Source organism: Chenopodium album, chromosome 2 (genome assembly GCF_948465745.1).
Source record: "Chenopodium album chromosome 2, dcCheAlbu1.1, whole genome shotgun sequence".
NCBI lineage: Eukaryota > Viridiplantae > Streptophyta > Magnoliopsida > Caryophyllales > Amaranthaceae > Chenopodium > Chenopodium album.
In genome coordinates this window covers 14194654-14257523 of record NC_137835.1, presented here as the reverse complement: position 1 = coordinate 14257523, position 62870 = coordinate 14194654, and the positions used below count along the sequence as shown (strand labels likewise).

The window sequence follows — 62870 nt, the reverse complement described above, 5'->3', positions numbered from 1 at the left end:
GCCTTTTGTGTAAAAAACACCTAAAACAAATGGTTTGTCAGACAAATAATTCTCACGGATGGTCTGCTTTTCCAAACGGTTCATTGTTGTTCATGGCATTAGAATTTTTTTTTTAAAAAAAAATATTATTTTATGTAAATAGTAACTCAAACATTTTACTTCATTTTATAGTTAAGGGTGCTCTTAGTATGTTTACAAGAGTGACAAAATTAGATGTATATATAGAACGCATTTAGCATTTAATAGGTTTTGTTTGGCAAACATATGCTGGATATTGAATTGGTTTGTTGATTCGCTTTGATCCACTTGTTTGAGAATTGAGACTTTTAAGAAGCTGCGTTTAGTATTGGCTCTTTGAGTACATCATTTTAAAGATATTGGATTATTAGCTATTGAATGTTAATGTGCCAATAACCAACTTCTGGACAAGATTCGGGCTAAAATGCTAAGTAAATTTCTATACAATTAGATGGGTTGTTGATAATGTGAAAGAGTCAAGGAAATATATCATTTAGGGTCTGTTCTGATTTATTGAACTAAACTGATTGGAGTTGAATTGAACTGAAATGAAGTGAACTGAACTAAATATTTTATGAGAGAAGGAAATTATGGCCTTAATTGAACTAAACTGAACTGATTGGAGCTGAACTGAATTAAAATAAGCTAAAAAGAACAGGCCCTTAGACAGTCAGTTAACAAATTAAGGCCATAATATTATGTCTTCGCACAAACCCATATATATTTTGAATTAGAGGGTATGCATAAAGCAAAGGCTAATAGTGAAACGCAGAATTCCCATAAGAATTTACAAATTGTTTTAGCTATTTACATAACTTAAAGTCCGATTAATTATACATGATAGTCAAAAATTGCGTTAGTGTTATAAAACGACATTCTCATACACTCTCTCCAATGATGAAACTCAAGTAAGTATTTTTAAGAGAGAGAGAGAGTATTTTTTGCAATGTATACTAATAAGTTGATATCTAAACTTAGAAACTCCAAAAGAAAGTTGCTAAGTTTAGATACTCAACTTTAAGTCTCATTTGACAAAAAGTGTGAGCCCCTTGTCAATATTCTAATATATTTTATAATTTATTTAAGTTTACCTTTTTTTTTATTATTTTTTAATCTTAACATATTTGATATCAAAAAAGAAATGGATTTGGTGGGCCATAAATTGAAAGTGATATTTGTATATTTTAGAGACTCTCACCGTTAGAAAATTAGACTTCACTTAAGTTACTAAATTGAGAAGTGGGTATGGTATCACCATTGGAGGTAAAAAAAACAACTCATTTTAATACTCAAAGTTGAGTCTCACCATTGGAGATGGTCTAACACACCACAATCAGGGCTTGTTAGTTCAGCTCTAATTAGTTCAGGTCAATTCAGCTCTAATAAGTTCAGCTCTAATATGTTCAGTTCGATTCAATTCAGCTCATTTCAATCAATAAGAACAGACCCTTATTCTTGAATACATATGTAATTTCTACTTATTTTTCATCCATGGAGATGTTTTAGTCAAAACAAATTATCACATGCAATATTTAATTAAGTAGATCACATCATTAAGAGTGATGATAAGCTACTAATTTATTTATATCTAATTTGTAAATGGAACTAAATAAATAAAATGACAAAAAGTTAAGGGCATGTTCTCTTCCGTTGAAATTCAGTTTAGTTCAGTTCAGTTCAGTGTAGTTCAGTTCAGTTCAGCTCTGCTCAGTTCAGTTCAGCTCTTAATTTATGTCTAATGATATTGCTAATGATATAAAGCCAAATTTCATTCTTGTAAGCTCTTATTACAACGACAACGACAACAACAACAACAACAACAACAATAATAATAATCAATAAGTAATAAATAATAATAATAATAATAATAATAATAATAATAATAATAATAATAATAATAATAATAATACTAATAATAATAATCAATAAATAATAATAATAATAATAATAATCAATAAATAATAATAATAATAATCATCATCAATAATTAATAATAATTAATAATAATAATAATAATAATAATAATAATAATAATAATAATAATAATAATAATAATAATAATAATAATAATATTGATACAATTCACTGTTCAAATGGTTATATTTTTTTTTTAAAATTTGTTAAATGGGTTAGATACATGTAAGTGTTTTGTGTTCTTTTGTCATAATACTATTTTATTTTTAAATTAAATAGTATATGTGTTTAAAATATTTAGAGGTTTCAAGTTTTTAATATATTTTCCATAAATTTTAAATTATATAGTATATTTTTCGTAAAATATTTTAATATGTACATATAGTAATAAATAATCAATAAATAATCAAAGATCACTAATCCGTAGTTAAAAATCACTAATTAATAAGTTCAGTTCAGTTCAATTCAGTCCATCTCAGTTCAGTTCAGTTCAGTTCAGCTGAGTTCAGTGAATCAGAACAGGCCCTTACTACAACTTACTGAACCAAAAAAAAAAAAAAAGGAAAATAGATGAATCTAGTTTGTATGCAAAACTAGAAAATGCAGTCCCCACTTGAAAAAATCCACTTGATTAGTCTGCCAAAAAAAAGAGGAATTTTTATTTGTAGGGAAGCTTTGTGTTTGATGCGGTTGCTCATTTCTCATATATCTTTGACCATTGTAATCATTTGCTGACTTCTATTCATTGCATTGTTGGCAACATGCATGCTACTTTCTTCTTTTTTATCTTTGTAATTTGCAAATTGAGTCTTCCTTTACAAGTTTTTCTTCTCCTAATCATTTTTTAAAGTAGTCATTTATCATTTACAAGTATATGCATTAGAGGAGTAGAATTTACGTAAGTGGGAAAGATTTCTAAAGTACAGCAAATTAGATTGCAAATTGGATTCAAAGGTGAATGTTGACAGTACATGGGCTTTAGCCTATATAATTGATGGACTCATTTTGGGTCAAATAGTCAGGTTGGGCTATAAAGTGGGCCAGAAAAATATATGCCAATTTGATAAAAACAAATGGGACTTTTCGTGATGGAATTTGACTTGGAACGCATGGTTTAGGGTGCTTAGTGCACCTAAGTCATTCTTAGGGTGTTTCGGCCAATTTCACCAAGAGAAAAATTAAAAATAGGGTATTTCCAAAGAGAATTTCCTAAAAATTTAGGATTTTTTTGTTAGAAACTACCTAATAAAACATAAATTTTATGATAAAATACCTATTAAAAAAGTTGTAAGAAACTACCTAATAAAAGTTAAAATTTTATAAGATACTACCTTTAGTTGAATTTCCAATGTTGACCAAATTGTACGACGTTAACCCACCTCAAAGCACCCTCGAACCACCGCGGGTTGGTTTTCAAGGTGATAAGGGTAGTTTGAAGGATTTTCGGCGTATTTGAAGGATATTCCAAGTTGGTAAGGGTAGTTTCATGCTTTGGGATGGTGGTATATTTTGGGGTTAGAGGTGGTGGTTTTGGGGTTGGAGGGTGGTTTCGGCGTGGTGGAGGCAATTTCAAGCTGGTTGTGTTGGTTTTGGGATTGAAAGTGGTGATTTAGTGGGTGTTTTGAAGTGGGTCAACGGTGGAAATATGATAGAGGTAGTTGTAATATTTTACCTATTATTAGGTAGTTTTTAAAAATATTTTATAATTAGGTAGTGTCTTACAACTTTTTTAATTAGGTATTTCTCACAAAAATTGGGTTTATAAGGTGGTTGCTTAGAAACAATCCTAAGATTTATTACACAATTAGGGCCTGTTCTCTTACGTTGAAATTCAGTTCAGTTCAGCTCCTAATTTCCTTCTCTTATAAAATATTCATTTCAGTTCATTTCAGTTCAGTTCAGCTCAATTCAGTTCAGTTCAGTTCAGTTCAGCTCACTTCAGTTCAGTTCAATTCAGTTCAGTCAATGAGAACATACCCTTACTCCCTTCGTTTTTAAATATTTGCTCCATTTCTCCATGAGCGGAGTGTTATGAGAAATTGGAGAAAGTAGTAAAATATGGAGGTAGTGAGGTAGGTGGAAGAATAAAAAATTGTAAAAATTAGAAGTAGTGAAGAGAATTAGAGGAGAGAGACTATGAAATTAATAAATATGATTTATGTTGGGTCCACTAGGTGAGAGGAGTGAATTTAATATTGTAAAAGCTTTCCAAATAAGGAAGTGGGGCAAGTATTTAAAAACGGTTGAAAGAAGAAAATGGAACAAGTATTTAAACACGGAGGGAGTATATTTCTAGAACTTGATATTTTTTTACCATCCCTTCGCTAAACCTAAGTAACGCTACAAAGGCTTTAAACATTGGACAGTTACACAACATCCAACACATTTATCTCATGTATGCAAATGGTTATAATAAAATATCACACAAACAGGCATAGGCCATAAACAAGCAGAACAATCTCAAGGAAGCAGCTCCCCAACAGATGATCGTGGAAGCAGCTCTCCACCAGAATTCAACAGATACAGCTTCCAGGAGGAAATTTAGAGATCGATGAAGCTCTCAACAAGTTTTTCGAGCACAACAACCCTAAAGACAAGCTCCTCGACAACAACAAAGATCTTGATTCAGAGTCAACAAAGATTCAACAAGCCAGCCGCATCAACGGGGCAACAGAGAATCTAGATAGATTAGGTTTTTCTAATTTTGATGGTAACTCTTGTAAATCAACGAGGTCATCGACAACTTAAGTGGGGGAGGATGTTAGAATCCGACTCATTTTGATGTATTAGTTTACCTTTGGATGCTTTCTTAGAGTTTTTGTTATGTTTTTTAGGTCTGAGGTTCCATTATTGTGTTAGTGTTAGTGCAGTGTTTACCAGGGATTCTCCTTGTAATCAAATTAGAGCTCTTAAGAGGGTGAATGATTAATGAAATCTTAATCCTTCTACCAAATGTTGCCTTGTTTTTATGATTGTTTGTTGTTAGACCTTGATAGATATTGTGTCTTATTTGCATAATAGCTTTCCTCCAAACCAACTTGATGCACTAAGAACTTGTGGTTCAGACCCGCTTGTGCCCACCTTGAAGTATCGGCCGTCATAATTAAGCCTCGACCACCCACACTCCGTCGTCCAAATAGACGTGCATTAGCGGATCTACATAGTAACAAGGGGTAGCATGTGCTACCCCTACAAACATGCTACCCCTACAAATTTGGATAATTTTTTTTAACTACCTAATTATACTACATGTTAACCATTGCTGCAGTGGTAGAAGGAGAATATCTCAAATTTGGTTTTGAGACAAGCTCATCAGGGGTTCGATCCCCATTGTGTTTATTTTTTCACTTTTTTCTTGTCTAAGTATTTTTACCCATCTTTCTAAGTACTTTAATAGTTTAATCTATCCTTGCTCCTATAATTTATTTCTTTAACTACGTACAGGAATAAGAAAGTAATTTTGTTGTAAAATAAGGGGGAAAGATGAGAGATTGAGAGAGAATTAATCTGTTCATCTTATTCCATATGATAAGGTGTATATATACATACAATATATTAGGGTTTGATTGGATAAGAATATAAACCCTAGATCTAGATTGTTCCGGAATGATACAAATGAGGATAATGGATATCCACAAATATTTCATAACACTCCCCCTTGGATGTCCATTATCGAAGATTGTGCCTCATTAAAACCTTACTACGAAAAACCCTCTGGGATAAAAACATAGTGAAGGAAAAAGAATACATCATTCTTCGTAATACGCTCGAGATGCTGCCTCATTAAAAACCTTACCAGGAAAACCCAATTTGGGACAAAACCATGGTCAAGGGAAAAAGAGTGCAGCGCGTATTTTCTCCCCCTGATGAATACATAACTTGAGATCTTCTAGTGCCGCAACGATGAATCCAATATCTTTGGATATCTTCTCATATGTAGTAAGTAAAATATCATTAGTTGATCTTCAATTCTCTAAAATTGAAGTTGCATCTTCAATTCTTCAAGTCTTCACGTGAACATGTGAAGTGGCTTCATTTCACCATACATGTGTTTATCTCTAATATTATTTTTCGAATCTCGATCTGTTTTGTAGTTGATTTAAAAAAAAAATAAACTGATACAATTATGACTTCTTCTGGAAGTCGTTAATGATAGAAATTGATGATCATTACTTGATAGATCAAACTTCATTAATAATAATATGATGATAAAACTTGATATCATTAATGTATTCTTCCATTTCATATGAATTATAATATAACACATGTAATTATATACATTTATCATGGTTCTTCTAGACCATAATAAAATAGTTTCACGCACAAGCATTCCGTTGATATTCTTTAGAATATTCATAATTGACATGATAGTTCTCTTGCAAATAGTAATTCTAACTAACTTTCATATATGCTCAATCTTCAGGTTGAGATGTCAGTAGTCACATTGACTTATTAAGAGTTTGATAATAATTGAATAGCAATATTCAAGATATAAACTTTGTAGGGATGAATATTTAAATGCGTCGTACATAAGTTCTTCCGGAACTCTTCTTATATGATTCATAATATGTTATTCAATCGACCTCATCAATAATTTCATCACAAGTGTAAGCCCATTGGAACATAAGTAGTTCCTTTTAATTTTCCATCACAGTTGTAAATATGTCTTACTATACTTTGAATGAACATTGACATACACCACAATTATTATATAGAAATTAAAGCATACAATATGAGATATAAAAATATGATAACATAATAAACAAATTATACAATGAGTTATGCATTCACAACTTCGAACATATGCAATTAATAATCCAATAACCTATGACTCACACATGCATATGAACATACATAAGACTCGAAATAATGCAAGACACTGTACAGTGTGGATTTTAAAAATCCATATTTCTTTGGACTTCTGGTCCATGATAAACTTTATTATTATCATTATGTCGACATTAAAATGGACATATATTCCAAATCCCTTATTCACTAGTCCATTATATCATGCATATGCATTATTTATCGGTTCCGTCATATACCGGTATCATCATATAATTCCTCAAGGTACAATTTCAATTAGCATGCTATTTTGACAATGATATCTGAATACATTTTTCATTGGTACCATCATAACTTTTCTAACATCATAGGCCATCTATTATAATAATTTAGATATCTATACCACTTTAGGGTATTTCATACACTATGGTATTTATATACTATTACACTATTAGTGTCAACTACACTATCTTGCCAAATATCATATCTATTAAACATATCTTTATTTTGGAACCGATCATATACAACCTACACTTCAGGTGTAGTGATTCAAGTACAATTGGCAAGATTTTATCTCAATGTATACAAATAATTAATATGACCAAAATGTATCTTCAACGCTATGCAACATGAGTCATAACTGAATACAAATCAAATCATAAATGTGCAACATATCTTGATAATATATATACAAAAGTTGGCATATATATAACTTTTCAAACTACCATTATAGGGATCATAAATATTATTTATTTATTTTCGATTTTCCCAACTTTTGCTATTTCTTCTCCCCTAAGTTGGTAAAATATCTCTTTTATAGGGGCGTCTAATTCTGTACCAACTTAGTATATAAACTTGCATTAAAATTCATTTCATTGGGAGGATCACAATCAAAATTTATCTCTTCTGGAGAACAATTTCGATGAAGAATCATTTATTCATTAACTTTATATTTCATGTGTTTTTATTATTAAATTTTCAATAATATTTTCTCTTCTGGAGATCAATGTCAATGGGGAGACATATGTTGTGCACTTGTACGTTTTTCTTTCTTCTCCTATTTCATATGTGCTGACATATAATAGCCCCAATCAAAAGAATTGTTATACAAGCATAAATCACTTGCTCGTAATTCTAGTAGGTGATGATCTTCTGGATCTTTAAAGACTTAAATAGTGTATTTGGTGAGCTTCTGATCACTTGATGGTTGAAAATAATATATAAGTTATTTTGGTGAACTTCTGATCAGCCATTACTCCTTGATTAGCCATTACTCCTTTATATAAAAAAAATCAAAACATATTAAATGCTCTAATTTTCATCAATACAAATTATTATAACTCACAATCCAAATATAACTCAATCTCAATGTTACGTCTTGTCATTCAATTCATTTTATATATTTAACATTGAGAAAGCGTCAGCACATTATCAAATGAAACTTCAGGTTTCCATTACGGGTAATAATTATTAAACCCGGATGACCTAATTTAATTATCACATCTTATCACTTCTCTAAATTTGAAGTCTGGTCAGTTTTCAACACTAGTGATCACTTTATTAAAGTTACTATATGCATGACCATGAATGTGATGTGATATTAGAACACCAACATGTGTTTCTTTATACAATTGGCAAGACAATCAATTAATATTTTATCCAATAATTACTCATACTCTACTGGAGTTTAAACTATAAACTTGATACATGTTAATCTTGTTGGATATTTCATACTCTTCTGGAGTCTTTTATATAATCATGAAACATATGAACTTTACTAAAAGTGATTTCTTCTAGAAATGTAATGATATTTACCACTTCCTCAAATTTGTCATTGTCAATAGTGACTCCTTTCCTTTTCAAAGATACTTAATTATCTTTAGAACCTATTGATTTATCACGCTTCAGGCATGTTATAGGTTCATCAACAATTGATGTTGTACTCTTAGGACATCAATTTTAAATTAGAGCATTTACAACTAGCATATGATAAATGTCATTTGTTTATATCCATCTTCAGGATTGTATCATTTCAAAATATTTAATTAACATGTGGCCACTTCTAATTGATATTTAAATTATTGTATGTATCAAACTGACCATATATATATTTTATTATTTATATGCAAGGGTTACATACAATCTCCCCCTAATCCTTGCATATGGGGGTATGGAATGAATCAATCCAACAACCTTTAAAATCCTTGCAACTTTTAAGCCATAAATTCTTTTGGCAATGTGATGTATCAAGTAACATGTTCCTTTTAGCAAAAACATGCTTATATAAAATTATACTTATAGAACACTTATCATGTTCCTCATGCCCAATTACATTCATCTTAAAAAAAAAAAACAAAACCTCTTATATTTATGGGCATAACAAAACGTTGATCATATGTAGAGTTTCTCACGTCATTTTATAAACTCATAAACATTATTTCTTCGTCCAATAGTTGATATGTACAAGTAAATATGTTTGCAATTCTAATCGAACTTTTCAATAAATAGTAATCATGAAAACATCATACAAACTTGCTTCTTTTCAATCACATGAACTCTCATTCAAAAGGAACTTCAGGTCCATATGCATAAGTATTTCATGTTCGATTTATTTATCTTTCTCATAATCCAACTTCATATATATAGTATAGGTATATAATCAAATTTAATTATACATCCATGCGTCAATATTTCAACATTGCATGTGAAGCAAAAGGAATTGTATTAACATAATATCTTCTTAGTTATTTCTTCTTTGGATACTGCATATGAAATTACATACAAGTATATATATAAGAGCAACTCCAATGGTAAGCTAATTGTGAAATTAGCTTGCCATGCCACCTAGGATTGCAAAGCTAATCTACCTTGTAGCTAATTAATCCCACAATGGTTAAGCTAATTTTCAATAATTTTTTTTTATTTATTTAATTTTTTTTAATTCCCACAATTTGCTAAGCTAATTAGCTTAGCTAAGCAAATAGCTTTGCCCAGCTAATTTGGTAATGCAATTCCAATGGTTAAGCTAATTATTTATTAGTTTCATAAATTGCAAGCTAGTCCTAATTTTACACTGTTGGAGTTGCTCTAATATATATATATATATATATATATATATATATATATATATATATATATATATATATATATATATATATATATATATATATATATATTTATAAAGTTTGGGGAATTTTAAATCCATATAAATGAAAAATTCATTATTTCTAATTATAACTCTTTTCTGCTATTTGGTACTTCACTATACAAATCTTCAACCAAGAACTATGGACCCAAAGTAAAATCTGTAACAAAAATAATATATACATACTCCTGGACAAATACAATGTTTAATTCTAATGAAATAGAAGATTGACATATATGATTTAGTAGACTTTACAGAGAGAACAACCTAGCTAAAGATAATTACAAATATAACAACTTAAAGTGATAAGTATGCTAGATTGCTAGGAAATAAGAATGCTATATGTAAATAATTATGACGATAATTGTTTACGTTTGTTTTACTTCAATAAATCAAAATTACCAAATATCACACTTTCTTAAATGAAGGTGATTCCTACGGACAAAAGTAAAAGGGCACACAGAACGTAACATCTTCATAAAATAAGGACTTTAAAGTTCAGTATATAGTGAAGTATTATACACTCAATCGATGTCTCTGATATTTGGTCACTTGATAATAAGTTCTTCTTCTTAATTGCAAATTAATTATATCCACCAGGTAATTAAGATTGTGGAATATTAGCACAATGATATCTCTGTTCAAACTGACTGAAATAATAATGTGTAGATTAGAGTAGATTATGGGCTTATCAGAGATGCTATAAGGTAGCAATGATAATCCTAAATCATTAGCATACAATCAAGCATAATAATCATGGAATCATAGAGGATAAAGTAATACTCCGTAATTCTTAGTATTGGGCAGTTAGCATTTTGCAACACCTTCAATAATACAGGGTTATCAAATTGCATTCCTCAAGCATATAAGGAGATTATACAATAATAAATAAATAATTAATTTTAATAAATTTAAGCATCTATTAAACTCCATACAACAAATATAACCAGTGTCGCATACCAATATATATATATATATATATATATATATATATATATATATATATATATATATATATATATATATATATATATATATATATATATATATATATATATATATAACGTATATATTTATAAAATCGGAATATTGTTCAATCATAAAACAAAAATGGTGATGAGATCATGATAAATTTCATAATAATTAATCCAATAAATACAAAAGACTAACCTCGATGATGATTGATTTCCCTCATATTTTCGGAGACTGATTTCCCTCATATTTTCGTCCAGTTAATCGTATAGTATTATCAATTATGATTGATTTTCCTTAGCGATGGTGCTGATAACGTGTTGAGAATTAATCTGTTCATCTTATTCCATATGATAAGGTGTATATATACATACAATATATTAGGGTTTGATTGGATAAGAATATAAACCCTAGATCTAGATTGTTCCGGAATGATACAAATGAGGATAATGGATATCCACAAATATTTCATAACAAATTTAAAATTTTCCATTATTCTTAATAATAAAGATTTTTTTTTCAATTTTACAAGTTATTTACGCAGTATATATGGAGTATTGTATTAGCCGTAATGATAATTTAGATATGAATTGGAGTACAAAATTACTAGTACTTAATTACTAATTAACATAAAAGTTTATTATTATTATTATTTTAAATTATTATTATTATTATTATTATTATTATTATTATTATTATTATTATTATATTTTAAAAACAGACAATGTCATACAACCTATAAAAAATTAGTGGGAAGCCAAGATACAATCTAGGGGCCCACTCCTTTAAGTATAGCAATTATTTTTTTATACGTCTAATATATCTTAGTAATTGTTTTTTTGAATAAGTTCTCAGTCAAATGTATGTATGTTCAAAATCAAATCGTTAATTAATTTGGAGCACGAAAATGTACTAATGTGTTGCATCGCATCAAAAAAATCATTCGGCCGTTTTTGGAGAATTTTTCAATATATATGAATCCCTAAAATAAAATTCGATTTTAATTTGAGTTTTAAATGTTCTTAAACAACTACACACGACTGCGCTACCCCTAATCGGAAATCCTGGATCCGCCACTGTAGACGTGAGTGCTCCTGTGATTAATTGCCATTTGTGTTGCTTTGTGCTCACAAGCCCGTCTTCCACTCAAGGCTAGCGTTCTTGCCGCCAAAAGGCTAGATCACGCCACATGTTTCGGGGGTCCCGGACAGTGACAAAGGGGCTTCTAATGTAGGGAATTTACCTATACATTTTGTAAACTCGAAAATGTGGTGCTTACATATTACTAAAATTATTTATTTATTTCTTTCCTACCAATCTAGTGATCTACTATCCCTACGTTACTGGTTTGTCTTTCAAGGTTCAACTGTTTGGTAGAACCGTAGGAATTCTAGGAAGTAGGAAGCTAAGTAAATGAATACGTGATGAAAGAAAAGGACGTGAGTACTCCGTATATTTTAAATTGGTTTACAAGTGTTATGAGGTTAGAACTAGAATGAAATTAGGGTAAGTATGGGGTTGAAACTTAATACATATTTTGTGTTTGATTTTTATTTTTATTCCCTTGGGTTTCCCTCCTCCCTTTGGGTTTCTAAATCCTTTTTTTTTTCCAACAAGAAGAAAAGAGATTTTTTTTTTTTTTTTTTCAACAAGAAGAAAAGAGATTTCATTAATAAAGTATAGCTAAACGGCACTAACATATAATTCCTACGGAGTATGAAAAAAAAAAAAAAAAAAAAAACCCTCTAAAAACAAGAATTTCAACACAAGTACACACCTTTAAACTAAATATATTATAGATTTGATTAACAATCGCCTTAATAAAAAACTTCATCACAAGAAATACAATATGTGAATTTGTACTGATTCGGCTGGAAAACACTAATGCCATACGGATTTAGAATTATATACAAATAAATCCCATATGTTGTTGGTTTGAGGTATGGATTTAGAATTTAAATTTTTCTTAAACAAACGTTAGATGTGAATTTCACTCATTTCAATCCCATACGGCTAACCTCATACTTAAAAAATATTGTATAAAATAATGGTTAGAACATATTGAAACTTAATTAGTACTCTGTAGATAAAAAAATCCATTGTTTTTATTTTTTATTGTTTCGAAAAGAACGGACCTTAAAAGTTAAAGCACATTATTTTTTTTTTTTTCTAGAACGGCTATCAAATCTCTTAATGAAAAAGAATTGAGCACCCATTCCCAATCATTTGAAAAGTAAGCAAGCTAGATAGTTCACAAAGACAAATAAGCCTTATATGAAGGCAGAGGATTTCGGGCCTTTTAAGGTAAACAAATCATAGAATGCCAACTGAGCGGCTAAAACCGTTGACCTGCCCACAATATAACACACTGACCAAGTTAACTCATAAAGTTCCATTAGCAAAAAGTGTATAATATAAGGTAAACTATCGTAGAAAATATTGTCACTAATTAATTGGTCAATATTAGTTGTTAGTTGTTATTATCTTAATTTTCTCTTATCACTTACCAACTGATTTTCAAATTTTATATAACATGGTTATCCTTATATTTTTGCTGAATTCTAGGCGCAAGAAATTAAATGTAACAAAAATTTAATCCCAAAAAAAAAAAAAAAAAAAAAAAAAACCATTAAAGAAGTGCCTCTCACATGGCAAGAATCATGAGTTATTCATCATCAGTAACTCCAATTAATAACAAAGGTGATAAGAATCTTCAAGTTGAAGCAGATGATCTTCACAAGAATCCTGCACAAGTAATTATTTTTCGCTTTCTTCAATTTCATGGCTTTAAATCAAAGTTGTTTTAATCATTTTTACTAGTCATTATCATTTTATTTTATGTTATAGTCTAACACGTTACTCAATTTCTTGTTCTTTTTGTCTAACTTTATTTTCTTTTGCTTGTACTACATAATTTTTACCACGTCAAAAGAAAAAAGAAAAAAAAAAGGAAAAAAACCCATTAAGATTTGGTTAATTGGGTTGTTATTTTATGTTCTTGTTTAACTTTGATCTTGCATAAAGATTTCCTAAGAAAATCATTGTCAATGCAGGTGGAAGAGGCAAGAATCGCGGTTGATAAGCCAAAACTCAGTGGGAAGATGATTGGGATTGTGTTTTATTTGCAACTTCTTGTGATTTTTGTGCTTGCAGTGATTCTGATCATCAGAGGCTTTCTATCTAAGCATGCTCATCGTCGGTTTCATCCATCGGAGTGGTATCCTCCGATGCTGATGTCTGTTGGATTGGCAGGAATCACTGGATTAGTATGGCAGACTGTAACATACTGTCATCCGTCGAGAGCTGTTAAATTGGCATTTTGGTTTAGTCCCCTGCTAACTTGTGCCATGGGTGTTCTTTTGATTTCTACTGGTTCAGCAGTTGGATTAGCTTTCGGAATTTTATCGATCTTAGTAGCTGTTATTCAATCGTTGTATGCTTGTTGGGCGAACCCACGGTTTAATCATGCTGTTTCTGTGCTATCTGTCTGCACTGCAGTTCCTCCACAGAAGAGTATCTCAATGACTGTTGTGTCTGTCATTGTATCAGTAGTCTACTCTTCGGCTTTGGTGGGTGGGATTGGTGGAGCTACTGCGACTGGAACCCATATTGATAAGGTTTTCATCGCGGTCATCATCCTTAGCATGACCTGGACACTGCAGGTGGTCAAGAATATACTGCAGGTGGCAGTCTCGCGTGTCAGGTATCTGAACTTTGCTTGTGGAGATGAAACAATGGATGTTTGGACATCTATGAGAGTGGCAGTGGGACCCATGGTGGGAACTGTCTGCTTTGGGTCTGTCTTAGTCCCGACTGTCACCCTTGTTTGTGGCTCTGCTAGGGGAATCAGCCTTATAGCAGGAGATTCTGATGAGTTCCTGTTTTCTTGTGCCGACTGTTATTCAGGAATTGCCTCAAGACTTGTGACATGTGGCAATCGCTGGGGATTTGTCCATGTTGGAGTCTACTGTAAGGGGATCATCCAATCATCCTCTGACACGTGGGAGATGTTCCGGAGAGCTGGGATGGAAGAGCTTATTGACTGTGATTTGACAAGTTCATTCTGTTTCTTCTGTGGGATTGCAGGAGGGGCTCTGAGTGCACTAGCAGGAGGGTGTTGGGCACTTGTGGTTCATAAAGAGTATGCAACTGAAATTTCGATCTATGCTTTTTTGATTGGCTATTTGATTAGTCGTGTAGCTATGGCTTGGCCACAAGCATGTGCATCGGCTTACCATGTGGCGTTTGCTGAGAACCCTCAAAGTGCTCGTTTTGATGCAACTATTCCATTTAGGTTGCAGGAGCTACATAAAAACCAGCATTCCAATGTTTCTGGCGGGGATCGTTGAGTAGGACAGAACACAGTTTGTATATAGACATATAGTATTCCTAACAAATTTTTGATAGCAACATGAATTCTTTCTCGTAGATATCTCTGTAACCAGGAAATTAGTGTAGTCATATCTTGTATACATCAATAAATTGCTTGCAATTGCGCGTTTGAATGTTTAGTAGCTATAGGCGAGGTAGCATAAGCAAGATAGGACGCAGTGTTCGAGATACTACTCTATACTTTGTATATAATTCAAAATAATCTCCAAAAATGTTTTCTTGTGGTTTCCACCTTGTAGTGCTTGTGGTCTCAAGGAAGCAGCTCCCCAACAGATGATCGTGGAAGCAGCTTTCCACCATGTAATTCCACAAAGAGGCAGTGTTTTCCCTAAAATTACATGTATAATCTTGTCCACCAGACCATAACTTGCCCTGTAGCTAGCGCAACCACGACTATAGTCAAAAAGGTAGGTTGCGAATTTTGATGTCTGAGATATAGGGGTGCTGGCTGCAACGACGATGGTGCATAAATGCATAATAGAGCTGAATACTAGTAAGAGAAGCATGGTGGTGGCATAAGAGCTTAATAATCAGTTGTTAACTTGAATCCATAGAGAATTTAACTTTTATACTACGTATTTGTACTACCTTCGTCCTGAATATTAGCCAGAATTGAGTTCATTGGTCAAAATCAAATTTGTCAAAAACCGTACAGCATTACAGTAATACAGTGAAAATTACATTTCTAGATTTATCTGGGACGTTTTCATCAGATCATATATTTTATGGGCTACAAAGATAGAAATCAATAGTCAAAAGTTGACATTATTGGAACACCAAATGGTGGATGTGCCTTGTCAATTAAAAACAGGACCTAGGGAAACTGCAAGGAGAAATCCAGACATACGAAGTACAAAATGGAATTTTATGGTGCAGAAAAGATCAAATCAATATTGCAGATTCCCATCGCTTAAACCACGAGGGGTGTTTATCATCTCTAGTAACCGATCCTATCTCAGTTCAGCCCTTGAGAGATAATATGTTATACAATATGTTTGTAAAACAACCTTTTCTCGAAGACTTAGCAACCACATCCATACAACCAGAGGATCAAATTTGAAATCATCAGCAAGTCTGATAAATTTATGATGAGCTTCCTACTGAGTGGTCTTCAATTCATGATTCCTAAATAATATTTGGCACCTGCATAGCATAAACAGTTCAGAAATCTATCAGGAAACTATTCACATGACAGTCGCCAAGTATGGAAAAACCTTGAATTAGAGAAAATTTATCATCGTAATACAAAGATGGGATATTGGGATCCAAATAATAATAAAAAAAAAGTGTTCTCATCATAATCTGGAGTTTAGTACTTCAGCAACCCACTGGTTGATCTAGGACAGTAAATTCAGCACAAGTCAATTAATTAGTCTTCAGTAGGCGCATCTACTCCTTAAATGAAACACATCAGCTAAGGAAAGAGGCAATGTTAATTCTTTGCAAGTTGCGATGAAAAGAGACCAGATTAAAGTTATAATTAGTCCAGCATGAAACACCAACGATAGCATCTCTCAAGAGTCAAGGCTACATTGAATACGGAATAACTAACTCTCACTATGTTGAGCTTACATACCTAATTCTGTCCATCAATGATCTCAAAGCTAACTCCAACATCTTAGGCAAACATATTTATTTTTTTTATTTTTTTGAAAAAATAAAAATTAAATTATATTTGTAACACTATACTTTGCATATTCTCAAAGTTTGATCCCTATGCAGCTTGAAGCGAAGTTTGAGACTAGTAAACTTCGATGGTAATATTATTTTTGAAGATTACAAGCAGCCTAACTATAAAACAACTAACCATCCATGCTATAAAGACACAATCACACAAACACCTATGCAAAAGATATAAAATTTATGATAGCATCTTCCATAAACTGAATTTACTTTTAACATGGCAAAGCTAAGCAAAAGAAGGGGGTAGGGTTTAAAACACTTTAGACTAATTTTAATCTAAGTAATCCTAATTTACTCTTTGATTAATACTAAAGATTTTTTTTATCATTCCTAAAGGAGGTAGGGTTTAAAATACTTTACCCTAATTTTAATCTAAGTAATCCTAATTTACTCTATAGAAATAAATAACTAACACCAATAATAATAAAGAAAAAAAAAAAAAAAGAATATCTAAGCCCATATTAACAAGCCTGAGATAAATTATGCCAATCAACCAATAAAAAACCGTAGTATCCCTCATTTTTAGATGTAAAAAAACCAGACCCGATTATTACAAATATTAACAAAATTAATTATTCCGAGTTTACGTCTCACACACAACATTTAAAGAGTAAAGAGTATTAACTGAATACTTATCTCAAGAAGTCAAAGAGTATAATAGGGGATTCAAGATCCAATTCATTCTTTCAAAATTGATTAAACATATTATTTATAAATTACTTTTATTGGATCCTAAATCCACATCAGTATATATCAATACATAAGATTTACGTAGAGAATTGGGTCACCTCTTTCACTGTAATATAGCCTTTATTTTCCCTGATGTTTATCACCTAAGTATATTCTAGTTCAATTACAATGAAATTGAGCTATATGTGGTTTGGTTTCTACTCCATTTGGACTAAAAAACTATTTGGTACAGCTGAAAGAATAATTAATATGATACATATATAGGATTAGCTTCTTCCAAGCATGTGAACTATATTTACAGCCATAAACATATAACTTACTGAAACCCAAGACTTTAAAGCCAAAACAAACTTACTCCCACTTTCTCAATCATTATGCAAATCACAACCAAATTGCACAACCATATTCATAGCATAACTATATGCATAGCACCTCTCTGCTTAATGTTGCAGTGCAGAGTCACAAGTCCTTATTAACTCTGTATAACCAGGAATTCAGCTGGGGTAAAACAATGACAAATGAAGACATTCCAAATCCAAAACCCTTAAATACATCCAACAACGTACTTCCAGACTCCTCACTCGCAAAAAGTAATATCTCGACAACCAGCATTTAAAAAGATTTGTACTAGTTTCTTAAAATTGGAAGTGAGGCACCACAATCCAGAACCACATCTCTTGATGTAATAAGCACACAAATATGTAGGGTCTTCATACTACAACAATGGACTACATCATTTCTTTGTGCAAATTGTCAGTTCCTTCCAAACTATTGCCAACATGTTTGGATGAAAAGTAGTACATAGAAGTATAAAACTAAGTGAGCATTTAAATTTCTATCTACTTTCTGAAGGTCGAAAGGTGAAAACTTTGCCACAAGTAGACCATGGTGGATCAGCTAATCATTCGCAGAAACAACTTTATAACAACAATAGCCAACCAGACTCACAAACAGGAATGAGAGAATTACACTCAAGTAAGAAGTAACAGCTAACCTCATAATATCAAAACGAGACCTAAGAAGATTCAGTCACAGGAGTAGGAGGTTGGTGGCTGACAATGAGTGGAGGACGTAAAGCTCGATGCTTCTCCTGATTTTCCTTTCGAGCCTTATACATCTCTTCAGTCTCAACAACTACCAACCTTTTAACCTGAAACAGATTGAAATCAAATCATTAGGTAGGTATATAACAAACAGAACAACTCAACAGGCATATGATAGTGAGACCTGTTGTATCATTCCCCTAACAGTAGGAGTGTTCCATCTCATAACAGTCCTGTTGCATTTGCCAAGACGCAACGCCTCCAAGGTTCGTCTGTGGAGTTTTCGGGTTCCAGGCATACCCCTCACCAATGTTATATACAAGTTGGGGCTCCATGCAATTGGGACTTGTGCCTTGAAAGCCTTGTATGCACTCATCTCTTTCAATCTATAATACACAATCACAACAACAACAAAGCCTTAGTCCCAAAATGATTTGAGGTCGGCTAACATGAATCGCTGTCCGATATAGAAAAAGAGACATAATAACAAGATAATCAGAAGATCCACTCAATGACATTCTTCTTAAAAACAAAATCAACACTCTTTCAATAACAATAGCAACAAAATCAAACCCTTATTACTAACATTAAAGGGTTTTGCAACACATTAACAACCAAATTTGATTCAATTATCACATAAATGATTTATAGGACTATCAATTTCTAGCAACATAAACGCTGATTATCATCTTTCATATAGTCTTAGTAATTAGAAACAATAGTTCAAATTTTCGAACCCTAAACTTATTACTGACAATCAAGTTAAATTAAATAAAACCCTAGATTATGAAATTGACATGATAATTACAAATAGAAACAATAAAATACCTCAGAAGGTGCTTCAATGGGGGATACAAGTATCAGAAGGTGCTTCAATGGAGAACGTCGAGTGCGCTTCAATGGAGAACTGACAATTAAATCCCTTTTTTTTGTTTTTTTTTTGGATATTCGTAATTACAGTTCAATGGGTTGGAGGCCCATTAAAAAACCCTAACCCGTCCCAGCTATAATTGGGTCAGTCGTCCAATAATTAAATGGGCCGTTTGAAAATAATTGGGTCAGGAGTCCAACAATTGTAGAAAAGGAAGATTTTTTTTTTAAAAAAAAAGGGGCAATATCAAGCAAGTGGGAGAGTATCAAATGACTCCATTTTGCATCATCCTCTTCAGACTAGACTCAACTTATTTTTTTATTTTTGATCTATTACAATGGGTCATTTCGAAATTATAAGATTTTCTTTTTGGTAATTTAATATTATTTCCTCCAAAAAAAAATATATATTAAAACTGACGACCTTTGATTTAAGGGTTTTGAGTTATATTTTCTCCAAATTTTTTGTTTCTCTTCATGATTGGCGATGGCGAATGAAGAAACTCAAAGAGACACATAGTGGTTGATATACTGAAAAGAGATTATATGGATGTAATTTTATCAAATATTTTTGGACTGGCCTATATTTTATGTAGTGGTGTAGATTTTGACCATGCATAATGTATAAGTATTCAACATATGTTTTGTTAATTTCTAACAAAAATAGATATAGGTACATTCTCTCTCCTTCTTTACGTTTAGAATATGCTCAGTTATTTAGGAAAATTAATAAAGTGAGTACATTCAATCATTTTTGTCATCATAATTCATTGGGAGATGGTAAAGGAGACTATTACTACGAGATAGGAAAGGAGAGGAGAGGAGAGAGAAAGTAATAATGAACATTAAAATTAGTGCCCCATCCAATATAAAATTGGAAAAAGTATAATGTTAGAATATACACATTGGATTATAAAGTTGTTGGTTACTTGTATTCCTTGGCTAATGTACTTAGCAGTATAAATATACACAAATAGTATGATATAATAGTATCTTTGTATTTTTTTTCTAATATTTTCATTTTAAAGAATACACTACTTCCTTTTCTCTATCCTCTCTTTCACTCTTTCTTCTTCATCTCTCTTTATTGACCAAAACTCAAGCTCTACTTTAATGGATTCCCTCTCTTTCTTCTCTTTTCTTCCTCCTTAGATTCACAAAATTAACACTATCACATGCAAAATTGAGGACAAAGTGAGGTAATAAAAAATAACAGTAAAGTAGTCCAAATTTTATGTCTTAAAATAGAAAAATCCTACTAATGTAAAAAAATAAATAGGAACACCCAAAATGAAAACGTAAAAATAAAAAATAAAAAAATGGAAACGAAGGGAGTAATAGATTTAAATTGGTCACTAGTAGCTAGCACATGTGCTCATTTCATTTTCAAAAAGTGAATATTTCTAGATATCCAAATTGTTATTTTTTGTAATTATTTGTTTAGTGTGAAAAATTTGATGTTATTATATGATAATTAATATAACTATAATATAGTTATATTATATTATATTACTAGCATAGTGCCCGTGCAATGCACGATTTATAAATCAAATTATTAAACCCGTAGGAAAAATAAAAACAGAGGTAATTCAATCACTAATAAAGGACTTGGTTACTGATGGTCAATAAAAAAATTAAAGGAACGTTATTTGAATAGTATTTTATGTTATTTGAATTTCTTTTAATTTTTTATAATGTTATTTTAATAATTGAAAAATAATTGAATAATACTCCATAACTATATAAGAGAAGTGCTCATAAAAATTAAATAAAAAATTAAAAATAAAAAAAATTTAACTACATAAGAGAAGTGGACTAATTCATTTATATCTCCCGTTGACAAAAAAAACTTAAATTATCTTATCATACCATCCGCATCAGTAGCTACAATCAATCTAATATATACATGTTTTATTTACCCGTCATGCACTCACCAAATCTAACCCTATATTTGACCTACAAGTACATATATTTTCCTAAGTTAAGCATTGTGCCAAAAACTATATATTACTTCCTCCGTTTCTATTTAGTTGACGTGTTTGATTTAGGCACATATATTAAGGAGAGGAGAGAAAGTGAGAGAGAATGAAAAAGCAAGTGGGGTAGCTCGTAAATGTAAGGTAAAAAAAGTAACCCCAAAAGGAACGTGTCAACTAAAAAAAAAACCTCCTAAAAAAGAATATATGTCAACTAAAAAGAAACGGAGGTAGTATATAATAGTCATATAACCAACATCTGATTAAATATACTATACAACACAAATACTTCGTATATAGGTATGGATTTATATAAATAAAATATACGGAATATATATTAAGATTTATCACTACCTTAATTATAAAAAGATTAACAAAACTCTTATAATAGTGCATGAACATTTATATCTCTGAAATTGTTCTTTTACATATATTTCTCCCATTTAATTTTAAAAGCCTTAAAATTGTCTCTTGAATTCGCTAAATTGATTAGGTTATGTTTATTTCAATATTTAAAGCCATTTACTATTTTCATTTCCTTTTGTTTTAATTTTTCTATTTAGAATTTATTAGACTATTATATTTCAAGATCGAAGTCAATATCTTTTGACCGTACAATCACTAAATCAAAGTAGCTCAACTAAAGTTTTGAACATTGCATAGCCACACAACATCCAACACATTTAATGACTACATGCAAATAATTTTAATAAAATTATGCATTTGATATAAGTTATTAAACAATTGAACTATATATACATTTTGATAGGTTTATATCTTTCATATTAACAAAAATTTACAAATGTTATTATTATATTTTGAAAAAAAATATAGACTTTGGAGTTTTGTATAAGATAGATAAAGGATAAGTTAATTCCCGTCATATATGCATTGAGTTGCTCGATCATTTTTTTTAAAGCCATTTACTATTTTCATTTCCTTTTGTTTTAATTTTTCTATTTAGATTTTATTAGACTATTATATTTCAAGATCGAAGTCAATATCTTTTGACCGTACAATCACTAAATCAAAGTAGCTCAACTAAAGTTTTGAACATTGCATAGCTACACAACATCCAACACATTTAATGACTACATGCAAATAATTTTAATAAAATTATGCATTTGATATAAGTTATTAAACAATTGAACTATATATACATTTTGATAGGTTTATATCTTTCATATTAACAAAAATTTACAAATTTTATTATTATATTTTGAAAAAAAAATATAGACTTTGGAGTTTTGTATAAGATAGATAAAGGATAAGTTAATTCCCGTCATATATGCATTGAGTTGCTCGATCATTTTTTTTGGGTGTTCTATCCGGTTCACCCTTTGGGCTATTCCAGATTCGAGGATCAGTTCTAGATGGTTAGGTTCCACTCCCCTCCCGATTGTTGTTGCAGGGGATCGAATACGGGTCCTCCCTACCAAGTGTAGTCTCAATCACCACTACACCAACAACCTGTACACTTGGTATGGAGGACCCATGTTATAAAATATTATATTATATACATATACTTTATTATATTATAAAAAATATTATATTATATACACATACTATTTTACACGAAATATATTAACTTTCATACTATACTTAATTACGTAGAATGTAAAGTACATGAAAATAGTATCATACCTACATTTCAATAATATAATTAGAACTTTAACAATATGACTTATTATATAATGTTTAGATGTAATAAAAATGACATGTATATTTTTTTTATTATAAAATGTTGATTTGAAAGTCTAAATTATAGTTAAAAGTATTATTATGTATAAAACAACATAAATTATTGAACATGATTGTTGTATATCTAGTATAGTACATGAGCAATGCACAATTTTTAAATCAAAATGTTAGTTTTTCTAAAAAAAAATCATAAGTAATAGCATTGTTAATACTTAATACGAATATTATAATTTTAAACACGAGTAATAGTTTTAATACATTTTATATCTATTCAAATGTCTAATTCAATTTAACTTTTATTCTTCTTGTTTAGATTGGTTTTTGGTTCAATTTTTTTTTTTTTTTTTTTTAATGTAAACAAAGGTCATTGTAAAAGGCATTGTATAGAAAATGAAAGGCCGATTAAAATTAAATTTATGTTCAAGATTATATATTTTTTTCCAAGACAACATTTCAGCTCAGCATTCAGTATTTGTCAAGGAGTACAAAAAACGATAAAAGTAATTTTTACACTATTTTGTATTTTTATCAAAAACTTTTGTATTCATCTGATAACTTGCATTGAGTTTAGGATAATTTATTGACTATTTTGGGTAATTTTTATCAATAAAGCATAAATAACTTTCATTCATTACAAGGTAGATTTTATAATAGGTGCACAATATTTTATTATACATCTGATTTTTTTTTAAAAAAAATGTTTGTATTGATTTCATAATTGACGTCAAACTAAATTCTATTGATTTTATTTAATTTTCATAAAAAAAAAACAATATTATCCTTTCAAAATACGAAATATTTGTTTCTTTAATTATGCCACTTTAATCATATTGCTTCAAATTAGTTATTATTCTTTAAATTGACTACAAATAAAGATTGGAAAGATGTTATGGATTATTTATAATATTGGAAAGTATATATTTTATTATTAAAAATTAAATCAATATTTATGTTAGGAAATCATAAATAGCTTATGCATGTATAGAAACTTTCTTTTATTGTTTAAAGTTGAACAAAAATAACTATGCTTGAATATGTAAACAGTAATTATATAGATATATTTTATACATAAGACAAGCCAATGAGAGAGTGACATTTGTCATCCTCACATTGAGGCGCTTGTCTTTTAGTATAATATATAGATAGATAGATAGATAGATAGATTATATTATATTATATTATATTATTATTATTATATCCCCTCAAAAAATATTATATTATTATATTATATTATAGTGTGGAAAATTTGACGTTATTATATGATAATTAAGATAATAGTTACTTATATTATAGTTATATTATATTATTATTCAATAGTTATATTAATAGTTATATTATATTATTGAGGGTTATTTGAGGGATAGTTATATTATGTTATTATTCAAAAAAAAAGTAATAAAAAGTATATTGTTATTATATAATAAATATTTTGATAGTTATATTATAGTTATATTATATTATTATGATATTTATAATTATATTATATTATTGACGGGTTATTTGAGTTATAGCTATATTATATTATTATTCAACAAAAATAATAAAAAGTATATATATAAAAAAAAAAAACACTCATCCTATTAATCATTACTTTAACAGCTAATCTCTATGCACTACTAATTGAGTACTTCTCACTATCCTAACAAATACCTACTATTCGATCGCTAAAAGCTACCCGCTATTGTTTGCCTAATTGGGCTTAAATCTAAATTTACACTTAAAAATAAACATTAAAAAAAATCCAACAAAGATTTCCTTCATTGAGGCTACAATCATTAAGTACATCTTCCATTACGGCACACCCCTCGCATATAATGTTGAAAAATACGACGACTTCAGAGAGAGAGTTTAATGGTATTTTTTTAATGCCAATAAAACGATGAATTTTATCTGATTCATTTGAATACATTTGAAAAATTGACAATCTTTATAATCCCACACGATCCTGTACTCAACAAATCAATTATATGATAGAAGAATACAAACACAAACCCATAATAATTCCCTAAGGGAATGAACAACTACACCAACGATCAACTGCTCCACCATAAGGAGCTAATAAAACTGGTACATTTACACTACTCATGTAATTTATTGAAATTGACAACGAAAATTTAAAGAAAAACAAAGAGAATGGGTCGGAAATCAAACAATACTAGACCTAATTTAATGACCAAAAGTAGTAAACCCTAGCAACGGAAGAGAGGAAAGGAGAGAGAGCAACAAAACTACTTTTCTTATATTATCTTCTGCAATGCGTAACAATTATGAGTAACAATTATTAATGAGTAAAAATAGTGCACAACTACATATTGTGCATCTGATGAACATAAAGCTAGATTCAAATAACATGATTAAAAAATTATTGAACAGAAGTAAACACAAAATAACACAAAACTAAAAGAGCATTAGGGGTAAAACTTTAAAATAATAATAATAATAATAATAATAACATATGTCTAATCTTCATGTCAAGATCTTAGAACATATATGTAGGTAAAACCACCCCCCCTCCTCCCAAAATAAAAAAAAATTATTGTAAATAAAAAAAGCATAATACTACGTAGTTTAAAACCAATATAATATATATATATATATATATATATATATATATATATATATATATATATATATATATATATAAAGGGGAGTTTTTCCCCGAGTTTTTAGAGAGCCACGTAGGATCTAATTTTCCCAGCGCGCCATGTAGGATTATAAATCTTAGTAGTAGCCAATTAAATAAGAGATTATTAATTTCTTTTAGAATTAAATAATTTAAATGCCATGTAAGCAAAATTGGCGAATGAGATTTTTAAGTTTAAATTAATTAAATATTATATATTATCTTTTAATATTAGGAATTTTATCTAAATATATAACAAATTTTAGGCTCATAAATACAAAAAAAAAAAAAAAAACATTATTTAAAAAAAAACAAACAAACCGTGCATCGCACGGGCTTCATCTAGTGAACATATAATTTGACCCAAAAACACATATTTTGTAGTTCAACTCCAAAGAACATAACAAAAAAATAAAAAAAAAAAAATAAAAAAAATAAAAAAAATACATATTCCATAGTTCAACTTCAATGAACCTATTATCGTTTATCCGTAGGATGTAACTTGACTAGACCAATACACCATCGTAGCCTCGTGCCCTCGTAAGATGTTACTTGATCATACCAATGCACCACGAGCACTAAACAACAGGGTAATATTACTAGGATATATTTTCTCTATTCTTTTTTACTTGACCTGTTTCTTTTATCATGCTCGCCAATGCAAAACTTTAACGATTAATAACTTAAATTCTCCATCAGTAAAAATTATAAAAGTTACTACCTCCGGTCCAATTTAGTTGCAATTTTGGGGGTGATTGCGGAGGCCGAGGCAAAAGATCATAAGCATGATTATTAAAAGATAAGGGTATATGCTTAAGTTTTAATCCAACCTAAAAAAAACAAATTCAACAAAATTTATATTAATTTACCCACCACCACCTAGCTGAATTTACCCACCACCCACCACCCACTGGCCACCACCACCACCTACCGCCGAACCCAGCACCAACGACCCACGAACCCACCAACCACCAAACCCGACGAGACTAGAAACCACCGAACCCAGCCACGACCATTAACCCAACACACCGAAACCACCAACCCAGCACACCGAAACCCCCAACCCAGCACACCGAAACCACCAACACCGAAACCACCAACCCCAACCCACTGATTTGAAACCCACGAGGCCACCGATCTTAAGCCACGACGCCGCGATCCCCGCCGATCTTAAACCACGAGGAAGGAGAGGAGAGAGAAACCGCCGATACACGCTCAATTCTTCGCCGTCAAACTCTGAAACTCGCTGGAAATCGCCACTGATATGAAGGAAATCTCAACCGTTGACACGATCAGGCGAAAAATTGAAGGAGGAAAGAGAAAAAAATGGGGATGAGGAAGAAGTAGAAATTTGATGAATAATGGTGATGAGGAGGAAGATGGAGGGTGAAGGTGGCTGGAATTGCCCTAAAGGTTGCTGATTAGATGGAAAGGGGTTGATTTTGCTGAAAATAGTTAGCTTAATTAATGTTAGGGTTTAAGCTAATCAGATAAAATCAGTTTTTTAATAGGGGTGTTTTTTTAAAAAATAAGGGTAAAATGGTAATTTTATCACTCAAAAGTTACTAAAAAAGGAAAGAAATGGGAAAGTTGCAAGTAATGTGGACAGGCCAAAAAAGGAAATAGTTGCAAGTAAATTGAACCGGATGTAGTATATATTATGATAGTACTTATTGAGACGAATCCAAAAAGATCATACATGAATATATTTTTCCTTACATATTATTCACAAAAGACGGTCAAAAGAGGAGTGCTAAATAGTGTAAAAGTCAAAACGGAGGAAGTAAGATATTAAAGCAAATAAAATGTGAGTATGTGACATATTTCCTCTGTTCTTTTTTACTTGACATGTTTCTTTTATCACGTTTGACAATGCACAACATCAATAATTTTAATACTCTATAAGTAAAAATTATAAAAGTTATATATTGTGATAGTACTTATTTAGACGATTCTAACAAAATCCTACATGAATATGTTTTTCTTTACCTATAATTTACAAAAGACGGTCAAAGGTGGGTTGGTGAATAGTGTAAAAGTTAAAACGGATCAATTAAAAAATAACGGAGGAAGTAGGAATTTAGAACATAAGAGAATAGAGATTATAGAGTATCAGAGTAGTCAGTACTCAGTAGTGGGCTGAAAACGTCACCGTCCAAACAGAAGCCGTCACAAAGTCAACATACTCGCCTCTGCACACGCTACTTACCGACAATTAACTATTGACAGCATCATAGTAACCATAACCCAACCTCTTTAATTAATTACTCTTTTTTCCCTTTTTAACTATATTCATTCATTATTTTTTTTTAATTACTGGTAGTACATATAAATATGAAAAAAATAAATGTGTAAGTCAAGCTAATGAGGATTCTTTTTTTAATTATTAGGGAGAAGGAAACACTATATTAAATAATTACAGAGTAATTTTTTTTTTTTTTTTGACACGAATTACAGAGTAATTTAATTGAAAAAGAGAAACAATATTAAAAATCACTAAACTAAGGGCCTGTTCACATTTACTTAATTTCAGTTCAGTTCAGTTCAGCTCCAATCAGTTCAGTTCAGCTCAAATCAGTTCAGTTCAGTTCAGTTCAGCTCTTAATATCCCTCTCTCATAAAATATTCATTTCAGCTCAATTCAGTTCAGTTCAGTCCCAATCAGTTCAATTCAGTTCAGTTCAGCTCCAATCAGTTCAGTTCAGTTCAGTTCAGCTTAATTCAGTAAATGTGAACAGGCCCTAAGGTTATTTAGAGAGAAATATACGTATAATAACATTATATTCTCATAAAAGCGTCATAAGTATTCAAAAATGATCGAGTATTACTTTTTTAACGCAAAAATATCTTTTTTTTTACGGGGAAAATATCTAATATTACAACATCTACAAGTATTCAAAAACGTAATTGTTATTATTACTCATAATCAAGTAATCATTATTATTGTTATTATCACAATTAATTCCTCGTCCGTACGTCAACTCTTTCATCCATTCAACGTGGTTATGTACGTAGTCTCTACATCCTCCAATAATGTGAATCTATGACCATGACCAATTTTTCCACATTTATACCATCACTTTCACACCTCATAAATCATAATAAATCTAATTTAATTATATTTAAACTACCCCTCAACTTCCTTCCTAGTTCCTACCCTCTTTTTATTCAAATATCTCCAAATTCTCACTTCTTAAACCCTTTTTTTTTAATTCCCTTAACCACCAAACTTAACTAAAACAATGACTAAGTACTCAAATAACAACCCTCCAACATCTAATTGTTTTACAGGCATTCTTCAAATGTTCATTTGTGCAGGCAATCTCCCTACTCACCCTTCTCAACACGATCAAATACTCGAAAAACCAATAAAATCGCGCTCTTTTTCTAGTAACGTTGATAATGGGTCGGTCCAAGCTCACGTACAAGCTCAAAATAGTGGTCCGGGGATTATAGCAAGACTAATGGGGTTAGACTCATTGCCTAATTATAATAAGGACGAAGAGAAAAACAAAATTACAACGCTTGACTCGCTTTTTCGAAGCAAGTCTATGAATTCATTGCATTTCTTGCCTGATTTTGATCCTACTAGAGTTGCATTTCATCGTCGTGCTAGAACTACTTCGGCTTCTTTTCATGAGCAGGGTCGAGTTAACTATAGCTTTGTCGTCGTAAATGATGATGATCGTGTGGATAAGGATACGAAGGGGGAGATGGAGGCGGGTTCGAAATCGAATAAAGAGATTTGTATGTGCAAGAAAAATAGACATGATAATGATGGTAGAAGAGTTAAAGAAAGAAAGAGTAAGAAAAGGTATGAAGAACGTTATTATAAAACTAATAGTAGGGAGTTTAGGAATAATGTAGGTGAAAATAGTGATTTATTAAGGGAGAAATTAGTGAAGAAAAAGGGGAAATTAAATGGGAAAGTTGTTACAAGTAAGAAGAAGGTTTATCATAAGGAAATTATGTGTTTTGAAGATGATCAATTACCATCTCGAAGCCCTGTTTCTGTTCTTGATGATTATTACAACGAGTTTGAATTTGTTACTCTTTCCAAAGGTATGTTCTCTTTAATTACTTGATTACTTAATTAATTTAATTTTTTATTGTTTTGTGCAAATTAATACTATACCTAATAGTCTATTTAATATTTTTCTATTCGTGAATAAAGTCTTAGTAATGATAGTACTTCATCCGTCCTTTTATTAGAGTTTCATTTCTCTTTATAATGTGAGTAATAAATGTTATAAATGAGACTCTGATAAAAGTACGGAGGGAGTACTACGGAGTATTAAATCTTAAATGGTGATTCATAGAGTTTAAAGTAAAACATAGGAGTTGTAATAAAAAAAAAAGTTGTTAAAAAAAAAAGAAAAAAGAAAGGTTAACATACGAATACTAAATAAAGCTTTTGGCATATTATTTTGGAACGAATTAGTGTTTTTATTTTCCTGTTGTTTGGCAAAATATGGAATCCGTTAAAAATGAGAAGATGCAATTTAAGAGAAATAAAGATAATTTTCTTCTTCTTTAGTTTATGAAATGAAGTCAACAACAAAATTTATTTTATTAGTGTAATTTTGTCGAAAACTCTTTAAACAATATTATTCCTTACCATAACTTGGCACTCACATGAAATTACATGGTTTATAGCATGAAATAACATAAATGTTGTGTAATTGACTAACTAATTTCTTGAAAACAGGGGAAGGAAGACAAACAAAATCAAATTCAAGGAGAAAAACATCACCAAATATCAAAATTAATGATAATTTGCAACAAGAAATAATGCCAAAATCAAAAGAAAATCAACAGGACTACTGTAACAAGATAGCTACAAAACAGGAACCGGTGAAAGAAGAAGTAGATGCAGCAGATTATTTAGTGGAAATGTTAGGAAAAATATGTAAAATGGCTGAAGAAGAGCATAAAAAAGACTCAAAGTGGGAGACAAAATATGAATTATGGAAGATGCAATTTGTGGAAGAAGTAAGTATTCATTTGGGTCAAGAATTGTTGGACTTGCTATTAGTTCAGCTAGTGGAAGAAATAGTTATGTTGTCTTTGTAATATAGAGGCCCATTTGGGTTTTCAACATGATTTTTTTGTACAACTTCCCTTTACTATCTTAAAGAAAGAAAGGTTGGTTCGAAAACTCTTTGTACATTTATTATTCCGTATGAACTTATTTTAAATATGAACACCGTTCACCCTCAAGTTACATGGTGAATCGTGAGTTCGTGACCGATAGTGAAACAAGCTCTAATAAAGTTATTTTGCAACTAAAATAGTAAATCCGTTGCGAATTGAATTTATTAAAACTTATTTTAAATGTGAACATTATACATTAATTGAAATACCTTAAGTATACAAGTACCAATCTTCAATCTAGTTCTTGGTATTTTTTATGAAAATATTGTCAAAAATAAAAAGACATTTGGACAGTTATCCAAAAATAAAGTGACTTTTTAATTATTCTAAAGTAAAACGACATTTAACATACATGATACATCTATTCAAAATAAAACGTGACCGTTTAACCTATTTAATACTTCCTTCGTTTCTATTTAATTGTCGCGTTTGATTTAGGCACATATATTAATGAGAGGAGATAGAGTGAGAGAGAATGAAAAAGCAGGTGGGGTAGCTTGTAAATGCAAGGTAAAAAATTTACCCCAAAAGGAAACGTGTCAACTAAAAAACTTCATAAAAAGGAATACATGTCAACTAAAAAGAAACAAAGGTAGTAGGTAATAGTAACACGTGTCACAATGCAATTGATAGTTTTTTTAAAAAAATTTATTTCACAATTTCCTTTATTAAAAAATTGATTTTAATTAGAAAAAAATAATAAACCCAACCTACACGGCACTCCCACCCCATGAAAAACCTCTTCCTGGAAACCCCCAACCCAGACACCTCCTCCGCCGGCTGCCTTTCTTTTCCCCCATCTAGTGCGACACCATCTCCCTCCCTTTTCTTCCACCCTAAACATTAGAATATGACAAATTATATATGCAGCAATTTAGGACCCTTTTTACCCTCCCTTTTTCAACAATTGTATCATATTTAACACTCGAACAATCTTGTCAAAAAAAAAAAAAAAAAAAACACTCGAACAAGACAAAATGTGGGCACCTTTGATCTCCCAATCATCGTACAAAATGAGAGCATCATCGGTGATGCAAAATGAAGCATACTAGCAGTAGTCCGTGTGTGTGGCGGAAAGGTGGTGATGGGTGAAGACGGTGTCCTTGATTAGTTGCTGGCGATGTTGGAAAAATATGCGGGTATGAAAGTATCCCCACCCCATTGGTTTAAGGGTGGAGAAGAGGGTATGGGATGGGATAAGGGTGTGGGAAGGGGTTTACGATGGTCAATAGGGTGGGGTGGAGTCTAGGTGAGGGGAGTAACTAGTGACCCTACTATAAGGGGAGGTGGAGAGGGAGGGGGATGAACGATAAAAGGGGACGGGGCTTGGGAGGTGAGGGGTGATTATGGGGAGGGGGTTCGGGTGGTCACAACCCTCACGAGTAAGGGGAAGGCATAAGAAAGAAAAAGTTTTTTAAAAAATTTAATTTAATTTAAAATTGTCCGGAAATAATAAGTGGATGACTATTATCCCATGTACTCTCTAGCTAGAATATTCTAGAGGAGAAGGTTTTGTGTGAGTCCATTTCACGTGAGTCCAGTTTATAACGCACCCCCTTATCACAAATCGCAACCCCTGCGGCCATGCACAACCCAGAATCAGCCACCCTCTCCTCCACACGGCGATGATGCCGCCATTTTCGACATACCCATTGCCATCACCCTCCCTCTTCCCCCTAAACCACCACCTCAATATTCCCCCAGTGGAGCTAAAATATTTGACGAAGACGACGACAACGTTATTGTCATAACTGAATTTTTAGAGGTCTTAAAAGTAAGAGAAGCACCAGCATCAAACCTGTGTATCATAGTAATCCGATCAGCATCTTTGTCACCTACATTCACCTTAGCAGAGTTGCCCTTGTCAGAACTCACACATGTAGGCACAACTACATTTATACCCTCCATATTCCTGCTAGTTTGCCCTTCATTAGACACAGTCTTATCAGCATTAGTGATACCTTTGGTACACCACACTCGTTTATTTTGTTGGTCATCATTCACCAACATCAATCTTGCTTCTCTCTCTTTGTAAATGACTGATGTATATAACCTAATATCTTATATATATAACCTAATTTTTGATAATTATAATTTAATTTCTGATATTTATAATCTAATTTCCGACCATCATAATCTAATTTATGACAATTAAGACTTAATTTTTGACAATTATAATCTAATACCTGATAAGTATAATCTATTACCTGACCATTATTATCTAATTTCTGACACTTATAACCTAATATCTATTTATAATCTAATACCCGACTATTATTATCTAATTTTTGACAAAATTTTTTTAATTTTTTAAATTTTTTTCTGTTTGTATGACCGGACTCATGTGAGTTCGTTCTACACAATTCTTTATGATATATATATATATCGTACTAGATGGAATAATATACACAACAAATTCCCTTATATCTCTCTCTATAGTTCTCTCTATATTTAACACGTTATTAGCATTAAAACTCCGCCTATTTGAAATAATACTCTGTAAGGAGGTTGTTCCCGTCGTAGGGGATCCTTCTCCTTAGATGCCCATGGCCCTTTAAAGCCTATGACTTTACACTTGTTAGGGTGTATTAGGATTTGAATTCTTGACTGTTTGGGGGACCTTGAATTAGAAATGATTCTATCATACACGCTTTTTTGTAAGGAACAAGTAGGAGTCGCCAATGAGTTTAAGGAAAACCCATAAACCTCGTTCATGCCTTTCTCCCAAGTAGAGTTCAAGGGATATTTAGCATGAATCATAAGTTTAACCATGCCCAAATTGGTCTATAAACCAGAAACGAGTTCGGGAGCGAGGGTACCAAGATAACGTTCCCTTTAGAGGGGAATCGCTATCCTAGCCCTAGTGCGGCCTCTACTAGCTCTTCCTTTGCACAATTTCATCACCAAACAATATATGCAACGTGATACCTAAAACTAAGTTAGTTGATTTTATTTACACACATCAATTCACGTAGGAATTACTTCGTGATGTCGTTATTCTTTATTTAATCAAATTCGTGAAAAAGACAAGAAAATAAACAATATTCGCCTTGGCTTAAGTGATCAACCAACAATTATTTAATTCAATTCTAATCTTTATTTAACGCATGATACTATGTGGAATTGATTAATTAATTATTTTGAAGGTGATCAAACAACACTAATTGATTAATTAAGGTTCTTTTAAACAAGAAAATAAATGTGATTTAACTAAGTGCTCGGGAATTTACCACTTCTCTTTGCTAGATCTCCGTTTAGAACACTTATGGACTTCTTCTTGTTGGGGAACCTCCACCGTAGTAACAAAATATCAAAGGGGTGAGTGTTTAGGACAAGAGGGTTAGGGAGCACAAGTTCACAAGTATTCTGCCAGAATTTTAGATTATTTTCTGTGTGTTTAAGCCTCGGATTAGGGTCTTATTTATAGGGAATGATTAGGTTTAGGGTTACGAGCATTCTGCCGCAGCAGGTGTCGCGCGCAAGTGAATAAGTCGCGCGCAGATGACGCGCGCAACTATTTGTCTTGCGCGCTGCTCTACGGTAAGATTCGATTTTCCAAATTTTTGATATTCTAAATCTTTTGCGAGCGTATCTCCAAAGGATGCGCGGAGTGTCGCGCGCAACTGAATAAGTTGCGCGAGACTTTGTGAGTTGCGCGCGACATTTTCCGCGGCAGCTATAATTTTAACCTAGGCGCTCCTAAATCCGTCATTATTGGGTTTTAAGCACCGGCTTAAGCCTAATTATGATCGGGTTTAGTTAATTGGACCTTGTATTGGCCTTGATCTTTAATTCAGGCTAGTCTTTTGGGTTTTGTGGCTTAACCAGTTATCCATAAGTATTCTTCACTTCAATCCAACACGAAGATGGCTTTATTTATCGTCATTGCACTTTCTGTCGGGAAAGAAGGCCAAAAGTAGATGTCTACATACTCTAAAAATCAGAATTGGATATGAATCTATTTGGAGCTCAATCATCAGCCAATGGTGAAGATTTATGTCTAGTTGGTAGTGCAACCACTCACACTATACTTAAATTAAGAATAAAAAATATTTCTCGCGGTTGATGATGAAAGTGATTAGTGTGAGTACCATATCAGGCAATACAAAAATTATAGAAGGCTTCAAAAGAGCAAACGTTTTATTGCTAAGGGAACAAAGTTGGATATTATTAATGCATTATATTCCCTAAGTCTCTAAAAAATTTAATAAGTTTTAAAGATATTGGACAAAATGGATACCATATTGAGACAATTAGTGAAGGAAATAATGAATTTCATCAAATCACAAGTATAACTCACGACAATAAACTTATTATGGAGAAATTACCTACATTCTCCACTATTAGTTTGTACTATACAAAAATCATTACAATTGAATCACATGCTATAATAAACTAGAAGTTTACTAATGACTACTGTAGGGAATATTTCAAGCGTTAATCCCCTTGCTTGAACCCCACTGTGATCATACACTAAAGTACAGTGGCGTCCAAAAGGGAAGAAGATAGAGCAAAAGAGTCGCCAACAAGTTTTTTAGGAACTTGTAAACCGTTCACGAGGTGAAGGTTACACCCCTTAACGATCCAAGAGATCGTCAACTCCATAAGGTCTAGAACCAAATAAGGGTTCGGGGATGAAGGTACAAATCCAACCTAAAAGAGATTGAATCTGCCCTAATAATAGGCCTCTACTTTATTCTGACCGTATTCATGTGCGCTTTCTGACTAACATGCAATCAATAGGTTAACCCTAAACCTGTTTATCTATGTTGGTTGATTATTAATGCACAAATAAAATATTATTGGCGGTCACTTGAATTATAATCACAATTAACCCTAACAAGATTATTAATTAAGCATGATTACAAGTACCAATTCCCTTTAAACATGCATCAAAGGTGTGATCAAGCAATAAATAATATCAAGCAACATAATAAATAATCAATATCATGAATAATAGTTATAATAATCATAATAATAATAATATCATCATAAATCATAACAATTATAATCATAATCATATTCATGTTAATATTAAAGCATAATAATAATAGCAAGATCCTAGGCATGATACTAACAAGATTAATAACAAACCCTAGCATGTCACTAAGCAATAAAAATCAAATCTTTAGCCCTAACATGATACTAACAATCATAAATATTAGGAAGAAAATAAAAGGCATCGCAGGAATCATAATAAGCATATTTGATATTAAAGTTACCCTAGACATGATACTAGGAATATCATAATAACAATATAAACATGATTTCTGCATCATAACATCAATAAAAACCATTAAATTACTTACTTTGATGCCTCGTACCTTTTTCTATTAACAAAATACACACGTTAGTAACTTCAAGGAAAATAATAAAACAAACAATTAAATTAAATAATTGAAATAGAGATTTGGGACCAAACCCTCAGAAATTAAACCTTTCACGTCTAGAGCGAAGGCAACTTCGAATATGGCTAGGTGTTTCTAGATCTTGCGAATGCGGAATTTTGTATTTAAAACAAAGTTTAGAAAATATAGAGAGAGAGAGAATAATCAAGGAAATCTTGATGAGAGTTGGTGAATTGAAATAAGAATTGATGAAATCTGGTTATCGAAAACGGAGTTTTAATACGTTATTTATAGAGAAAATCAGCCAAAAAGATAAAATTAACAAAACAGAGTCTGGCGCACGCAAAACGAGGTTGGCGCTAGTCATTGGCCATTGGTGCCTGGCGCCAATGGCTAGCACCAGGCGCCTATGGCTGGCGCCAGACGCCAATGCCTGGAGTCAGGCGCCAAGCCCGTTTTTAACGCGTTTTTGTTTTTATCATATCTTTTGATCTGGAAGTCCAAATCAGGCATATAATATGTCGTTGGAAATCTCTTAAAGTCTACTTTCCAACCCAATTAGAATCAGATTAAAATATTTTGTAGATTAAAAGATATGGCCAAAATAGTAGAAGGGTGTCAGTTTTGGATAAAGTTTCATGTCTCATTCATATCTTTTTCGTTATAACTCGGATTTAATATTATAATATATCATTGGAAAGATAATTTCAAGATCTATCCAACCATATAAAATTTGGATAAATATTATGAGGCACGAAAATAAAATCTGAATATATTCCACTTCGTACAAAACAAGTATTCTTAAAAGGAGTAGTTTTTATTCAATTTCAAACTCTTTAAAACATAATTATCAATCCTAACTCCATTAGGATTTAAAAGAACCTCCTAGAGTATTCTAAAATACTATAATCAATCCTAATAGCTTTAGAAATGATAATTAATAATAGGCCCTCCTCTAGATCATTGGGCCGCATATAAAAACCAAATCGGGCCCAGTTTAGTATTTTTGCCATAACTTTCTCGATGTTCATCGGAATTGGGCTTATAATATATCGTTGGAAAGGTATTTTCAAACCTCATCCAAATACACCATTATTGGACCTATATCATGGACCAACCAAACTGGATTGACTATTTTCTTAAAATAAGTCTTCAAAAACAGAGAGAAGAGAAAAGAATTAAAACTATCCGCAACACTAAACTTTCCACACTTTCACTTCATTCGATTATGATTCGACGTGAAAGGTAATCATCACTGGGTTTGGTTTTGGGGAGACACAAATGGGTGTCTACAACTACAAAGTTTGGCATGGCTGGTTAGGCCATCCCGGTTCAATAATAGTGATGAGAAAATTAATTGAAAATTCATGTGGACACTCATTAAAGAGCCAGCATATTCTTCAAATTTCATGTGTTACTTGCTCAATAGAAAAGTTAATACTCCGGCCATCACCAGCCAAAATAATTCTGAATGATCAATTACTTTTCTAAACGTACTTATACAAGGGGATATATGTGGACAAATCTCTTGTGTAATGCCCCGTATTTTTGAACCATTACTTTATGTGTGTTTCAACCTATAAAGCCTATTTCTAATTTTAATCTCAATTTCTAAATTGAAATGTTAATTTAATTATTAAGACTTTTCTTTGTTTTAAAGGTCATCCCGACCTTTTTAGACCCTAATTATAGTATTTTGACAGAACGTTTGAAAGTTATTATTTAAAAAGGTTCTATATTTGAGTTTTAATCACTTCAAATTGTATTTGACTTGTCTGAATTGATATTAGCCTTACAGAGTGATTCCTTAAGCTTAAGCATCAATTTAGTAAGTGCTACTAAATTATATGTAATTTTAATATTTAACCTATTGCAATTGATCTACGGGTCATCATGGGTGATTCCTTGACTGAGGTACCAATCTAATAGGTATAAAAAGATTTTTTGAGTTTTAAAAACGTTTTATGCGCAATCGCATCAATATCGATAAATAATGTTGTATTGGGTGATTCCGTCAACTTGTTTATCAAATTGATATTGTTTATAAACTATTCTTTAATTCTATTATTTATTGTACTCATTATAATGTCCTTTTGTTAATTATAAGGTCTTTATAAATGAATAATATTACTGATTTCACATTTCGTCTTTTATGTCGTTTTTCGGTACTTATGAGATATTCTTTATTGTGATTTAAATGAATAATATATATTCTTTATTGTGAGTTAAATGATTATTTTCATTATTATTATCGATATTATATATTATTGAGATATCAGTAATACAATCTATATTATCATTTTTGCATGCGTTTTAAATAAAATGCCTTCCGTTACTTTCCTTTCCTAGTCTAGTTTCGGGTCAACTAGAATTTATATGTTGGTCGAGTTTTTTTTCTCAAAGCTTTCATGACTATATAGATTAAGATAGACTTGTTTATTAGCTTCCTTAAACCCATTCTTAAGCTAATGTAATCATTTAATCAAGCCCTATAGAAAAGCCTTGAACCTAGGTATTATGAGGCTTGTTTATACGCTTCATTTAAGCCCAATTTAGGCTGATTTACACAGCAACTTTGAGGGATATTTGGCTGATCATTTTACCCTAAGTAACCTCCTCTAATCAATGGTAATAACACCTAATTATGGCTGCCCAACTCCTCTCCTTCTCCTTCTCTTATAACGTACAAAACAAGGCTAACTTTCATCAGTTTTCTCCACCCAAAAGATGCAGCAACTCACTCCTCTTCTCCCCATCTTTTTCGTGGGATTCAAGGTGGGAATCAAGGGGAAATCAAAGACTAACATACGACCATAAAATCTGCCAAAGTCGTGCTCCATTTCCCCTATAAAAACAACACAGAAACGAAGCAAGGCACAAGGCTACTTGGGTGGGTGTTGTTCGTATTGGTTGCTGCTGTTTGTGCGTGGTTTATCCCTTTCTTTGAGTTTTGATTGCCTATAAATCAAGAGGTAACTAGTACTATTCCAAGCTTTAGAAATCATGGCTAGGATAGGTTAAGGCTAGGTGCAAATTAGAGTTGATTAGATTAGAAATTGTTGTAGTTTATCTCATGTTTGTTTGCTGTTTTGTGCGTGAGGAATGAGGGTATTATATTCATGTTTATTTTTGGTTTTTATATTGTTTAATCATGTATAGGAGTACCTGTTTATATATAGGTTTTGTACCATAGATTATTGTTGCATTTTTGTGTTGGTTTTCAACCATTAATTGTACTCTAATGTTCACGAATTTGCTGCTCTAATTGCTATAATTGTTCAGTGGGTTTACAGCCTCATTTGGTCTTGATTAAGTTTTTTTTATGCCTAAAATGGTATAGAATCATGTTAGGTTTATCCCTAAGATTATTTATCATGTTTTTAGGTAAGTTTGAGTGTGAATAATTGCCCTAACGTAAGCAGAGGTGTTGCTGCTATTCAACTTGAGGGGAGTATGACTTGAGTGTGGTTAATTGATGTATTGCCTAATTTTTATGCCTAATATTGTGCCTATCCTGAGCTATTATATTTTTATAGTATGTATGTTTATGGGCTAAGATTAATTATGGGTTTTAATGTTGGTTTTGGGTGAATTTGTTGTGCATTGTACTGCTCTAATTCTAAGTAAGGGCTGCTTCATTGTCATGTAGTTTTTAGTATGTTAAAAGCATGAATTTAATCCTATCTTGTGTGTATATATTTCCTAATATGTGGATTAATATGTCCTGGTTTTATTTTATCATTTTGGCATGCTTTGGGTGTGTTCATGAAGCATTTAAGATGTCGTATAGTGACTGCCATTTTTGGGTGTTAAGTGAGTTGACGACGTCATTGTGCTTTAAAGTAGAATAACACTGTTTTTAGCACCGCTTCGCCAAGGGTTGTGTACAGAGTGTATTGTGATATTTTATTATAATTAGCTTAGTACCCAAATCCAGAAAATAAGAGTGACACCTTGTTATGATTTATAAATGATTTTGCATACTTTGAAGAATTTTGAAGTTAAACTCTTTTGAACGATTTTTGTTGAAATTTGGTCTTAGAAGTAAAGACCTGCAGTATTTTAAATTAGGGTTGATGATCCCTAAAATGTGTTTGGATGATTTTGAAGAATTATTTTTATTGTTTTATTTGATTCGTGAGTGTAAGACAACCATTGGGCTGCGGAATTCAATGGTTGGAAAATGCCAACATCTTGGGCTGCGGAATTCGAGATGTAATTTTCTAGGTTAATTGTTGTCGTCCGGAACTACTTGGGCTGCGGAATTCGAGTAGGAAAACCGGGAGTTTGGCCATTCTCAGACGCAGATGGCCGCGGAATCGTCTGTAGGTTCGCCTTGACAAACCTTTGATGGTGGGCTGCGGAATTCACCGGTGTTCATATTTTATATGCTTGCCTCACTATGGATCAGTTTTCGAAAAGTTAAAATTCTCTATTTTAATATAATTACACTTTTGAGAAAGTCTTCTTAAGTCAAGTCATGAATTTTTCTTTATATTTTTAAAGAATCTTTAAAAAGTGTTAATTATTGTTTTTATGAGTTTATTGATGTGTTTTGGATGCTATTTATTCTTACTCTGTAATCATGTGGTAATATAATTACTTTGTTCAATATACATGTTTATTTTGTTTTGTATTGTAATCAGGTTGCATGTGTTGACTTGGATTCCTATCTATGTATCTTATCATGTTTATCTTGTCTATATTATGAAGTTGTTGCTTGACATGTATACATGTTGTATTAATTGTATGTATGCTTCTATGCTTTACAATATGCTTAGCTTTGTGTTTCTATAAGTTTTGGGAGAATTGCTAGTTACTCCCCACTGATTGTGGAACCTAAATGTTATTTGCAGGTGAAGAGTAACGTTTGTTGAGTCTGGGCTGAGAGCAAAGTGTTTAGGTTGTTCCCAAGTAGTTTTATTGATTATCTTTTGATGTCTTTACCTCTCTTTATGAGATAATCGAATTTGAGGTTGTACTGCCTCGTTAAAAGTTTTCTTTGATCATTTGAGATTTCTTTCTCTTCATAATTTTTGTTTCAGTTATTTATTTATTTTGTTTAGTTTTTAGTAAACCTTAGTGTGACATTCCGTCTTGACGTTATTTCCGTTAACGTCTCACCTTCTATTTTAGACGGGGTGTTACATCTTGTGTGGGACATTCAGATATTTCATGGTTTTAATAGATGAATCAATTAGATGGCACATATCATTGTTATCAATTCGAAACCCGGTGTTCACAAGACTACTTGCTCAATTGATCAAGTTACGAGCACCTTTTCTAGACTTTCCTATAAAGGTTATTCGTCTTGGTAATGCTGGTGAATTCACATCCTAAGCCTTCAATGAATATTGCACGTCAATTGGGATTAGTGTTGAACATCCTGTAGCACATGTTCACACACAGAATGATATTGCGGGTCGAAATCTTTAATTAAACGTTTGCAGTTAATTGCTAGACTATTGCTTATGAATTCCAATCTCTTAATACCTGCTTAGGGACATGCTATATTACATGCAATAGCGGCACTAATTCGCATCAGGCCAACAGGTTATCATAAGTTCTCCCTATCACAATTGGTTTTTGGTCCGAAACCAAATGTATCTGTAGACACCTACTTTTGGCCTCTTGTCCCGAAAGGAAGTGCAATGATGTTACAAAAATCCGTTCTTCATGTTAGATCAAAGTTAAAATGTTTATGGACTATGAAAAGAATTATGAAGTAAGTTGAAACCCATATTTGAGACCAAGTTATCTTAGAGCCTTGTCCGATTACTAATTAGGCCTAAAACATGTTCATACATGTTTAAATTTGATTAATAACGGACCCAAATACGACAAATGCAATGATTATTGGATCCAATGGAACCTACATTGTTGAAAACCGAGCCAAACAGATAAACCAACTATCAAATTCTCATGCAAAGCCTATACAGATGTATAGCCCTTTCAAAGAGCTTTCCAACGGTATATTATAAGCCCAATTCCGAGCCAAAACGAAGAAGTTATGATCAAAACATTAAATCGGGCCCAAAACCGACACCCTTGCACTCCAACGGCCATAACTTTTGATCCAAAATATATTTTAACCTATTTCTAACGGCATTGGAAATTAGACATTTAGATCTTTCCAATGATCGATATCTCATACGCCTTAATCCGACTTTGCAATCAAAAGTTATGGAAGTTTTAAAAACGTGTTTTCGTATAAGGCAAACCGCAAACCAGCGCAACTCAATCAGTTGCGCGCGCCTGGCGTGCACAACTCATTGAGATGCGCACGACACCCAGCGCGACTCAGAGAGTTGCGCGCGCCACCTGACGGCGCGGCTCTAAAACCCTAAACCTAGACCCCTACGCCTATAAATAGGGGTATTCGTTCAGCATTACGGGGACCGAAAATTCAGAATTAAAACCCTAGTATTCTCACAACCCTAATCTCTCAACTTCTCTTACTATCTGTAGACACCTAAAAATGTCTCCCCAAAACCAAACCCGATGATGAATAACCTTTCACCGCTATTATTGGTCGGGTTAAGTATTTAATCTTGGAGTGCTTAAATCCATATTTCCATTTCATAAACCAACCCAACTTCTAGCCCATTTCCCCAAACCATAACTTATTTTCCTCTTTTCGTGCCTTTAAACCCAAAATAATTCATTTCGTGTCCTTTTTATAAAAACGTTGGATCCAGTTTATTTTGGTCCATAATCTGTGTCCAATAATTGAATAGTTGGATGGGGATTTAAAAGAGCTTTTCAACGATATATTATAAGCCCAAATCCGAGTTATAACGAATAAGTTATGGCCAAAATATTAAACTAAGCCCAAACCGAACCTAAGCCCACCTTACCTACGACCCAATGATCATGTGGAGGGTCCAAATGATTTAATCCAATTCATAAACCAATTAGAATTAATTAGAAACTTCTATAAGTTTCTAAAAGATCCTAATTATCCTTTTTGAAAAGATAAGATTAAAGAGTTTGAAATTGAATAAAACTCCTTTTTTTGAAAGTCCTATTTCTATCCGAATTGAAAAACGTTCAAAGATAGACATATATTATTTTAGTGCATCACATTTTTTATCCAAATTTTATATGGTTGGATAGCCCTTGAAATTATATATCCAATGATATACTATAATATCATTTCCGAGCTATAACGGAAAAGATATGAATAAAATGTCAAACTCTATCCAAAACTGACACCGTCTCACTATTTCGGCCATATATTTTATTCTATAAAATATTTTAATCTGATTCTATTTGGATTAGAAATTAAACTTTAAGATCTTTCCAACGAAATATTATTTATCTTATTCTGATTTCTGGATCAAAAGATATGATAAAAACAAAAACCGCAAAAACTGCAGTCTATCGAGTTTTATTCCGATTTAATTCGGATCTTATCTTGTTTTTTCGACCCTTCTTTTTTCTCTATAAATAGAGGTCATATCTTCACTTTTTTCAATCATCAACAAGGTTGATCACAAAATAATTCTTTTCTCCCTCTTTAGCCGAAACACTAGCCATCCTATTATCTCATAATACTTCCCCTAAGCGCTCCAAGGAGTCCATACAATACCCGAAGTTCTATACTTAAACCAAGGCGTGAAAGTTATAAATAACTGAGGGTTTGGACCAAATCAACTCTACATTTATTTAATTTAATTATTTCAATTCGATTTATATTTTAATTGAAGTTACTAACAGTTTATTCATGATGTAGCAATTCAAGGAAACGCGGAAAAGTGAGTAATTGATTCGCTTAATTACTCTTATTTTAATATTGCTATTATCATGATTAGGGTTATGATTTGATTTGACTAACATTATCATTTTTGAATTGCTTCCATTATTAATTTTTATTTTATTATATTTATTGATCACAACATTGCATGTTAAAGGGAATATGTAATTGAAAATCACGCCTAATAAGATAATTTGGACAACCGGTTTAGGTTCCTTTTTAATCTTGTTATTAATTCAAGTGATCATAAATATTTTAGAATTATGTGTTGCATTATATTTAACCAATTTAGCCTAATAATAGTTTGGAGCAAATTGAATATTTTGTTTGTATGCCTTTGAGATCGCAGGAATCACTTTTCACTATAAGAATCAAGTAGAGGCCAATACGGGCGAATGTGACTCCATGACTCACTTCGTACCATCATCCTCGATCCTCCTTTCGTGGTTCCGAACCATATGGAGTTAGTAATCTCATGGATTATGAATGGGGTGTAACCTTCACGGGTCAATCGTTGTTGCTTATCGTTGTCCCTTTATCGTGGTTGCCTTTTATGATCCGTGAACGGTTTACAAGTTCCTTAAAAACTTGTTGGCGGCTCCCTACTTTCCTTGTCCCTAATCGTATTATGTCAATTCCCACTTCCTATGAGTGCCAAGCATATTCACACATGCTTTTAACGTAGGCGCACTTCAAACGACGCCTACACTATCATACTACTTTTTCTTCTCTCTTCCCAAATACTTTCAAACCCTAATTGAATCCATTGAAGTCCTTGGAAACGAAGATTTAACATAAAAGAAGAACAGTTAGTTTCCTGAGCACTTAGACAAATCACTTTTCCTTTATTGTTTAAATAACTTTGATTGAATAAATAGTGTTGTTTGATCACTTTAAACAAACTTTTAATTAATTAATTCACATAGTATTATTTTGTTAATCAAGAATAGAATTTGATAATTAATTGTTGTTTTATCACTTAAGACAAGGCGGATATTGTTTATTTTGTTCCTTTCACGAATATTGATTAAACAAAGAATAACGACTTTTGCAATGTAATTCGTACGTGATTAATACTTGTAAATAAAATCAACTAACTTAGTCTTTAGGTATCACGTTGCATATATTGTTTGGTAATGAAATTGTGAAAAAGGAAGAGCTAGTAGAGGCCGTACTAGGGCTAAGATAGCGATTCCCCTCTAAAGGAAACGTTATCTTAGTACCCTCGCTCCCAAACTCATTTTTGGTTTATGTAGAACAATTTGGGCATGGGTAAACTTATGATTCGTGCTAATTATCCCTTGAACTCTACTTGGGAGAAAGGCATGAACGAGGTTTATGAGTTTTCCTAAAACTCATTGGCGACTCCTACTTGTTTCTCACAAAAAAGCGTGATGAGAGTATCATTTCTAATTCAAGGTCTCCCAAACAGTCAGGAATTCTAATCCTAATACACCCTAACAAGTGTAAAGTCCTAGGCTTTTAAATGGCCATGGGCATTTAAGGAGAGGACCCCTTACGATGGGATCACCCTCCTTACAGTATCACATTTGAGAATAATATTTGGATGTGTAGTATATGTTCCAATTGCTCCACAACAACACACTAAATTGGGCCCTCAAAGGAGACTAGGGATATATGTTGGATATGAATCTGATTTGATAATTAAGTATTTACATCCAACTATAGGAGATTTATTTAACGCTCATTTTGCAGACTGTCGTTTTAATGTGTCGGGTTTTCCAATATTAGGGGGAGAAAGCAAAAGGAGGGAAAAAGAAATTAGTTGCATGAATTATCATTGTCTCGCGTAGGTCCTCGTACTACAAAATGTGAATTGAAAGTCCAAAGACACTTCAGTTACAAAGCTTGCAACTCAATTGCTAGACTCATTCACTAAGCCAAAGAAAGTGACAAAGTCACATATACCTGTTGTGAATGCTCCAATTAAAATTGATGTCCTAGAAGGACAAGCCTAAGTTGTAAATGATTCTAAAGCATCCTAAAGGGTGGTAGACTCATTGAATCCAAATATAAAAATCTTTGAAAAAGAAAAGGAGCAACCATTGACAATGGCCAGATCGAGGAAGCTATTAAGTTTGAAGGATCTCCAAGAGAGACCTTAGACATGATGGAAAAGATATTCAGATACTTGACAATGGAGAAATTTCAACAAATTTATCATGTTTGGAATTACATGGAATCAAAACCTAATCGACATTGATGATGTTTTTTCATGCAATGTGGTATAAGATGTCCCGAATTATGATGAGGATCATGAGATAAAATCCATTGATGAATGTAGAAAAAGAAGCGATTGGCTAAAATAGAATGAAGCAGAATTGAAATCTCTCAAAAAAATAGAAGTATGTGGACATGTAGTCCGTACACCTAAAGGTGTAATACTAGGGAGATATAAATAGGTATTTGTACAAAAAGAAATGAAAATTATAATGTTGTAAGATATAAGGCCTAATTAGTTGCACAAGGATTCTAAAAAAGACTCAATATTGATTATGAGGAGACATACTCTCATTTGGTGGATGCAACTAGTTTTAGATTTCTAATCGATCTGGCAATTAAAGAAGGACTAGATTTACGCCTGAAGGATGTGGTCAAGACTTACTTATATGGTTCATTGAATAATGACATTTACATGAAACTCTCAGAAGGATTTAAAATGTAGGAAGCAACAAATTCAGGTTCTCGAGAACAATACTCAATCAAGCTGAATAGACCTCTTTATGGATTGAAACAATCAGGGCACATGTGGTATAATTTCCTCAGTGAGTATTTGTTGAAAGAAGTATATAAGAATGACCCTATATGCCCATGTATTTTTATAAAGAGATTTGGATTAGGATATGTCATAACTGCAGTATATGTTGATCGATGGTTTGAAGATTATTGTAACTCTTGAAGAGATTTCAATAACAGTATAGTGCTTAAAGAAAGATTTTGAAATCAAAGATCTTCAAAAACCTAAGTTTTGTTCAGGGTTACAAATTAAGAACGTAAAGAATGGAGTACTTATGCATCAGTCAACATACATAGAAAAGGTTCTTAAAAGATTTTCAATGGATATAACTATATTTATTGAGTATGTAACACCCCAATAATTCTCTCTTTAAACCTGTGAGGACCCTGAACAATATTCAAGAGAATTACTGGCGTGCTACCGCCACGTGTTCAAACGTTAAGGCTTTATTAGAAAATAGCAGCGGAAAAACTAAATCAGTTATAAATAAGTTTCAAAACCAACGAATGAAACCGAATTAAGTCATACAACTTGGAACCATTAAGGCCCTTATTCAAAACCCAATAAAAGTAGTAAGTGATTAAATTCAGTGTTCAAATAATTTCAAACCCAAAAGAAATAGTGTCGAATAAAATCGAATTAAAATAAATTCAAACTTGCAAAAGAAATAAAATGCAATCAACCAACTCTCTACTCAAGATCCCACAACCCTGATGAATGCTGCATGTGTAAGAACCTGTGGTAATTCTGCTCCCCAATATTACAAGTGTAAAAATTGGATCGTCACAGGGTCATTGAAAGGCGAAGGCCATGACCAAAGAAAGACACACACAAAAGCACGCAATCAGCAAAGCTGAGTACATACAAGCTGCAAAATAAATTAAGAAATCCATAACATGCTACTAATAATCAATCATCATGCACCATTAAATTATAGACTCAACACATGACTCAACTATTTATATTACTAAGACTCCATTAATTAATAATAGGTAAATCATTATTTTTATTCATTGGATTACGCAATAGACAAGGTTGTCCAACCCATGCTCCATTTGGAACATCAATAAAAGTAAAGCCCCATGCCTCCTTTCGGAAACATCAATAAACATCCAACGACCACGGGCGCGACTCCGTGACCGTAGTTAGTATGAGATCTCACCTAACTCCTAGTTTTGAAAAATATTTGAAATAAGAGACTCGTAGATCAGACGGCCTCGAGAAAAGTACACGGCTAATACCCCATGTACCCCAACCCCTGATTGTCATTACTCCAGAAGTGCACCAATCCAGAGTTTTATTGCTCATCCATCTTGCACTTTACGTGATTTACAGGTTTAGACTTGGTGATGACTCATATGCATAACAATACAATCAATCCAATATCAATTCAATCAAGTAAAACAACTTTTCAATTTCAATTCTTGATTTATTAGTGGCAAGCAACATTTATTATTTATTCCTTTACTACCTCGGTGTATAAACACCTTGAGTGCATAAGGCACCCCAAAACCTTAACCTCGTCTTAGAAGACTTAAATTCTTCCTTTACTCATCCTGCTTGCATAATCATGAATAAGTAATAAATTAATCATTACACCAATCATATACCTTTGCCTCTAAGCGCACCTTGCATAATTAGAGCACAAATAATACTTGCAATATAAAATAGTGCACGTCATACGAAATTCACAATGTATAACCAAACAATTTAACTCAGTCATCCCTATACATGATACTAAGTTCTCGATCCGTCGCCCTTAAACATGCACCTAAAAGAAAGGTTTCGTAACTTGTACGTACCTTGAGCAAACAAATTGGTATGCCACTTTACTAACTAGAAATCACCTTCAATAAACTCCTCTCCTAATCCAAATAATAACATCTCAATCAATACCCAATCAATCAAATTTACAGCAATACTAACTTACTTTAAAACCTTCAAAATCCAAATCAAACAACACTTTAAAACCTTCCCTTTAGTTTAAAATTAAAGGCTTATATATAGTTCTTTAAATTTTATTCATAAAAACCTTAAAATACACTCTTATACATGAAATTACAGCAAGTTTAAAGTCTAATAAAAATCTGAAAATTATTTTAAAACCCCTAATAATCTCCCTTTTTAATGGGTGATTAAACCCTCTTTATAAAACATCAAAAGTAGTACTTAGAAACTATTTCCAACACTTAAAAATTCAATAAAAACATATATTTATTTTTAATTAACTTTAAACATAATTAATTTTATTAATCAAACTCAAGGATAATATTTTAAGTATAAAAAAAACTTCGTTAAAATCAAAAACTGCCCGAAAATCATATTTAGAGGCTGAATTTGGCCACGTGAGGGTGGTGCACACTACCAAAGGTAATGATTATTTCTTAAAACGTTGTTTCCACATGGAAAAAACTACTTTTTCATCAAAATCGGATGAGTTCAATATCTGATCGGGATTAAAACGGGATTAATATTAACGAACGAAAATCTAAAAATTAAAACACGAATCTATGTGTTCAAAATAATCTGGAATTAAGTTAAACTAATCTGTAGTTATAATCACCAAAATTTCAAAACATCATTACTATAAAAGCCCTAAATCAATTGTTCATAAAAACCCTAAAATCATGATTTTCAATAAATTGAAATTCTAGGTTTATAATTCATAAAATATGAAATTTATAACATAAATATAATCTGAAATTTATAATCTTTATACCATTAAAATATAATTTGATACTAAAAATATAATCTTTATACTAAAATCAAAACGCAAAACAATTAAATTAACATTAAGCAAAATAATGAAACAAAGGAGGATGAAAATAAGACTAACCTTTTTGTGTGGGAAATTTTTGGAGATTCATGGGGTATTTATAGGAGGGAATTATTGTAGGGTAAAAATAAAGATTGGGCCTCATAAAAATAATGGGTCGATTAAGTAAACAAATGGGTTAGACTTGTGTGATTGGACATAAATTGTAGAATAAAGGTGCATAAAATAATTTGTTCAAATAATTTTCGACCCAGATTAATAATTTAAAACTTTTGAAATTAAATTATGAAAAATAACAAATAAATATTATAAATAAAATAAATTTTCATTTATAAAATATTTAAAAATACGGGGGATTACAGAGTAGCCTTATGGTTGTTAGAGCACTTGATGTAGAAAAGGATCCTTACCATCCTCAGGGGATTGACAAAGAAATTGTTGGTCTTGAAGTACCATATTTAAGTGCAAATGTGTAATATATAGAGACATTAATGTATCTTTCTAGTCATACACGACCTGACATATCATTTTCAGTTAATTTATTAGCAAGATTTAGCTCATGCCTTACCCGAAGGCATTGGAATGGGGTTATAAGCATGTACTTCGTTACCATCAAGGTACAAAAGATTTAGTGGGCCATAAATTAAAAGTGATATTAGTATACTTTAGAGAGTCTCATCATGGGAAATTTAATTCCACATTAGTTACTAAGTTGAGAAGTGGGTTGGGTATCACCATTGGAGGTTAAAAAACAACTCATTTTGTATTTTAATACTCAAATTTGAGTCTCACCAATGGAGATGGTCTAATACCATATCCAATGGTGAGACTTGAGGGAGTTTTTTAGGAGAGATGGAGTATTTTTTGCAAAGAATACCAATAAGGTTATATCTAAATTTAGCAACTCTAAAACAAAGTTGCTAAGTTTAGATACTAAACTTTGAGTCTTATTTGATAAAAAGTGTAGGCCCTTTATCAATAGGTTTGGTTTTCTCTAACCTATCCAACAAAGGTTTGATCGGTTTTGCATGTGGAGGGTATATGTCTGATCCTTATAATTCTAGATCAGATCACAAACTGGATATGTGTTCATGTCTGGAGGTACTTCCATTTCTTGGCGTTCTATGAAACAAACAATCGTGGGTACTTCTTCTAACCATGAAAAAAATTTGGCAATCTATGAGGCTAGTCGAGAATATGAATGGTTAAGGTCTGTAATTCAACATATAAAGATAGATTGTGGTATATACTCTGAGAAAAAAGTTCCAACAATTAAATGTATGAGGATAATGTAGCATGCATCTCCCAACTTAAGGAAGGGTGTATTAAAGGTGATACAAAAAAAAGCACATTTTACTAAAATTCTTCTACACTCATGATTTTTAGAAGAAAGGCAATGTAAAAGTCCTACAGATTCGGTCAAGTGAAAACTTTTCAAATTTGTTTACTAAAGCGCTCCCAACAGCCACATTGAAAAAGTTAACTTAAATCATTGGATTGTGTCGTGTTGATGATCTCAAGTGATGTAGTCATGAGGGGGGAGTTAATGCATGTGCGCTGTACTCTTTTATCTTTAACCATGATTTTTTCGCACTAGGTTTTCCTGGTAAGGTTATTAGACTTATTACATAGGAAGCATATATATTATGCGCATTAAATATGTAATAAGTAATAATCTATTCTTTTTTGTACAGGTTTTTAAGTTAATTTTTAGGTATTGTTCTATATAATAAATTAATAATCATCCAAAGGGAAGTATTATGAAATAATAAGTGGATGACTATTGTAGACACCCAATTGTGTCTCCCCAAAAAACCAAACCCAGTGATAAGTACTTTTCACGTCGCTTGATTATCGAATGAGGTGAAAGTGTGAAAAGTCTTGTGATGTGTTAGTTTTAATAAAAATATTTCTTTCTGTTTTCGAAAATCTTCTCTATTTATGAAAATAGCCAGTCCAATTTAGTTTGGTCCATGATAAGGGTCCATTAATAGTGTAGTTTGGTTGGGCTCGTGAAGTGTTTTCCAATGATATATTATAAGCCCAATTTCGATGGATAATGAGGAAGTTATGGTCCTAATACTAATTTGGGTCTGAAATGGTTTTATGGACCAATGATCTAGTGGAGGGCCTATTAATTATTATTCCTAAAATTATTAGGATTGATTATAGTCTTCTAAAACAATCTAGAAGGTTATTTTGAGTTCTAATAGCATTAGGATTGATAATTAATATTTTAGAAAAATAATGAATTTGGTTTGAAATAAAAACAAGTGTTTTATTATGATAAAATCTGATTTAAAATTGATAAAATGGAGTTTTAATTGCTTAATTATATTAAGAAAAGGATTCCATACAAAAGCGCGTTTATCTTTTAATTGTCGCAGAACGACAAGCCTGTCGCTATGCGTGATTCCTGTCGCATGGCGACAGGCTTTGTCGCTCGCGATAGGGAGCATTTTTATTCCGATTTAAATTCTGATTTGTTTCTATCGATTCCGGACTATTTTATTATTAATAGGGGTCGTATCTCCCCGTTTTTATTCATTCACAATCACCATCTAATCTCTATTCCTTCTTTAAAAGCAAGAAGCCTATTCTCTCTCTATTCTTTTTTTAAACCTTCCCTTTTACAAAATTCCACATTCACGAGTTCAAGACACACCTAGCCAAGTTCGAAGTCAGGGGCGGACCATCCAGGAGACAAACGACATCCTGTCGTCAACGATAGAGCTCATCGCCAGGCGACGAACTTGGTGTCAGGATCTGCATTGCAGCGCCAGGCGACGAACCTGTCGTCAGGCGGTGCAAGAGATTTTTAACAAGTTTTCCACACGGAATCCACTTCTCAATATAATTAAGTCGTAAAATCCGTGTTAGGGGTAAAATCGTATTTTCGTAAAAACGCTTATTCTGTTCCAAGTAAATCCTAATTCCTTTAGGATTAAGAGAACCTTCTAGACAATTATAGAAGACTATAATCAATCCTAATAGTTTTAGGAATGATAATTAATAATAGGCCTTCCTCTAGATCATTGGGACGCATATAAGAACCAAACCTGGCCCAGTTTAGTATTTTGGCCATAACTTCCTCATTATTCATCGGAATTGAGCTTATAATATATCGTTGGCTCTTTTCGACCCTCATCTAACTAAACCATTATTGGACCCTTGTCATGGATCAAACTGAATTGGACTGGCTATTTTCATAAAATAGAGCAGGTTTTCAAAAACAGAAAGAAAGATTTTTTTTATAAAAACTAATTGCAACACTAGACTTTTCACACTTTCACTTCATTCAATTATGATTCGACGCGAAAGATATTCATCACTAGGTTGGTTTTGGGGAGACACAAATGGGTGTCTACACCGTGCTATTTTTCCTATAAATAGGGGACGTATCTCCCTGTTTTGAAATCATTTACATCTACAATCATCTCTCTCTCTCTAAAAGCTAGAATCTTTCTCTCTCTTCTTTTTCTAAACCTTCCCTCTCTTAAAATTCCACACTCATTAGTTCTAGACACACCTAGTCAAGTTCGAAGTTGTTTTCGCCCTAGACGTGAAAGGTTTGATATTTCAGAGGGTTTGGTCCCAAATCTTTATTTCAATTATCTAATTTAATTGTTTTGATTTGTTATTTTCCTTGAATTTACTAACGTGTGTATTTTGTTATTAGAAAGAGATACGAGACATCGAAGTAAGTACTTTAATTGTTTTATTGATCTTTTGATATAGAAATCATGCTTAGATTGCTTTATTGATTCTTAGTATCATGTTAGGATGTTTTATTGCTTCCTAATATCATGTTTAGGGTTAATTAATATTTATAATATCAAGTATGATGATGCCTCTTATTCTTTCTTAATATCATGTTAGTATCATGTTAGGGCTAAAGCTTTCATCTTTAATGTTTAGTGACATGCTAGGGTTTGTTATTAATCTTGTTAGTATCATGCCTAGGATCTTGCTATTAATATTATGCTTTAACATGATTGAGATTGTTATTATAATTATTATTATGATTATGTTGCTTGATGTTTATTATTATTGTTATTGCTTGATCACGTCTTTTCTGTATGTTTAAAGGGAATTTGTACTTGTAATCACGCTTAATGAGATAATTAATAATCTTGTTTAGGGCTAATATGATTATAAATCAAGTAATCGCCAATAATCGATTTGTTTGTGCATTAATATTCAACCAACATAGATTAAACAGGTTTAAGGTTAATCTATTGATTGTATATATGTTAGTCAGAAAGCGCACGTGAATACGAGAAAAATAAAGTAGAGGCCTATTATTAGGGCAAGTTCAATCTCTTTCAGGTTGGATTTGTACCTTCATCCCCGAACTTCCAGTCATGGTTCTAGACCTATTGAAGCTAACGATCTCTTGGATCATTAAGGGGTGTAACCTTCACTCTGTGAACGGTTTACAAGTTCCTAAAACTTGTTGGAGACTCTTTTGCTCTAGCTTCCTTCCCTTTGGACGCCACCATGCTTAAGTGTGTATGATCACAGTGGGGCTCAAGTGTGGGATGGCTTGAAATATTCCCTATAGGTTGATTTTATTTTACTTCGCTTGACTTTGGTTTGTCTTTACTTTCGTTGATTGACTTTTTCAAGTAGACTTGTTTTGAAAGGTTTTGAAATTAGTCTTCCGCCGTGTGTCATTGATAGTTGCCTTAGCCATTTTCACGGTGGCGGTAATGTCTTGGATATTCCTATTTAAAGTTTTATACAGGGCAAAACAGATATTTTAAAAGAAAGGAATTTCTAGGGTGTTAAAATTTAGGCCAATTAGTTGTTGTAATGTGATTTATTAAATAATATCAAAGACAATGGCTAATAAACTTAAACCATTTCTCAATGATATTAAATATGTGAACTAAAGTGCTTTTATTCAGGGCCGGTTGATAACGGATAATGCATGATTACTTTTGAAAATTTTCATTCTATGAAAAGAGGGGGTGAGGGAAGACATGGGATGGTGGTGCTAAAACTTGATATGAGTAAGGCATACGACAGAGTAGAGCGGAGTTTTTTGAAAATGGTGATGTGTAAAATGGGTTGGATTTGCCGGGTTATGGAATACATCGCCAGTGTCTTTCTCTTTTAAGGTGAATGATGAGATTTTTGGCTCGGTTACTCCAACTTGTGGGCTCCCACTACCAGAAAGGGTCATTTTCGGCGGAAAATTTCTGTCAGAACCACCCAAAATTCCGTCGTACCCGGTTTTCGGAAAAGCGTTTATAGGAAATTTGTCTTCTTCCGACGGAAATTCCTTCCGACGGAATTTTCCGTCAAAGGAGGTTTTCCAGCAACAGGAAATTCCGTCGGAAACTGTTTTTAAGAAATGAAAAAAAAAAACGTCGCGCCACCACGGCACGACGTATCAACCACCATCAACTACCAAATAAACAATCGCCACTACCACCCACATCAAACAACCGCCACTACACCAGCCCCGAACTAACTCACCACCACTAACCCCCTAACCCGTCCCGTACCACCACCCACACCACCAACCCCCTAACCCGTCCCGTTCCACCAACCCACACCACCAACCCCCTAATTAACCTGTCCCATTCCACCACCCACACCACCCGTCCCCTAACCCTAACCCTAACCCACACACACCTAAGAAAACCACCCCACCACCCACCTAAAACCACCGCCGCCGCCACCACCACCAAAACAAACTATCACAACCCAAAAATTAAACAAAAAAAAGAAAAAAAAATTAAAATCCCAACCCAACCCAACCACGGCCCACCCATCTACCTACTTTGACAAAACAAACACCTACACCCTCACCAAACCTAGATCTACCCAACCAAAACACCCTTAAAAAAAATAAAAACCAGATCTACCCACCCAAAACACCCAACCCTGACCGAACTTAACCTCGACCTTACGGTGGCCGGAAAACCAAAAAATTAATAAAAAAAAAACACATACATACCTTAAAATTGAATTAGCTTCGAAATTAACCTCGAACTTGGTTTAATAAGACCAAATTCGACCACAAAACACTAGATCTAGTATTATCATGGTCGAATTTCACCTTAAAACCATTACTTTGTTTTAAGAGATGATGATGCATGCATGGTGAGAAATTTCACCTTAAAAACCACGAATTTCACCTTAAAAACCACCGTGAGAAAGGGAGGAAAGGAGATAGAAAGAGAAGATGAGAAGGCGGAGGAGGAGAGGATAGAAGGGGAGTCAGAAGAGAGGGGAGGAGGAAAAGAGAGGAGAGAGAAAGAGAAGAGAGGCGGATGAGAGAGAGAGTGCTTAAATGAAATGGGGTGAGGCCCGTGTTTTAATTAGGGTTTGACTTATTTATTTATTTTTTTACTAAATTCAGTCGAAAAGGCTTTAAATTCCGTAGCAACTTTACGACGGATTTAAAATCCGTAGGAAATTTACGACAGAATTTTAATCCGTTGGAAAATTCGTCGGAAATGGTATATTTTCCGACGGATTAAAAATCCGTCAAAAATTTCCTACGGATTTTAAATCCGTCGTAAATTTCGTACTTTCAGACAGATTTCCGTATCCGTCAGAACGGTTCTGTCGGAATTGGGCTTTTTTTTTTCTAATAGTGTCCGACAAGGTGATCCTATTTCCCCCTATCTGTTCCTCATTTGTGCTGATGCTTTTTCTGGTTTGTTGGCTAAGGCTGCTAGGGATAAAGAGCTTAGTGGAGAAAAAATTTGCAATTCTGCTCCAAGGGTGTCTCATTTATTTTTCGCTGATGATAGTATTTTATTTGCAAGAGCTACTTTGTAGGAATGCTCAAAAGTAGCTGAAATTATCAGTTCGTATGAAAGAGCACCTGGTCAGAAGGTTAATCTAGATAAGACAGAGGTTGCTTTTAGCAAATGTCTGACTGTGGAAAGGAGACAAACAGTGGTTGCTTTTAGCAAATGTCTGACTGTGGAAAGGAGACAAGCTGTTATTAACACTCTAGGTGTTAGGGAGGTTGACAAGTATGAGAAGTATTTGGGTTTGACAACGATCATCGGAAAATCAAAGAAAGCTGTGTTTGCATTCCTTAAAGAGAGAATTTGGAAGAAGCTGAATGGGTGGAAGGAGAAGTTGCTTTCAAAGCCCGACAAGGAGGTGTTAATCAAAGCGGTAGCGCAAGCAATCCCAACTTATATGATGAGTATTTTTAAAATTCCGGAGGGCCTTATTGATAAAATACACAACTTATTATGGATTTTGGTGGGGTTTGTCTGTTGATCAGAGAAAAATGCATTGGCAAAGTTAGGAGAAATTGTGTTTACCGAAAGCTAAAGGAGGTATAGGGTTTCGTGACCTCAACTGCTTTAATCAGGTGCTTCTTACAAAACAATTGTGGCGATTGCAATCTAATCCAAACACCTTACTTTTTAATATCCTCAAAGCCCGATATTATAAGAATTCTAGTGTGTTGGAGGCTTTGCGTGGGTACGATCCAAGATTTACATGGAGGAGTATTTGGGGAGCGAAGGGGCTTCTTCGTGATGGTCTAGCGTGGAGAATAGGGAATGGTCTTGATGTTAAAGCGTGGAAGGATACTTGGTTGGTGAAGGAGGGCAAACGAATTTTCATTCCACAACCGGCCGGTGTGGATGAAAAATTGTTAGTGAGGGAACTTATGTTAGATGGGTATGTGGCATGGGATGCTGTGAAAATAAGGGAGTTAGTGGATGCAGCTACTGCTTCTATGATCTTGGCTACTCCCTTATCAAATTACTCTTGCAAGGATGCGATGTACTGGTGCTATGCAAAGAATGGTATTTTTACTGTTAAATCTTGATACTGGCTTGCAAGGGATGTGAATGATAGTGTTGCTTCTGATATCATTTCTGATGAGATATGGAGATCTGTGTGGGACCTTTCAGGACCTCCCAAACTTAAGCATTTCATATGGGGGCCCGTGAAGGGTAACTTAGCGGTGAAATATCGTCTAAGGCATCGTCATGTCACGGAGGATGCTACCTGCCAGATTTGTGGTAAAGAGAAACTATCATTCACTCTCTATTTGATTGCACAGCTGCAGTCGAAATATGGAGCCATAGTGACCTTTCTGATAATCTCATTAATGCACCTGCCGAGTCTTTTGCTGCAAGATGGGAGTGGTTGCACAACAAGGTGAATAGGAGTGTGCTTCGAAGAATGGCAGCTCTGATGTGGGCGTCATGGCGTTGTCGCAATTTGATAATTTTTGAGAAGAATGGCCTGATGTGGTTATGCTAGCTGCGGGTTATAGTAAAATGGTGGATGAGTATGAAGAATATGCTACAAGGGTGTTCTTCCCCGTAGCTTAGCCTACTCTTGGCAGCAGTGTGGTTTGGATGCGCCCTCCGTCTGGGTGTATCAAGGCAAAAACTGATGTTTACGTTCCTAATGAGGGACTTGCTCACTACAAGAAAACAGAAAAATTGCGACGGAAAAAGTTCGTCTTAACATATGTCAATTCCATCGTAAAGTAGGGTTACGACGGAATTCCGTCGTAACTGGTCGTCGAAAAACCCTTTGTAGGAAAATGGCCATATTCCGACGGGATTTCCGTCGTAAACCTACTTTACGACGGAATTTACGACGGAAATAATATCGTCGGACATGAAATTGGCCTTTATTGAAGATCCGTCACAAGCTTCCGACGGAAACAGATCCGTCGCAACCTTTAATTTACGACGGAATTTTCTGTCGTAATTTATAATTTACGACGGAAAAAAGCCTCGCAAACTATTATTTACGACGGAAAAAAGCGTCGCAAACTCTAATTTACGACGAAAAATAGCGTCGCAACCTATAATTTGCGACGGAAAATTCTGTCGGAAATTTATAAGTTGCGACGGAATTTTCCGTCGTAAATTAGAGTTTGCGACAGAAAATTCCTTCGCAACCTATATATTTCCAATAGAATTTTCCGTCGCAAATTATAAATTACGACAGAAATTTCCGTCGTAAATTATAGGTTGCGACGGAATTTCCGTCGTAAATTATAGTTCCAGCCCAAAACAAATTTCTGTAATTTTCTGCATTTTCAAACCTGAATTTTTTTAATGATAAATCGAAAAAAAAAATAATAAATATTGAGTCCTGAAATTGTTGTTTTAAAAAAATTAATTACCGACCTAAGAAATTATATTTATGTACATATATATATAATAATTATGTCCTAGTACAAAAGATAGTCCACATTTTGGTATCCATACCAAACAAAAGCTAGGTTAGAGTGATTCTATGCTAGACTAAAGCTAAGCTACGCAATCGCCTGGAAACCCTGGCCTGCTCCACCACTACCCGGGTCGTTCCTTGGGTCTCGATGCTGAGGATGAATGGTGGAACATGAGTCGTTGTTGGTCAAACGACTCATCATCTCATCCATACTCTCCTTGTATCTCCTCTCCATTTCAGCCATTCGGGAGTCAATTCGCCTTTCCATCTCGGCTTCCATTTGAGTTTGGAGAGCTTGTTCCCTGTGTTCCATCTGGTCTTGCATTTGAGAAATGAAAGACGGCGTGTATTGCTGTGAAGAACGGGAACCTCGACCCATCTGTTTGCCATAGTAGAGCTCTGCACCTTGGCCAAGTCCCTTCACACGCCCCTTCTTATTGCGCCCACCCACCGTCTCCCAGTTTAACTCATTGGGACTCTTCTGAATCCCCTGACTCCTTGTTTCTTCGAGCTTCTTCTGGTAGGTCTCCTACAAAATAGTGAAGATAATAAAAAATATTGTTAAAAAACAACCAACAATATAAGGTAAGGTTTCTTTCTTCTAACATTCCAATATCACATACTTTTAGGTGCATAAGGATAGAAATAAAGAAAAATAAGCACATAAGTCAAATATCGACCCTAACCCATCCAAAATCATCCAAATTTGGGCTATATGGCTAAAACCATGCCTATTTTCTATGTTTTCAAGCAAATGTAAGGTTTCTTTCTTCTAACATTCCAATATCAATTGCTTTTAGGTGCTTAAGGATAGAAATTAAGAGAATTAAGCACATATGTCAAATATCGACCCTAACTCATCCAAAATCATCCAAATTTGGGCTATATGGCTAAAACCATGCCTATTTTATAAGTTTTCAAGCAAATGGACTCGTTCTTTCTTCTAACATTCCAATATCACATACTTTTAAGTGCATAAGGATATAAATTAAGAGAAATAAGCACATATGTCAATTTTCGACCCTAACTCATCCAAAATCATCCAAATTTGGCCTATATGGCTAAAACCATGCCTATTTTCTATGTTTTCAAGCAAATGTAAGGTTTCTTTCTTCTAACATTCCAATATCAATTGCTTTTAGGTGCCTAAGGATAGAAATTTAGAGAAATAAGCACATATGTCAAATATCGACCCTAACTCATCCAAAATCATCCAAATTTGGGCTATATGGCTAAAACCATGCCTATTTTCTATGTTTTCAAGCAAATGGACTCGTTCTTTCTTCTAACATTCCAATATCAATTTCCTTTAAGTGCCCAAGGATAGAAATTAAGAGAAATAAGCACATATGTCAATTTTCGACCCTAACTCATCCAAAATCATCCAAATTTGGCCTATATGGCTAAAACCATGCCTATTTTCTATGTTTTCAAGCAAATGGACTCGTTCTTTCTTCTAACATGCCAATATCAATTTATTTTAAGTGCCTAAGGATGGAAATTAAGAGAAATAAGCACATATGTTAATTTTCGACCCTAACTCATCCAAAATCATCCAAATTTGGCCTATATGGCTAAAACCATGTCTATTTTCTATGTTTTCAAGCAAATGTAAGGTTTCTTTCTTTTAACATTACAATATCAATTACTTTTAGGTTCCTAAGGATAGAAATTAATAGAAATAAGCATATATGTCAATTTTCGACCCTAACTCATCCAAAATCATCCAAATTTGGGCTATATGGCTAAAACCATGCCTATTTTTTAAGTTTTCAAGCAAATGTAAGGTTTCTTTCTTCTAACATTCCAATATCAATTGATTTTAGGTGCTTAAGGATAGAAATTAAGAGAAATAAGCACATATGTCAAATATCGACCCTAACTCATCCAAAATCATCCAAATTTGGGCTATATGGCTAAAACCATGCCTATTTTCTAAGTTTTCAAGCAAATGTAAGGTTTCTTTCTTCTAACATTCCAATATCAATTTCTTTTAGGTGCTTAAGGATAGAAATTAAGAGAAATAAGCACATATGTCAATTTTCGACCCTAACTCATCCAAAATCATCCAAATTTGGCCTATATGGCTAAAACCGTGCCTATTTTCTAAGTTTTCAAGAAAATGTAAGGTTTATTTCTTCTAACATTCCAATATCAATTGCTTTTAGGTGCTTAAGAATAGAAATTAAGAGAAATAGGCACATATTTCAAATATCGACCCTAACTCATCCAAAATCATCCAAATTTGGGCTATATGGCTAAAACCATGCCTATTTTTTAAGTTTTCAAGCAAATGTAAGGTTTCTTTCTTCTAACATTCCAATATCAATTGCTTTTAGGTTCCTAAGGATAGAAATTAAGAGAAATAAGCACATATGTCAATTTTCGACCCTAACTCATCCAAAATCATCCAAATTTGGCCTATATGGCTAAAACCATGCCTATTTTCTATGTTTTCAAGCAAATGTAAGGTTTCTTTCTTCTAACATTCCAATATCAATTGCTTTTAGGTTCCTAAGGATAGAAATTAAGAGAAATAAGCACATATGTCAATTTTCGACCCTAACTCATCCAAAATCATCCAAATTTGGCCTATATGGCTAAAACCATGCCTATTTTCTATGTTTTCAAGAAAATGGACTCGTGCTTTCTTCTAACATTCCAATATCAATTTCTTTTAAGTGCCTAAGGATAGAAATTAAGAGAAATAAGTACATATGTCAATTTTCGACCTTAACTCATCCAAAATCATCCAAATTTGGGCTATATGGCTAAAACCATGCCTATTTTCTATGTTTTCAAGCTAATGGACTCGTTCTTTCTTCTAACATTCCAATATTAATTGCTTTTAAGTGCCTAAGGATAGAAATTAAGAGAAATAAGCACATATGTCAATTTTCGACCCTAACTCATCCAAAATCATCCAAATAAGCATATAATGAGTTCTACTTTGCTAATTTGCCATATATCAACTCATATAATAAGTGTTTACCGCAATCCTTTTTGCTTTGTTGTTGGCAGACACTTGGCCTTTTCCAGGCACTTCCTTGAAGTGTGTCTTCAAGAAAAGATCATGGGCATTTGGTAAATGGCCTTGGTTTTTTGCAGCCTTTATATATACATGCAGAAAATCAATGAAAACATGTTAGCCCACCAAAATTCATTAATAGACAAATGACTTAATTGTTACTAGACATATTGTAGGAACCTTACCATCCTTTTAGCATGTTGTACAGATGACATTGAACCTTGAAATTGGGTCGGTTCAACGACATTTTCCATGGATCCGCCTCTTCGGTTCTTCTTGTTTTGTTCCGACCGCTTCTTATAATCTTGATCGGTGGCAACAATTCGCATCATGCCTTCGTGGACATCCTTATTAAGCCATCTTGGTCTGCGACCATTCAGCCTGTGTGTGATGTTGTAGAACATGTCACGTAGGCGATTTGCAAACTTTTCTTCGAAAGTGTCCTTCACTTGGTTGTTTAACTCAGGTGCCCACTTGAATTTTTTCTGCAAATCAAGAAAATGTCTTTATTACAAAATTCAACTCCATCAATATACTTTATAAAACATGTATTATGTTAGGTTAAAGTTATCATACGCTGAACAAGTTCCAAAAGTGCTCTCTCGAATCTTCATCAACCTCTCCATAATTCCTCCAAGTCTCAACATAGTAGCCGGTTAGCGAGTCAAAGAGCACATTCTTCACCGGGATATCATCAAACCTATAATAAAGGATAGACATTCATGTAAGTAGATAATCAACAAAAAGTGAACAAAACATGGTTAAAGTAATACAAATTCACTTTATCAAAGTAAATACGAATTTAAGGATATTTCATTATACAAATACATACGCACCAAAGTGTGGAAGGGTCCAACTCTAGCAAGTCATTAGGATGCGGGTCCTGTAGCTCCTGTTCCTGTTGCTCCTATCGCTCCTGTTTCCCTTATACATTCCTGACGATTTCTTGAGAGGCCCCCAAATCAAGTGCCTCCTCTTCCTCCATTGACTCATCCTCGTCAACACGTACAACCTGAGATTTCCCCTTAGACTTTCTCCTCTTGGACGTTCCTCCTTTA

General features: G+C 32.8%; 3 protein-coding genes across 3 annotated transcripts; 2 read left to right on the top strand and 1 right to left on the bottom strand.

Moving 5' to 3' along the window:
- Positions 1-13471: 13471 nt before the first annotated feature.
- LOC145583429 (protein PNS1-like) lies at positions 13472-15349 on the top strand. Its single transcript, XM_081640672.1, has 2 exons — positions 13472-13587; positions 13888-15349. Exons 1-2 carry the CDS (start codon positions 13483-13485, stop codon positions 15181-15183), a joined length of 1401 nt encoding a protein of 466 aa, XP_081496798.1. The 5' UTR covers positions 13472-13482; the 3' UTR covers positions 15184-15349.
- A 721-nt stretch (positions 15350-16070) lies between these two features.
- Positions 16071-19625, bottom strand: LOC145583419 (uncharacterized). Its single transcript, XM_081640664.1, has 4 exons — positions 19471-19625; positions 18827-19028; positions 18594-18749; positions 16071-16369 (listed from the first exon to the last, which is right to left on the bottom strand). Exons 2-3 carry the CDS (start codon positions 19016-19018, stop codon positions 18615-18617), a joined length of 327 nt encoding a protein of 108 aa, XP_081496790.1. The 5' UTR covers positions 19019-19028; positions 19471-19625; the 3' UTR covers positions 16071-16369; positions 18594-18614.
- A 9359-nt stretch (positions 19626-28984) lies between these two features.
- LOC145583412 (uncharacterized) lies at positions 28985-30970 on the top strand. The gene is made up of 2 exons (XM_081640657.1): positions 28985-29874; positions 30521-30970. The coding sequence occupies exons 1-2, from the start codon at positions 29055-29057 to the stop codon at positions 30883-30885; spliced, it is 1185 nt and encodes a 394-aa protein (XP_081496783.1). The 5' UTR covers positions 28985-29054; the 3' UTR covers positions 30886-30970.
- Positions 30971-62870: the final 31900 nt, after the last annotated feature.

What these genes read in the sequence shown, in the direction of transcription:
- LOC145583429 (XM_081640672.1), top strand. Translation starts at nt 13,483, where the DNA reads ATGGCAAGAATCATGAGTTATTCATCATCAGTAACTCCAATTAATAAC. An exon ending in TTCACAAGAATCCTGCACAA is followed by an intron (nt 13,588 to 13,887) that starts GTAATTATTTTT and finishes TTGTCAATGCAG; the next exon opens with GTGGAAGAGGCAAGAATCGC.
- LOC145583419 (XM_081640664.1), bottom strand. Translation starts at nt 19,018, where the DNA reads ATGAGTGCATACAAGGCTTTCAAGGCACAAGTCCCAATTGCATGGAGC. An exon ending in TTAGGGGAATGATACAACAG is followed by an intron (nt 18,750 to 18,826) that starts GTCTCACTATCA and finishes AATCTGTTTCAG; the next exon opens with GTTAAAAGGTTGGTAGTTGT.
- LOC145583412 (XM_081640657.1), top strand. Translation starts at nt 29,055, where the DNA reads ATGACTAAGTACTCAAATAACAACCCTCCAACATCTAATTGTTTTACA. An exon ending in ATTTGTTACTCTTTCCAAAG is followed by an intron (nt 29,875 to 30,520) that starts GTATGTTCTCTT and finishes TCTTGAAAACAG; the next exon opens with GGGAAGGAAGACAAACAAAA.